The 72089-nt window shown below is 31.5% G+C and overlaps 3 protein-coding genes across 3 annotated transcripts; 1 reads left to right on the top strand and 2 right to left on the bottom strand.

Annotated features, from left to right (window-relative positions):
* Positions 1-29036: 29036 nt before the first annotated feature.
* Positions 29037-30602, bottom strand: LOC129974992 (uncharacterized). Its single transcript, XM_056087842.1, has one exon. The coding sequence runs from the start codon at positions 30600-30602 to the stop codon at positions 29037-29039; it is 1566 nt and encodes a 521-aa protein (XP_055943817.1).
* Positions 30603-30615: 13 nt separating this feature from the next.
* On the bottom strand, positions 30616-33675 carry LOC129974990 (uncharacterized). Its single transcript, XM_056087841.1, has one exon. It carries the CDS (start codon positions 33673-33675, stop codon positions 30616-30618), a length of 3060 nt encoding a protein of 1019 aa, XP_055943816.1.
* A 7796-nt stretch (positions 33676-41471) lies between these two features.
* LOC129974989 (uncharacterized) lies at positions 41472-42680 on the top strand. The gene is made up of 2 exons (XM_056087840.1): positions 41472-42018; positions 42103-42680. The coding sequence occupies exons 1-2, from the start codon at positions 41472-41474 to the stop codon at positions 42678-42680; spliced, it is 1125 nt and encodes a 374-aa protein (XP_055943815.1).
* The last annotated feature ends 29409 nt before the right edge of the window (positions 42681-72089 follow it).

Here is a 72089-nt window from a genome sequence, read left to right as displayed (position 1 = left end):
TGAATATGCATTGAAGTAATTACATTATTCTTTTCTATTTTTGCATTACCGCTTTTTAAAATAATCCAGAATTTCTATCTACGAAAAACGCTTTTTTTTTTTAAACTTTGTCTCATTTCTTTTTATGTAAAAGCAGTAATAAATAAATAATACTACTTTTCTTTCTTGGCTAGTGAAACATTATGCGCGGTAAAGAAGTTTTAAAATTTTTGTTCAAAACTGTAACAAAAGCCCAATCCAGTTAAAGATTTTCTGTAAACTTTAAATAAGAATCAAAGCGCGGATTTAAAAAAAAATCTAGAAAAAATTAAACTGGAATAGATTTTATCAAACAGAAACAATTGTTATAAAAGGTTTTAGTACTTTACATATTACAATTTTAGAATTTTACGTATTTAATACTATGGTTATTATGTTTATGTGGCATGTTTATAATCTACTGTCTACATCAATATATATTTTATGCACTGATAGTAACTTACTCTCTTAAACTATTATCTTTTATAATCTACTATCTAAATTTTATCTATATCAAATGCTTAACAATGATATTACAATTATTTCAAAGATATTTTCATATATCATGAATGAAAAATTTCCAATGACTTGTAACGCATGAAAAGTACATAAGAATGTTTTGTAATACTATATGACTGCATAAAAAAATAGAAAGACAATTTTTCTAAAGATTATGCAAAATATTTTGAAAAATGAAAAAAATAATCAAGATCTATTATAAAAGAAAAGCTTTGATGCAAGTAAGACTGACATACAAATGTATTATGTAAGATAGGAGTCATAGCTACTTAAAATTAAGCTATAAATATTATCTATATAGAGGAAATAACATAAAATAAATAATTTGTTAATTTTTAATATTAATTCCATGACGGTCTATGACCGGTTTGATTGAAATATCCTTATGGAACACTCTTAGGACCCTGGAATCTCTTTAAACATTTTGTTGAGAGTCCAAATATTTCTCCTGCTCTATACTTTCTGTTGAACAAAAACTGTTTTGTGATTCATGTTCTTTATATTTCAAGTAGTTCTTATTGACTCATATTTAACTTAGAAGATGAACCATGAGTCCAATAAAACAAGTATATAATACTTATATACAAATTTATAGTAGAATATACATGTACATTAATTATTACAAACACTTTATTGGTATCATATTGATCATTAAAATCTCATAGAAACCATTTTAGTCTTTTGTATAGTTTTAAAATCAAGCATTCAAGAATTCCTCACATTCTATAGGATACTATTTTTATTCTGGTGAATCTATGCGTAAAATAATATGCATCTTATTTTGTACTTCTCAAGTACAGTAAGCATATTCATAGTAGACAGTAAAAAATGTTTATTTTTCTTAGAAAGATTTATATTTCAAAAAATTATCTTCCCACTTATATTTTACAATTTCCCGTTAATTACACTTTTATTTTTTCACTCGTTTCTTAATTAATGACCAGAATTTCATCTAAACGAATGAGATTAAATTTCACTTTAATGGTAAATTAAAAGAGATTAAATTTCATCGTAACAGTAAATTATATGTTTTTTTAGAAATATAAAAATTACTTGCACATTCATTGTCTTCCAATACTGCTTTCTATTGCTAAGGTCGATATATAATTTCATTCTAATATATCCTTTATAGTAAATCCACCTTAATTCAGCTAATATTTGTGTCACAATCAAAGTAAGGACAATAATATAATGTTACTTTCATATATATATATATATATATATATATGTAATGATATTTTAAGCTCCTAATTTCAATTTAATTAATTTTCAAGATTTTATCTTAATATAACTCATAGTTACTTTATTCTAAAATATTCTCTTATTTCGTGATCTAATTCCACTGTCTCTACTTAATTAATTCAAGAGAAGCTTTGTTAAACCGCTGAATCACCTAAAACTAACTTTCCCACACTCCGCGTGAAGAGACAAAATACCGCTGATGAGGCAAATTCTTTTTAAAAATCTCCCTGTTTTTCCCCTATTTGTCCACGCGTATAACGAAAATCCCTATCGAAATCTCATTATATATTAGCACTATGAAGAAATATTTTCCCTATCCAAATCATAAGTTATATAAGACCAGGGATAAAAATGTCCAAGAGCTTTTTCCTCATTCCTTTTCTGTGTCGTTCTGTGTGCTCATCGCATGTACATATGCCTGTTTCTTCAAAATGAAATAAAACGAAGTCACGAAATTAAAGTCTCTTCACTGTCTTCAAACTGCATTCTGCTTCACATAAAATAATGCTTAAATATATGTATATATTATGAATTTGTAATGATTTTTCAGTGTATTGTCTTAAAATTTCAACAGTTATTTGTAATTTCTGATAGATACCAAAGTTATGCTTTGTTTTGTTTCCATTGATTAGCTCTGAAAATTTGTTATATTCATTTATAATTAACCTGTATAATTTCTTTATCACTAAACTGCTGAAAAATTATAAAAAGTTGAGCATATTATCACTAAAAGTGAGTTATTTTCACTACCTTCTGATTACAAGTTTATTATTTATTGTTCATTTATTTCTTTAGTAAATACAAACAATAGAACTGAAGCAAAAAATTAGTATTTTGTGCAATCTTTCCCAGTGTAACATTGTTACTTTTATCAGTCTCCATATAAGCGATTTGTATTGGTAAATGAAATCGATAAAAATAAATCGCAGGAGTAACTGGATATCCGATACACGTGCATTAAGAAACAAGAGTACCGAATATTGGGTAATGACATCGACAAATATAATAAATTAGATTTCTAGTTAAGAGCTTTTTACTTTCATTCGGAAACTATTTTCCTTGCAATCTACTCAAAAAGCTTTTAAGCTTTCCGATATTCGGTTCATCCGAATTTAAAATTTCTTTGCAAAATAAATGTTTATCTTAGAAAGAAAAAAAAAAGAAGAAGAAGTAAAGAAAATACAGATATACATCGGCCTAATTAGATTGTGAGTTGTAAATGTCGTTCCAATTTGAATTAAGAGTTATTTCTCTGCCTGTGCGTCAGTTAATTGTTCCCAAAACTTACTTATTGAAATTGCATAGAAAGAATGCAAGAAAATTGTTTTTAAGGAATATTTACTCAGAATATTTTCGATAAATGCGAAACTTATTTAAATTACCTTTTTTTATACAATTTTGGAAAGTACAGCAGAATATTTATTGGAAGAAATAATTATTTTTTATTTGTTTATCTCCGTATTTTCTCGTATATGAAATAAAAAGAAAGGATTGTAATACTCAAAAAACTCGAACTCCAGATTCTGATTGATCGCAAAGTTTTAAATCTCCCTGTGTTTGTGAAATACATTTTTGGAACCTTTCTCTCTATCTGTCTCCGACAAAGATGAATCCAAAACATATTTAGCTAAACTGATGAAATTTGGCATATGGTCTTTACACCGAATGCGTACATTTTTTCATCAAATTTTGAGCAAAATCCGTTCAGAGGAAGTCTGTCTGTCCGGATATTCGATTATAAGTCTACACTATAACTACAAAATAAGAACTCTAGATTTATAAAATGCGACGCACATATTTCTTACCTATAGTGTATAACATCTATGAAAGTTAGAGATAAATCGAAAATGAGGTTGAGGGGTTTGCCGGTTATTACCTTCAGAAATATGTAAACCCGATAACTCAAAAACATAAAAACGTAATTACATCGAATTTGATGTGTGATTTTGTGACTCAAGTTGAGTTTTTGTATCAAATTTTGCTTTCAAACAGTAAGGAAAAAACGCATTAAAAACCCAATTTTACCGTTATCAGAATGTATGCTAGATATTTATATATATATTTAAAGCTTAAATTCAAAATAAAAGTGAACAAGAAAGATAACAAGTACAAAGTTTCAGTGACTGACGATATATTGCATCGAATTCGTACACAGGGCAACGATCTAACGATTACATTCAGCGACGCTATGTACAATGAAGCATTAATTGCTATCGAGGATCTTTGCGTTTTCATTGCCAATTTACCACTCAGCCATTTCGTTATGAGTTCGCCAAATCGAAGTGCATCTGATTTAATGGACACCGAAATGAATACTGAACTGCAGTACAATAGTGCAGAAATGGCAGCATTGTTACTCGCAATGTCTCACCAAGCAATGCCCCATGAACAAAAAATCATTTACGACTGCATTATACTGAGACAAGGTGGATTCAAGATGGAACTTGCAAAACATTTTTCATTTCGTTAATTCTCGCCGACATTCGATATAATAATGGCATAGCATTGGCCGTTGCATCATCTGACATTGCAGCAACTTTACTGGATGGAGGCAGAATAGCTCCTTCAGCATTTAAGCTGCCACTGAGTATTCAAAATAACCTAGACACAGTGTGCAACTTTAAAAAACAATCGTCCATGGCAACGGCATTGAATGCAAAATTATCATCTGGAATGAATGAATGCACTATGGGACACAAATTTTCTCTTGAAGCGTTGACCAGAACATTCAAAGATACGAAAAAAAAATAACAAACTATTTGGCGGCACTCTGTTACTCCTTTCAGTTGATTTCAGACAAACACTTCCCGTCATTCCAAGTTCAACATTCGCTGATGAGATTAACGCTTTCTTGAAATCATCATTACTGTGGCGTAATGTTGAAAAAGTCCAGCTAAAAATAAACATGCGCTTCCAAATGTTACAAGATCAATTTGCTGACACATTCTCGGACCAATTGTTAGATATAGGCGAGGGAAAAGTTGCTGTCTATGAAAATTCTGGATGCATAAAATTGCCCACTAATTTTTACACTATCGGTGATTCGCAAAATGCTCTCATTGGCCGCATATTTCACAATTTACGCACACAATACATAAATCATGCATAGCTGGCAGAAAGAAAAATTTTTGCAATAAAAAATGCAGACGGCGACAATTTAATCTTCAAGATACAGCAGTCGTTGCCAGGCGACTTGGTATCATATAAATCGATCGATACAATTTGCGATGCTTACGAAGCTGTAAATTATCCAACAGAGTTTTTGAACTCACTGGATTTGCCAGGCATGCCACCACACCTTCTACGACTGAAAGTTGGATCTCCGGTTATTTTACTTCGGAGTTTGAACCCACCACGGTTGTGCACTGGCACGTGATTGTTCATTAAAAATTGATGAGAAACGATTATCGGAGCCATCTATTTTGAATGGCAAATTCCGAACCGAAAATTTTGTGCTGCCACGAATTCCAACGATTCTCACAGATGTGCCAATTGAATTCAAATGCGTTCACTTTCTTATTAGATTGGCATTGGCTATGACAATCAATAAATCTCAAAGTCAAACGATGTCTGTTTGCGGCTTAGATTTGGGCACAAAATGTTTTTCACATGGACAATTATACGTGGCATGATCTCGCGAGGGCAAACCATCGAGCTTATTTGTGTTGTCTAAAGACGGACTGACAAAAAATATCGTACACTCAATTGCTCTTCGAAATGAATATTGATTTTCTTTATTTCATTTTTATACTTTAGGATAAGAAATATATTACTTTTTTTCGTTTTATGTTTAACTTTTAAGAAATCAAACAATGTATATGTTCTTTACGTTAATGAAATACATTATATTGAGAAAATGAATGGTTGGTGTATTTTTGTTTTTATCGGCGATCATTGTCTACAGTGCTCCATTTATGTCATAGATCCCATCCTCACACACTTACAATACATTCGTTATTTTTTAATTAACAATCAAAATATTCACTAGAAAAAATTTATATGGCAGAACAACGTTTGCCGAGTCAGCTAGTTTTTTTAATAAAAGCCTTAGCTATAACTGAGTTTCTATCGGTACATGTTTTCTAGGATAAAAAGATAGCTAGCAAGAATTCTTGGTTCCAAGGTTTTGTAAACGTTTAGTATAAAGCATTAAAAATTCTTAAGTTGAGAAGCCAAATAATGGGATTATGGTCGAATACTAGTATCAGAAATGATGAAATGGATGAGTTACTGTAAGGAGAGGCAATGCGGAAAAACTCAGAAAGAAATGAAAAGAAGGCATAGAAAAGCAATAAATGTCAAAAATGAACAATTCAACAAGCGCCATAATAAATCAAAGAATGTTTTCTCTCCCCCCCCCCCTTTGAAACTGTTGACGAGCCTAAAAACTGACGCCTTAAAAGTCTAAACTCGGCTTTTTCTTCATCATAGTAAAAAGGAACGGGAATTTTGAGCCTGCGAAGCGAGGGAACAATTTTTATGTGCCAGACATTCATGGAAATTCTTCAAGACTGTCTAAAAGAATCTTAAAAATCCCATTTTAGATACTGCCGAGTGTAGTGAGAAGTATTCAAAAAGGAAGTTTATACTAAAAGAATTCTGATGTTTTCATGCAGCAATGGAATAAATAAGTTTTAAAAAAATATTTACAGAAATTCTTTAAATCATTCGTGGATTTCTGTAATTTAAAAGCGTTCTTTATTCTCTTGTTAAAATGAGCTCAATTGACCTTTAACTCGGGAGGTGAAATTTTAAGACTTAATTGAGGAGACTCGGTCTACGAGACCGCATTTTCTTTACACTGAAATTAAATTTTCGAATAAGAATATTAGAATGAAAATCAGCCAAAATATTTTGCTGATATTTTTCTTGATTTATAAACCTGTTTTAGAAATTTTTCAAAATATATTATTATTGAAAAAAGTGATAGAGTTTAAACACTTTACAACAAATAATATTCTTGAAAAAATATGTTACTTTTTTACTTTTTAAATCATATTTATATTTCCAGTATACAAAGGCATGTAGAAAATAATATAATGGAAAATTCAACAATTATATGAAAAACAAAAATGACAATGGGTAAAATTGGTCCTTTTTCTATCGGCTTGTGTGATTTTCATAGCACGGTTTTATAAGGCATTTTATACATATAGGACTAGTATAAAAATCAACTTATAAATTCTGCATATATATCTCTTGTTAAATGAATATATTTTATAATTTTTTCAAAATACATTATCACTAGAAAAATTAATTCTGTTTGAACATAGATATCAGAAACAGTTGAATGCGAACTTTAATCGAAAAACTCTTCTGTACAATTATCCTTGTCACTAAAATCCCTTTCTGCTTCATTTAAAAGTGTCTGGAGCTCTGCTTTATAAGTTGATCTGTAGGTTGGATCGAGGACCAAATTTTAGAATCATTTGATAAGCCTTGTATAATACTGGAACACCAAAAGGGAGGGGCGTTCTCACAGATGTCAAGCAAAAAAATAGCTGAAATATTTTTAAAAACACTAAAACGGGTGGAAAAAGTTAACGTGTAGTGAAGGTAACAAAAAGAAGCTTCAGGGTCAATGCATTCGATTGAGATAAAAATAGAATAAGAGTGACTGAAAGTTTCATCCTTAGCGGTCTTACATACCGCAACACCCCAGTTAAGGGTTGAAATGAGTTTAAAGGAAGCCACTATGACATATCAAACATAAATGCTTTTAACGTCCATAAAAATCAAGCTGTTCTGCTTTGTGATACGATGTTATATATCACAATGCTCACTGGATGACGAGATTGATTTGATTATGGTCATGTGTATATGAATTAATTTCTTTGTTTTGAATATCTTGTGTCATAAATTTCTCTCGTTTAAATTTAAGACAACAAGGTTACAATCAAGAGATCCGACAATGTTAAACGAAAAAAGTTTTCAAAAGTTTAACATTAATTCGAAATAAAAATCTCAAAAAGCTAAATATAGAAACCTATAGTACCATTTCAATAAATAATAAGAAGCTAGTAATATTTTTAATTAAAACTATTTCAAATTTAATAGATTATATGTTCTCGAAATATTGACTGCAACAATAAGGGAGTAATATGGGTTTTTGGATGCAATTTATTCCCAACCGAATCTTTATTTATCCGAAAACAGCTGGCCGAGTTATAAATAATTTATAACCCTGCCAACCAATTTATAACCCCTTTTATATATCACAATTAACTTTTCCAATTTAGAGACGAGATGTTTTGACCATCTGTGTTTAGTAAATGAAGATCTATTTTTTACTGTTAAGGCTGTAAATTCCTTTTTTTTTGTTTAATTAATATTTCATGCATTATTCTAATGAACCAGAAAGCACTAGATAAAGGGAGGAAAAATAATCCTAAAATTAGAAATTTATTCGCAGGTTGGTTGGGGAGTTATTATAGTGCCAATGATAAAAATTTCATTTACAAATCTTGTACCAACAAATTTCAATTTATAGTTTTCAAATTCAGTATTACTTCTGTTCTGATTGGCATTTAATTTACATAGGAGTGTTCAGAAGATTCACTTTTCTAGAGATAACATATCTACTGAAGCCGTCAAAGATAAAATCGTGTATTTAAAAAAAAACATCGTTGAAAATCAAATTACCAGTTCTGACAATTTACACCAGCCAGAAAGATGATATTTATCTTTGTGTAATTTTAAATAATTTTTTGCCAAGTTGAAGATCCAAAGACAATAGTTTTAAAATTTAAATCTTATTACATTATCTTGGATTGTCGAATTAACTGTCGAAATATCAATTTTTAATCAAATTAGCCAGGAAGATAACAAAAACGAATCTAAATTCATAATTATTCTTACAACAAGGATGGTAATTTGTTTGAATAATAAAAAAAAATTAGTTCAAATCTTCACAGCAAAGAGCGATTTTTAATGAATTATACATTTATGACAGTTTTTTTTTTAAATTCAGATTATATAACTTTTCGTCCCATAATTCACTCTAATATAGTAATTTATACTCACTGAACTGCTCAGTCCCTAAAGTGAACTGTAAACTTTAATAAAAGCATTTAAAAACTTTCTTGGTTACACCTTTGATAGCAGTTGAGATTAAATACACTTGCACTTACTCTCCACAGAATTTTATCCAAAAAATAATTTTTATTATTTACAAAAAGAAAGCAAAACGTTCAAATGCAGAAAGCTTTTCGATTCAGGAACTTGAGATACCTTACGAAATTTATCATCGAATGCACGGGCAACTGCGAAACACAAGGCCTCTTAACGAGACGTCGTTCAATAATTGCTCTCCAACTTTAACAAACGATAAAGATAACAATAACTAAATTCAGAGTAAAAAATTTAAACGAACGAAGTAGAAGATACAATAGAACTCACATTTTTTTGTTCACGTTACGCAGCAACTGTAATAAAACCTAGAATCTATTGTTTTGAAATTTTGTTTTTAATAGGTTTGTTATTACTCACCATTTCTTTTACGATATCGAATTTTCGTAAACTGTTTTACCAAAAACACGATTCTGCCTTTGTTTCTCTATCGGAATTTGAACGAAATATGTAAAGGTCAGTTATCTTTTAAGATTTTTCGATTAATGGAAGGTACATAAGAATAAACAGGTTTTTTAATGTTCGTTATAGGAAAGGAATAAAGCATTTCTGCAGAAGCAATCGAAAAAGCTTCAGATAGAAGACATCAAATATTCCAACTTACAGGCAGTGTCCGCAATGTGCCCCGTTCAATTGTCTAGAAGAGCATACGGCATTATTAGTACAAGTATCCATCCGTAAAGAGGTCACTTCCACATGATCTCCAGATTCGATAGCGATCCTTATTTCAGTTTCTTCCTCATTTTGTGATTCAAAATGGTCCTGGCAAATCTCCTGGATGGGCGGAGCGCATTTTCATTTGGACTGTTCAGGGAATACTCACAGCTGCTAAATTCGGGAATTAGAAATTCCGCATTCAATTTTATATTTTCCATTGCAGTCACCAAAAATAATGGAAGGATGTAGATTTATTGCATCATTTATTCTCATATGCTTCGATGAACTAAATGTTAAAGGTCTGGTAACATATTTGATCATCGGACAGAAATTTGCATCGTTCTTGTAGAATAAAACTATTTCGGATCTGCAAGCACGTCACTGTTTTTTATTCAAGATGGAGCTCCTGCACATATTAGCTTTTCGGTTAAGATTTCTTCAAAACTCCCTTCATAGTATAACGTGTAATTGGTATTTCGTGATCTGTGGCCTCCCGGATTCCCACACCACAATCCATGTGACTTTTGGCTTGGGAGGGGAATTTGAAAAACACCTAAAAAAATCGTGACAACTCGAGGAATTTATATCTTAAAGGCAAAATTTTAAGACATGTTCGTGGCATTTCAAACACATTTCAGCCAACTGTTCAGCGTGCTATCTTACGATTTCGGATGGTAGCCGAGAAGGGTCGCCTTCATGTTGCGCATTTTTCGTTTTAATAAAATTTGTAAATTATAATAGATGTTCTCTAGTTGACCAATCCCTTACTAAAACACCCTCTGTTGACGATATTATGAACTAATATTTTAATCGCTGAAAGTAATTTATTATTATGTTCCGCAAAATATTTCATAGCTTTCTGTATAACAGGTTCGTCTGTAGACAACTTTAAGATGAAGTTGTTAAATTAAGGATAGCTTGCATTTTAAAAAATTGCTTTAAAAATTTTGTATTTTCAAAAAAAAAAAATGAAAACGGTTTGCATCCAATTATATTAATTTTAAATATAATTGTCGATTGTATTTAAAAATTGTTTAATTTAGTAAAAAAGAAAATCAGTGGGGCTTAATTATTTATACTTAAGTTGAAAATAATGTTACATTCGCAGTTGCTTTAACTGTTTTGACTTATATGATAAAGTCTGGCTAGCCAAGAATTAAGAGAGAGAGAGAGAGAGAGCAACAGCGCAGCAATAAGCCTTGTATCCTTGTTGCCATCTTCCCACATGCTAAGGTTGCCCTCACTATCGGTATCGTGTCGACACAAGTGTGAAATATCATGAAATGTGACACAAAAAATACACAATACTATTTACTAGTACTTTTACTACACACGAAATTGAAGTTATTTAAAAGTTATAACAATAATCTTGTCTGGACCATAAAACTACATTATTAATGTCACAACGCATCATTATTAGCAGATGTGGAGCCGGGCATAATACGGAGGTTTTTTTTTATATAAATAAAAAAAAAACACCTAATGTCGTAGCTTAGCACATTAAGTTGTAATTAATCTTACGCAATCATTATATCCATTCTTTTAAGAATCGGTTTATTGGTAAATATTAAGCTCTCTTCAGGGTTCCTATTTCCCAAATATATAATCGCTGTTCTGACCATTACTGGAAAATGCATATTTTAAGCTTTCATTTTATATCTATTTTACATTTCTGTATAGAAACTGAAGCCTTTTTTGAGATTTCATTCTATCTGATAACTTTTCTGATACATCCTGTCAAATAATACGTAAGTAGAAATTTCTATAGTGTCTGAGTAGTGTCTGCCGTACTTACCATTTAAAAAAATTCTTTCAACAATGCTATGATGAATAGGCTTAACCTTTCGTTGAAATAAATGTTTCTAGATTATTAATATGGTATAAAAAGTGTGTAAATTATATTATTTGCAATTTCTGATATTAGAATGCTTACAAAAATTTATTTAGAAAATCCAACCAGTGGAAATGTCGCAAGCACTCTTGGCGGATATTAAGGACACTGAATATATTCTACAGTGACGATGTGCTTATAAACGGATATGCAGGCACGTTAGAATTGTAGGACAACAGGTTTCTCCTGAAATTATGAAGGCTTTGCTTATTTTGATAGCATGTCACATGGAAATAGTCGGGTATAAAATATGACGAATGCGTAGAATAGATTAATCACATTCTATTTTGTGTTTAATAAGAAAATCATTCTAACTTAGGTTCTTATAAATAGAATGGTTTCTAACACTGTTTTTAATGTAAACTATTCAAATAAAAAATTTATCAATAAGTATTCAAATTTATATTTATACTTGGAAGAAATTAGTTTTTTACTATTGCAGTGGATTTTTAGATCCACTTTTAATCAGATTCAAATATTTGCGTTGATTATTTATGATTAAGATTTCTTTGTAAATATAATTGTCGAGCCACTTCTATAAAGTTATCTTAGATGACATTAATGTTAAGAAAAGTCACTTATTATTTTTGTCTTAGAAAATCCTAATCTATCTTAAATTCTAATGTATTTATCTATCTGATCCTATCCTTAAAAAAGTGATCGCAGATACGGAAGATCTATTCTGGTATGCGGTTGCTTATAGTCATTCGAGAAGGTTTCTAATTTGGGCGCAAAAAGAAGAAAAAAACTTTTCTGGATGCTTTTCTGAAAAACGCCCGAAGCTTTTCTTTAAGTAATAGAAAGGGAGTACTGGAAAGAAAATTCGCACATCAACAAGCAAAACGTATCGATCGTCATGAAGTTTTGAGTTGAAGACCTCTTCAACACACTTAATTCTTGTCATTCTGGAAAAGGAGTGAGAAAATAAACAACTTCTATTTTTGTTCCACCGATGTTAAGAAATCCCATGGTGTTGAGCTGAAACTTTTGAAAATGAGAGAAGTTTTGCATCTGATCGAACTTCTTAAAGAACGTAGATCATTTTTTATCTAGTGAATTTGTTTTTCATTGATTTCGACTTAGGACATTTGTTTGCTAATTGGAAATAGATTGGTCAATAGACTGATCAAATTGTTGACCATTTGTTGGTCTGTGTTTTTGCATGCATATAAGGTATATAATTCATAAGTGGAAAAATCAATTTAATGAAATACGGTAGATTAATGTTTGATTACAACAGTTTTGTGTTAAATATTTGTACTATATATTCAGTAATAATGCTAGATTCACTTCACTGCACTTCGCTGTCTTACCTTAATTACCCCAAATTTATTCGGATGAAAGGATATAGACTTTTATTGGAGATAATGCAAATAAGTTTAGGCGTGACCTTTACGGTTGGTTTATTTTCTTGTATTCATAATACGCAAAGAGAAAGTGTTAGAATCATAAAAATAATTAATATTGCTTTGATAAATGTTAACATCTGAGAGTACCCTTTGTTTGAAACATTTATTTATAGGATTATACCAATCTACATTTCAACACCAAGAAAAAAATTATTGTAATGTAATAAAATTTTGACAATGCATTTGTCTAGTTAACATGTTTAATTGATTAAATTTTCAAGACCACAGGTTAATTTAAGCTCAAGAAAATGCATTTAAAATGTGAAATGTTGTTACATTAAAAACCGGTGTATCCTCCAGAATTTTGAATGCAAGCCTGCAAAAGTTAATGCATTGTGTCATACAGGGCCGAACGTCATTTTGTGGTATGGAATTCTATACTTGTTGTATTTGTTCTGTCAATACTAGGAGGGTCAGGCTATGGATGAGGCTGGAGTTGTAGCCCATTGTTATCCCATACTGGCTCAATTGGAGACAGATCTGGTGATCTTGCAGGCCAAGGTAACATGTCGACACTCTGTAGAGCATGTTGTATTACAACAGCGGTATGAGGGTGAGCGTTATCCTGTTGGAAAAATCCCCCATCTTCTTGGTGTTGGGATTTTTTTTCCCGCCAGTGTATGCGTCAGCGAATGTGATAATTAAATTCACATATAAATAAATAAAGAAAGAACGCTAAATATTGACATAGAATTTTAGCACCGGGTTTTTACCCCTGGAATAAAAATCCTTAATGATTTTTATATTCTATCTGTTCATTGTAAATTTGCTTGTCTGTCCATTTATATGCTTGTAAATAATATAATTTAAATTACCTTTAGATACTCATATAAATGGAATTTTGCAACATTACTGAATTGTATCAAATTTAAACAAGAACAGTTAGCTGTTGTCGATGGATATGTCAATGCACGCATGAGATCGTAATAGTTTAAAACCATAACTAGTTGTAAGAATGAATTTAAGTATATGAACCATTTACCAGAAATGTAGTACGTACAAGATCTGGAATCAAATCTGTTGAAGATTTTTATTTTCGTTAGATCTTTATTTGTATGCTTTATTTGTTAATATATGTATGTAGTTACAAAATAGCACTTGAGTAAAGAATTCACAGACTAACGAGCCCTTATTTAGGGGAAAAGTTTAAAAAAGTATTCGGTCATCTAAACAGAAATATATTTACATAATAATGTTTAGGTTAGATTCTTCTACTTTTATTTCCTTTTAAAATTTTATTTTTTAATTATGTAACAGCGATAGTGTGTATACGCACAGCATATTTAATGTCGTCACAACGCGCATATTTATAAGCACAATAACAATAACATTGTATAACTATACTTTAAAAAATTATTGAAAATAGAGAAAATTGTATTGGGGGAAAAATGAATATAATTGTGAATTTAATGTTTTGAATTTCAAATTAATATTGTAAAGCAATATATTTTGAGGTTATGGAGGAAAAATATTTTGATGATTATTTAATTGAAATTTTGAAAAAAAAAATTCTTATTGAAAACTTCTAGCCCAGTTAGGCAGTAACTACGCACAGAATTGCTAGTCAATTAACCCTGTTAGGTTATATTTCTTCATTTATAAAATTTGTTCTGGCAAAGGAAAGAAAATTTATCCGGTTCTTTAAAATTATCTCAGAAATGTTGCCATTTTTCATGTCTAAAACTCCATTTATTTAAAGATGTCGATGTTACCTCAGGAAATTGATGAAAATCAAGTATCGTAAGATTTCTGTCTCAAACAATGAGTAATGAGTAAAATGTGTAATATGTTACATATTACAGGACGCTCTCCAGTAATCTGTTACAATGAGTAATTGGGAAGCTGCTGATGTAAAAAAAAGTTATTTTTAATATTACAAATGAACAAATAAAAATGAAAGAAGAAATTGCATTTCTATCAATTTATTTATAAATTATCTTTCACATTTATTTATAAAATTTAATACAGAATTTCATATCTATAATTTTGGAAAAAAATTATTTCAGAAAAATATGAATGAGAAAACAATTTTCTATATATTATTTTTCGAAGCAGAACTATTAATATTTTGTATTCTGTATCTGATATCAGTGCATTAAAGACAATCTTTATAAAAAGCTTATTTCCTATTAGTTTTCTAAGCATTTCTTTTGAAAAGAAGATTTTTTCGCGAAATAAAGCTTTATAAAGAAACCTTTAAAATTACATGGAGGGGGAACTTGACAAATGATGAAAGATTACAGAAATTGTGTCCAACATATTTCACGACCTAACACTGACTCGACTTCCCTAGCTGGCATTATAAAAGGCAGTCTGTAAAAATAAAATACATGTTCGACATTCAAAGAAGGCATTAAATAAGTGAGTCTCTATGAAATGGGAAAGGAGAAATTGGTTCAGAGATTGATTTTTTTAAGAAGACGGTTTTACCAAAGTGTCGTATTTTCCTTATTTTCTTCCGACTGCATTTTTATAAGTAAAAGAAAAAGGAAAAATAATCTGAGAAAGTGAAATAGAAGGGTAAAAAGTATTCACAACACAAAATAGCGAAGAGATTTTGTATTATGCAGAAAATTATTCTAAACTCGTAAGTGATATATGTTTTAATATTTCTTTTGAATGAATAAAGTAAAAAAAAAAAAAAAAAAAAAAAAAAATAGTTCTCCTGTCACCGATCTCCAAACTCCAGTGATTTCCAATTCGAATTTACCTGATGGTATGTTTCTTTCTGTAGAGATTGAAAAATGATCGAGGCATTGCTATAAAACTGTTCTTTTTTTACGGATGTTATATCAAATAAGAGTTAAGGACTAAGAAATTGAATTTTATGCGTTTGTCGTTAAAATTGACGCATTTTAAGATGTATTCAGATTGCAGTTCTAAAATCATTGAGATGCAAATTGAATGTGAATGAACAAGAACTTGTTTACTGCAATCATGAATTGAAAAGATGTTATGCGTCAAGAAATAAATGACGAGATATTCTTGAGAGTTTGTAATATTATCCGGGTTGAAATAGTAAAATGATGCAGTTATAGTAAAAAAATTGTAAATATTTTTTTTTTTACTTCAGACATATGAATATTTTTTAATTAAAAAGATTTCTGAAAAAGCAAATGGCGAAAGACACAGTTTTTAAATAAATTTCATTTTAGTTAAATTTCATATAGCTTTAAAAAAAGAAATTTGCTTAAAAAATTTTGAAATTTGATTCATTGTTCGATAAGAAAACTTACAGTAGTTTCGGTATAATAAACATTGTTTTGCTTTGTGAAACTCATTAGAGTTTTCCTTTGACAAAATATTTTTGCACTTTAAGTTAGGAAATTTAAGAATGGAAATTTTAAGTGAGTTGTAATTTAATTTATAAATTTTCTAACGATATCTGTATGAGACATAAATAAACGTTTCTTGATGAAGATATAGATATCTAAGAATTAAAATAATAATCTTATCTTTATATTTATTTTTAAAATAAAAGTGTATATTTTACTAAATCACATTTATTATTTCCCTATTGCATTTATTCCTGAAGGATATTATTTGGAAAAAAGAAAGTTTTACTCAAGTTTTGCATTTGGAATCCAGATATTTTTTGGAATTGCTAAATGAAATAGTTTTACTTTTGTAATCAGTATTTGGAATAGTTTACAAAAAATATTTTCTTTGAAAGGGCAAAAACAAATATAAATAAATAAAGTAAATTTTTTTTGTATTTTAACGCATTGTTCCTATTATAATTTATATAATTTTAAACTTTCAATTATTTTCATTTTATTTTGAGTTGCAAAGAAAAATCGTTCCAACTAGATATTTTTTAAAGGAATTATTTCCTTAGATATTTGGTTTATATTTACTCTATGGACTGACTATTAGTCCTCAATATGAAATGAAATAGATTTGTTTATAATAGATTAGAAATATATTTGCTGGAATTATTCTTCATCAAAGTTTATTAAATTCATTGTTTATCAAATGAAGACACTTAGGAAACATATATAAGAATTGTATCAGAAGAATCAGTAAATATTAAGGAATATAATTAATAAAAAACTGGGTTTATCTTCTAAAAACTGAAATTGGTGCATTTTTTTAGAAGCCCTATCCTATATCTCCCCTCCCCCCTGGGAGTTGTTAAAAATTAGTGTGCAGTGGTGGTTCGAGCAGTTTTATTTATTTTAAAACTTAATAAGAACTTAATAAGAAACAAATATTATTTGAAAGATTATTTCTTACTATAACAAAGAACGATGCTGAGCTTAAAACTAAATTTTGTTAAAAACGAAACATTAATAAAAATTAAAGTTTTAATAATAATAAAAACGTCTCTACAATTATATTAAAAAGTAAGCTGGGTTGTTGGTCTAAATAATTTTTATATACGTGCTAAATGAAGTTACGAACGGAATTACTTTACCATACAAATAGAAAATATTATAATGTACTATATCTTCTATATAGTACATTATCTTCTTTACTATATAGAGGGAAAATGTTGTAATTACCAAATATATAGATTATAAATTAATTAATGAAAAATTGGATTAGATTAGTAAATAATAAAAACACCAAATAAGTATGTGACGCTCTAAAACAATTTGATTTGCAATCGAAATTCCTATTACCTACTTTATAATGAATTAACTAAATGTTTTTAGAAATTTCTGAATTCCAGAACATTTACTGATTCCTGGACTAAACTTCTAGTTCCCAGAACATTCACTGATGATGAAATTTTTAAGTTGAATCATATCATATTATAACTAATGCTCTCTTAGAAAAAAACCCTCAGGGGCTCACCTACTATAGGTGAGTACGGGTGTCCCAATCCCGAGGTACCCAGGGATCTTTACTCCCTTTAGGTTTTACACTCCACTACGTCTTCTGCTGTCTCCTTTTTTCTTCTTTCCCTCGAGGGTAGGCGAGAGAGCTCTCCATGAGAAGCTGTCGCCGCTCTGTTTGCTTCCTGCTTCTCATGGACAGCAAATACCCCCACGTGTTTGCCGTGCGTGGCGACCCATTAGACGGGTGGTGCACTGTGGTCCCCGGTGTATCAATCGGCTGGTCGCTAGCCACCTGAGTGGTTAGTTTGCTAGGGATCAAGCAAAGGGGCTACTCCTTGGGCTTGGCGTTAAGGGTGGTCACTGTCCCCGGGGGTAGCTCCCAGCGTATAGGTTCCGGCCAGCACTAAGATAAGCGCCGTGGCTGGGAATATCTAGAGCCGGTGGCTGCCTTCCCTTGTTGGGCTCCATGGTGGGCGGTGCCGTCGGGCCCGAATCCCCATCAATGTCGTATGGGCAAAAAAAAAAAAAAAAAAACGCCATTTCGATTTCACAAATTAACAATTTTCCATCTTTCTTTCTAATCCAAAGAGTGTCTGATTCAAAAGATACCTTTCATAACGTGTCCCCATTTCTTGTCGAAAAAGCCATTTCTGGTAATGTAGGTGAGGTTAAATCCACAAAGAAGCTTCGATCTGGCGATTTGCTAGTTGAAGTTGGATCTGCCAAACAGTCCAAACAAATTGCTATGCTGAAAAATCTATCTACAATTCCTATTCAAGTTAGCCCCCACCCGACATTAAACTCCTCCAAGGGAGTTATATCCTGCGGAGAGCTATTAAATGTTTCTGTTGAAGATATAACTAAAGATTTAAAAAATCAGGGAGTGACCCATGTACGGCGTATTTCTATACGAAGAGATGGCCAGCTCCTAAAAACAAAACATTTAGTATTGACATTTGATTCTCCTAAATTACCTGAGCACATAAAAGCCGGATATATGCGCCTTTCTGTCCGAGAATATATTCCAAACCCATTGCGTTGTTTCAAGTGCCAACGCTTCGGGCATTCTAAAACTTCTTGCCGCGGGACTCTAACATGCGCCCGTTGTGCAGAATCTGGTCATGACAGTACTAACTGCACTGCCGAAGAGAAGTGTGTGAATTGCAAAAACCAGCACACTTCCTTTTCCCGAAACTGTCTTGTTTGGAAACAGGAGAAAGAAATAATTTCAACTAAGATCAAAAATAAAATTTCTTATCAAGAAGCTCGCAAACTCATAAAATCGAAAACGCCTTCAGCTGGGATAAATTACGCTTTTGCAGTTAAAAAAATGTCGGCTACCACATCCACTCAGGGGGATCTGAATGATCTATCTTCTGGTAAGGTTTTAAAACCATTGGAACCTACTCAAAGAGCTCCTATTCCAGTTGACTTGCCAAATCCTTCGCCCGTGTCTGTTGCACCAATCAGTGACAATGCTTCAGCTTCGCCGGATTTAATTGGTTTTCAACTAGTGACACACACTAAAAAGTTTAAAAAGGTCTCACCTGTAGAAACAAAATCTTTAACCAATGCTGAAAAAATTTCAAAATTTTACTCTACCTCACCTCACCAAGTTCCTACCACTGTTGCATCGCAAATTGCGCCAACTGTGAAACCCAAATTGTGTAATAAGCCAATTACGGCTGAAATAAAATTAGTTTCTTCTGATACGGCACTACAATCGATAGATAATCTTCCTTTAGTAGGAACAAATCAACAACAGTCTAGTCAATCTGATGCTGATGCGGAAATGAGCTCTTCCACTGCATCAGATGGGGATATGTTGGAATATCGTATGTCTGAGGACTTAGAAGACTCGCCAGAAACTATAAGTCCTCCTCCCTCGATTAAATATAAAAAAGAAAAGGAAAAAAAACCTTATTCCAACGAAATATAAGAACTCGTAGTGAACTTGAATCTTACTTTTTTGTCTTTTCGATGCTGTTTTTTGCTTTTAACCTTAGAAGATTCACATCTTGAAATTTATTATATTTGCTTTTGTAATGTATATATATATATACATATGTTTGTGTATATTGCATTTTATCTATATGTTTGCATCTCTAATGATATTTTAATTTTTTCCAACATTGTTTCTTAAGCATATTTTGTGTAGTTTTTTAAATTTACTTTGACAATTTCTCTATTAGAATCAGATATGAAAAAAGTCATAAATATCCCATGTCACTATTTTTCAATTTCGCTGTAATTTTAAAATGTTTTTAGAATTTTAACTTTTTATAGTACATTACCATATGTTTTTAACCACGATCCTGTTTATCCACCATAAGTTTGGCACAGTATGGCCAAATTTGGCTCTTGCGCCAGTAAAACTCACTCACTCACTCACTCTTAGAAAAAACGACTTGTGATAAACATTTTGCCCGTTCAGAAGGAATGCACGTTCTGCATTCTGGCATCAAACATAATATGGTCGAGTTAAGAATAATGTAGTTACACTTTCTATCTTTTGTATATCGATTCCATAATTTTGCCATATCGATATTCTTATATTTTGAATATCAATAGATATTTTTATATTTTGAATATCGATACCATAAAATTATTATGCTTTTTAAAAAAGGTTTTTAAATTCTTTATAATTTTTACTAGGAAATATTTAATATCTGCATATTTATTGATTTAATTTAAAATTAAAATTTAGAAACATTTGAAAGTATGTCTCTTTCTCTTTCAGGGGAAACAAATATTTATTTACTTTCCACTATAAGAAATTAAAAGAAAATTTGTGCGAACAAATGTAATGTTTGATAACAGTATGTATTACTTAATTCCCTTACTTACCCAACAACACATTATGATTTCTATAAATAGAATGAGCAAATGCTAATGATTTTACAAAACGTGTTTTGACCTCATGATAAATAATAAAAAATGAATAAATATGCATAATATAAGAAGAAAATAAAAGAAAGTAAAAGGAAATTTGAGAATAAAATGGCTCAAACACAAACAGAAGTACGAAATTTGAAAGCAAAATGACTGTTCTTAAACTAGATGTCTTAATCAATGAGAAAAATATTCTCTACCGAAAGTTGTATTTCTCAACTAAAGATGATTAAAATAATAATTGTAATACAATAAAGCAATATTGTTACGAAATTTCCGGGGTTCGTTTGGATAGTGGGAGTTATATGGTGTGGAGGACACTCAATCACCAGTAGAAAATAAAAACAACGACGTTTATTGACACGAAGGCACACCGGACAGCACAAATGCGACAACTATATACAACACAGAAGACGATTATCTTCAGCCGAGACGTGCAGCACACACAGCAGCTCTACTCCGTCGCTGCTCCGCTGGTCCCTGGGAGACGAGTTCTTCACCGTCGCTTCCGACTACTCTTCGACTCCACTGGTCCACGACTTAATTCACCACTGGTTCACCAGTCGACTCACCGTCCACTTCCCGGCAGCTGCAGCTCCTTTTATAGGTCTTAGGAGGCGGGGCTATAAGCCTCTCAACCAATCAGGAACGATCGAGGCGTATCTCCGTTCCTACTGGACGGCTCGGGGAAATTCTCGATGTTTCGGGTATAACCTATTTTGGCGCCAAAGTCGCCAAGTTTATCGCCAAGCTCTGGGACCTCCTATGGAGCCACTATGTTGGGAAACCGCATCACAGGTTCGTAACAATATCATTCTGGATTCTAACGTCAAACACAACATGGAGGGTTAAGATTGGAGTGGTTGCATTTTTTATGTTTCGTAAAAGTTAATGTATCGTAAATGCATTATATTATTTGAGAACAAAAATGCTGCAATTTTATCAAATTTTATCATTTTAGAGGTGTTTTTTTTTTTTTTTTTTTTTTTGGTTTAGTTTTAACATGGAGATTAAAAAGAAAAAAGTTTGTATTTTGGGTGCAAATAAAACCTAACTTTTTTCTAATTACCCAACCGTAATTTTAACGCCTTTATATAGTATTTTAAATATGATATATATTATCATAAAGTAATATTATTAGCTATAAAAACTCATATCATAAGTTAGAATTATAGGGAAAATCCCAAATACTGCATTGTTTCTCTTATAAAATAAACATTTTAAACTCATAATTTAAGATAAAATTCCAAACGCTAGTGATAATATATAACTGAATAATTTATCATAAGTTGTAAATAAATGAATATTAATAGTAGTTTAATGACCGACAAAGATATATTATAAAGGAAGCTTTAGAGAAATTTAAGCAAGGAAAACTCATAAAATACATTAGTGGAATGTCTTGCTTGGAAACAATTTTTCATCTCTTCTTAGCTGACCACATTTGCATATATATGGCTTATTCCATTGTTGTTTTTAGTTCTACAATAATATTTTTAAGGGTCTAGAATCCAGCTTCTATAAATATCGCCTTGGATAATTTGCTTGAAACTTCCTGGAAACAGCAAAAACAGAAATACCATTCATTACGTAAGAATTTACTTGCTTTTATCTTTATTAATGATTTCTTTAAGACTTAATAAAGATAAAATGATTTTGCCATTTATGGGATTGTGAAATATAGGATATTAGAAGAAATTGCTTTAATGTTTATACTCAAAATTTTATCAGTTTGTAAAAGGAAAACATACATAATAAAGAAATGTGAACTTCAAGAAATTTCGCATTTATTACAATTTTACCTCATTTTTTGCAATGCAAAATTTTACAAAATATATATCCGTAATATTTCCTATCACCTAATAAGGATTCATAGCTTACAAAAATTTTATAATAATAATAATAAATGTATAAACTTTGAAAAGATTAAATTAAAAAAATATAGGTAAAAATATCTTTTGTAACATACATGAGTATGTGCATTATGTATACACATAAATGATGTATTCCATGATGTAAGATATCATACAAAACGTATATTTTGTATCTCAAATAATCCAATATTTATTTAGATGCATATTCAACGAAATTTTAACAAGTGGAATTAAATTAAAATGCATTTTTATAATAGCATTTATATAAATAAAGCTGTAAAATATATTATTTTTTTTTATTCTAACGTACACTTTTTGAAATCGAGTAAAAATATGCTCATTATGTAAAAATAGAAAGTAAAAAATTAAAAATAATGCTGCTTTAGTTTTATGGCAGGACAGGCCAATTTAAGCTTTTATAAACTTTATAAAGCATTTTAGTAGAGTGGCTTCCAAAATATTAAAATATTTGCAGGCAGTTTTGTTCAACAATTCTGATGCACTCACTTGCATTTTATTTTTTAATTTATTCTGGGTTTCCAATTCTTACTGAAATGCTTGCGTACTACTAATTGCATATATTCAGATTGTTCAAGAAAATTTGCTGGCATTTCTGCTTTTTCAGTTTAAATATCTAGGTAGATTTTGTTTATAATTAGAATTGGGTTTGTTCTGATATGTATTTCTCAAATACTTTCCATACATGATGAGACATTCTTAGTATAAGAGATAGCTCATCACGGCAATACATTTGGGGTTAACGGAGCATACAATCTATTTTAATAGATAACGGAGTATACCTTCTCTTTTTAAAAGTTTTTTAAATAATGCTACGAAAAGTATATGCATGAGAAGACCATATTCTGATAATAAGTCCATGGATTCATCTTTACTTTTCCATAATATAAAACTGCATAAGCTTGTCCAACATTATACCTCCTAAGATCATAAGGTAACCACTTCTGTCATGATTCATTTCTAAGATATTTAAGTAACAAATATCAGTTCTGGGTTCAATACAAACGCGTCATTGTCTTAAATCAGACAATAAAAGGTTGTTGTTGATCAGTTCAGTTGACGTTCTCATGACGCCATTCATATATCTTTTTTTGTTAGCTATAATCAATGGAACCCATCTAGCTAATTTGATATACCAATTAGGCGTGCAATCCCCTGAACACAGCCTATCCTTTTATTCCAGTGTTCTAATTTGTTTGCATACTTGTAATAATTATGGCAGTAACTATCCTTGGATTTCCTTAACTCCTCATTTTAAATTAAATTTTGGTTGATATAATAAAAGCATTATATTGATACAAATATGTTACCTTGCTTCCCTTAGTAGTTGATCTAAGACACTACAGAAGAGAGTTTTATAGATGGCTCAGTTTTATAGAGAGTTTTATAGATACAGAACGGGTGCTGAATAGAGGTCAAACCAATGACTCCCGACCATGGCGACAACATGGTGAAAATTTTGCGACAAAAGTGGAAAATCGTAAGGTTAGGAGAGCATAGTAAGCATAGTAAGATATATGGTAATAACGGAGTATCACCATATGTCTTATCATGGTGATAATTAGGGAATTTTGGTGATATCTGTATTAGGATTAGAGATTAATAATTTCTTCTGGAGCATTCGATACCCTACCCTGTCACGGGACCTATAAAAGTGGTGAATCTCAAGTGTTGACTTCTGAGGAATTTTCTCAGAATTCTTTGTGTGCTATTGTTATTCTTTAATAGCTATTTATTGCTTGAGTGTATAGTTTTGATTTCTGCACATAACTTCCTTGTATAATTTCGGCTGGGTTTGTTACCTGAGCTTCCTCATCTCAGGAAGCACCTAAAACTGAGAATGAGGAGCTTTTGGCACGATGATTGGCTCCTTCCGTCTTCGTGGATACGGAAATGGCTACGGATGAGACGTAAAATGGCAAGTATAGGTCTTTAGGTCTTAGGAAGTATTGGTCTTTTAGGTCTTAGACTTTAAGTTCCCATCATTATTATAGCATTGTTCCGTTAATTCAGACTTATCCGAATTCGTTCGGGCTGGGAAAATTAGCCTTTTGTGCTCACCTGAGATTCAACTGAGAATAAAGCATCGTTGTTCATTTCCGAGCTTGCTGGACATCTTACAGTGCAATCACCTGACGGGGTCTTTATAATATCTAATTTAATGAAATATCTTCCACAAACATCCAATAACACTTTTAGCAGTTTGTAATTCGTTAAAGATTTTTAAATGAATAACCTTCTCATTTGTCCTCATTTATTATTTTTTATTATTAATTATGATGTTTAGTTCACGTCTTTTGATGTATCAAGAGAAAAACAATGAATCTTCTGCGTAAATCATGTGCAACTTATTTTTTACATTTCCTATTTTTGTATTTCATCTTTTTATGAGATACATACATGACTAGAAAATATTTAAAATGATGGGAATGATCATAATTTTTAAAGGTGTTTTAAAAACGTCAAGCAAAACTAAATTATTATTACAGACTTAGCGGAATGAGTGAAGAATAAATGACACATAATTTATAGTAAAAATAGTCATTGAAATAGTGTTGGTAGCTGATTAATTAAATGTTGTTTCAATTCCATTTACTTTAAAAATGAATATGAGACGCTATATAAACAATGTGATTATGTTTTTAGCTTATAAAATTATCAACTGACGATACTGCAGGAGGTTTATGAAAAGTCTGTCCTTTCCTAAAACCAGTTAAAAGAATTAATATGCTTAAAGGGAAAAGCGAATCAATTTCGAAAGAAGGAGGACTCTGAGCTCCAGTGATTTATCAGACGAAAGTAAACTTGCCGCTATTGTGATAAGGTGAGAAGGTACTTGATCACATAAGATACCAGTGAGAAAGTTTAAACTTTTCATTCGGTTCTATTGGCACGTTGTTCACAAAAAATATGCATATATATTACTTTTGTGAGCGATGAGTTCCTGAATAATACACATTAATATCTTTCAAGAATCAATGACTCATACATTATCTATCTTTATTTTAAGCCTTATTTTAGTTGCCTAAAATTTCCAATTTTTTTTTTTTTAATTTGAAGAAACAGTTTAGGGTAAAGCGTTTTTCATCATCAGAGACAGTGGTAAAATTTATGAAAACCACTTTTTTTTTAGGAGTTTGTCAAAAGATGGCTTTTAACATATGCTTGAAGAGCCAGAAAAATGTTGGATAACTGCATTGGATGTAATGGGAAATAATTAGGAAAATATCTTTTAAATTTTGAGATGAGTACCGGTTAAGTTTTTATTAATTTATGATCATTCTTCGTTGAGCAACCTGCATAAATCTGTCAATAGAGAGAAAGACAAGTAATATACCAGATTCCCTTGAGTGATTTTTGGCACGAAATTTGAATGAGGAGAGAAAAATAAGCCTTGTACGTACTTAAATATCTTAGATTGAAAAATTTTGAAATAATAGTGTTCTTCTTCTCGCCAATTTCATCAATTCATTTGTATATTTTTCAACTAATCAATAATGTTTCTTTCTGCCTTGCAATAATCAATTTTATCGAGGCTACACTTAATTTACTTATGTTTGGCAATAATCTATTTTCTATCGGTCACGCAATTTATCACAATTTCATTGGATAATATTAGATTTTCTCCAGGCCACTCTTAATTTACTCATTCTTGGCTATAATCTATCTTCTGCTGGATATTCACAATTTACTCTGGACTGCTAATAATTTATCTTCTCTAAGCCACACTTAATTTACTCATGTTTAACAATAATGCATTTTCTGTCGGTCATTTACAATTTTCTCATGCCTGCCAATAAAGTGTCTTCTATCGGCCAAACACAATTTTCTTTTATTTATAAGCTTTATAATTTGCTTTAGTTTTTTTTCTTTTTAATTTATAGTTGAAAGTGAGCTTCTCGTATTGCATAAACAAGATATTTATTCTAATATTTACTCAACATCTAATTTATAAATTATAGAGATAAGCATGAAATTATCATATAATCCATATAAGATGGAAACATGCTTTAAATGAAGTGAAGAAAAATTTATTATGCTGATAGAATTAGTAAATATGCTACAACTTCCCAATCACAACTACTGCACTGATTTCGCATGAAATTTGTATATTTACTTCCTTATAGTGTCCTCTAATTTTTAAAGATATCACAATATATAATCAGTCTCATCAACTGGCCCGCTTTCACAATCTTTCAGACTTAGCTAATATATCAAAATGTTACATTTTTATTATACGGTTTTTAGTATGATGAGATGCTGTTTCATTAAAGTTGATTGACATCAGTAAATTAATACTATTAATATATTGAATGCAAAACTGGTCACTGAAACCAGTTAGTGATATTTAAAACGTGTGTGGATGTTATTGTCTACCATTTTCCTCTTTTATTAAAATTTTTCGTAATTCGTTCTTAAATCTTTCTTTGTGAATATATCAAAACAATTCAAACGGAAATCCAGATAATGGAATTCTGCTCTAACACTAACATCAGAAATAATAAAACGGATGAGATATTGCTAAGAGATGAAAAGAAAAAAAGGAAAAGAAAGTTCAAGAAAGAAATGAAAAGAAAGGAACGAAAAAAGCAATATATGGCAAAGGAGATTGCAATAAATCATCCCCTCCCTTTTCTTTCGAAACAGTTGTAGAGCATAAAACTAAAACTATAGCCTTAAGAGTCTAAACTCGGCTTTTTACCATCTGAGGGAACTAAGAGAATGGCTGGCTGGTGTGTGGTTTAGTGGTGCAATACGCATTCCTTGATGATGCTACGCCATACTTAAGGTTGAATTTGTAATTATTCAAAAAATAACTGCACTTTTGAGAGAAAGCTGTGAAAAGATGATAACAATGATTAAATAATAAAACTTCAATGAGTGTCCAAAAACTATGATAAAAATGCAGACGTATGACTAAATTAATGAATAAATTAATAATATTTTTAAATTATGATAATCTTTTAAAAAAGGAAAAAGTCTATCGTACGGTATTTTGTTAACCAGTGTCAAGAATTAACAGAATTTGTTAACTTTGTAATCTTTGATAGCTTAAAAAGGGACATTTAAAAAAAAAAGTAGAAAACTAATATTAAGTAGTTACGTGTGCGCCCATAAGAGTACTTATTAACGAATGTCGATAAATCATTATGGTATGTATCTTGTTAAAATAGTTTCTCTTTTTCAATTTTTCAGGAAAAGGCAGTTTTCTAAATTGCATGTTTTGAGTTCCAATATTTCACAGTGTTCGACAGTGTAAATAAATAACGCCTTTGATACATTTTTAAGAGCGCTTGCAAAGAAAGTATTGGCATGCTTTAAAATTAAGACTCCGATTTAGCATCGTTATCTGTTTCCTCAATTTCACTTATACTCGCATGGGGCCGTGCCCAACAAAAATAATGAAACTTCGGGTGAAAATATGTTATTAAAAACTAAATTAAATCAACAAAACATCAAATTAATCATTAAATCATAAAAATCCTTAAATCATTAAAAACTAACCAGATAATTCAAATTATTTCGAGAGATTCTAAAAAGATGCAAGAATGAATATATGCATATATATATATATATATATATATATATATATATATATATATATATATATATATAATGTAACATTTAACAGGTCTATTTAACTCATTAGTCAGTACAAGCTGAACCGCGGTCATTTTCGAAGAAAAAATAGAACAAGAATGATTAGGTTTGTAAAGTAAAATTTTGTCAGGGAACAGAAGAATTCCAAGAACTAAGAGGAAATAGCGAAACAACATTTAGTGGGAATATTCTTTTACATTCTTTCTGGACTTTTAAAGAAATTGGTGAACACTTGAGGATTGTCTGGGAAAAACTGAAATTGCAGTTTCTATGACTGCAGGTAACAATGAAAAGTTTTCTAAACTAAGAAAAATTCAAAAAAATATTCCAGACATTTTTTAAATTTCTTATAGAATTATTACATTGAATGTTTTATTTTTTATTACAACACTAAAAGTTTATTAACATCACTGGAGTAACAAATTATCGAAAAATTAAAACAGGGATTAAACATTAATTTCTTTAGATATTATACTTAGTTCCGTACTTACGGCTACAAACCTTTATGAAAACAGGATATGCAATTGTTTAAACACGGTTTGTCTGGTAATGATTGAAAGATTTTAAGTATTATTTTTATATGCTTCACAAAGTTTAAAAGGGATATTCAGCAGAATGATTATTTTATATTCCATTGAAAACATCGAAATTTTCTTCTTTCAATCCGCAAAACTTTCAGAAAAAGCAAGAAGTAATTTTATTTTGATAAACCACTTGTTCATACAGGGTGGTTATAATTAAAGTTACCCTGTTTAGATCTACGTAGTGTCCGCTCTAGTGGAATGATGTCGAAGAAACTTAATACTTAGGTTGTATGGATAATGGGGAACGGAAATTTGCAATAAAAAAATTAGTTCTAATTTCAACCGCCAGGTGAGAAGACTATTAAAGACGACGGCGTTAGTAAAGTTTACATTTATTCTTCACAAAAGGTAGACGTACAAGCATATAAGTAATTTTAGAATAACAATAAAACAAGGTGATGCCACTCAAGCTAAAGTAATTATACGAAATTGTTTGCTTGCTTGCTTGCCGCAACATCCTCCCCACCCTGGTCAACCTCCAGAGGTATGACCAGTTGAATTGGACGGGTAATCTCCTTTCCTTTGACACGAAGGATGCAGGTTCGAATTCTTCCGTCCCGGCCATCGATTAATTTCACCACGAGAGCTTTCTTCCACATTTGTCGTGGTCGTAGATCTTCTTGTAATAAGACCAAGTCTCCTACTCGTACTCGTGGTGTTTCCTTTACATTTCGTACTTGATGAAATGTGCGTAACTCCAAAAGATATTCTTTGGACCATCTTTTCCAAAATGTATCCAGTAAGTCTTGCTGTTGCCGGTAAATATTTGTGAGCTTATCATTTCTTGACTCAGGTCCGGATGGAACAATGGTCAACTTTCGACCAGTTAGGAAATGAGCTGGGGTCAAAGCTTCCTCTGTATCATTTTCACCACGCTCATAAATCAAGGGTCTACTGTTGAGTGAGGCTTCTATTCCCACTAATACCGTAGTTAAGGCTTCCTCATCTAGTAATGAGCGACCAAGGGATTTTCGAAGGCATCGTTTGGTTAGACCTATTAGTCGCTCCCACCATCCTCCCCACCAAGCTGCTCGTGGTACAATAAACTTCCACTTTATACCATTGTGAGCATAGAATTGCTGCACTTTCGTTGAAGTCAATGTATTCCATAGGAAAATGAGTTCTTTGTTTGTGGCATGGAAGGTAGTGGCGTTGTCACTATATATAGTATGTGGAAGTCCTCTTCTACTGACAAATCGTTGCAAGGCCAAAAGAAACTTGTCTACAGAAAGGTCAGAAACAAGTTCGATATGCAAGGCTCTAGTAGTAGAACATGTAAATAGCGTAATGTAAGCTGTATTTGAAGGTTTAAAGGTCTTAATATAAACTGGGCCTGCAAAGTCTATTCCAGTAGTATCGAAAGGCATACAAGGAGTAAGTCGGTCAGCTGGAAGAGGGGCTTCTATTTCATTAGAACTTAAAGCATGAGACAGTTTGCACGGTAAACAGGTTTTAATCACTCGCTTAATGGCTTGACGACCACGGAGTATCCAAAACTCGGAGCGTAATTCTAAAAGGACTACACGAACACCCAAATGATGTAGACGAATGTGCGTGTGTCTAATCAACAAGTGCACAAAATAATGAGACCCCTCCAGTAGTATTGGGTGTCTTTGTTCAACTGATATTCGTGCGAATTGTAGCCTACCACCAAGTCGTAAAATGTTATCTTTTAGAAATGGGCGAAACCGAGAAATTTTTGAGGATTTAGGTAAGGAACGATTATACTCTAGTGCGTTGATTTCTACAGAAAAACTCTGTTTCTGTACAACTGAAATCCAATAGTTTCTTGCCTTATTCAGCTCATCAGCCGTCAATTCTGAAGTAAAATGTTGTCGACCTTTACAGTTGTTCAGAAAACGATAAATCCAAGCTGTAATTCTCAAGAGTTTTGTGTATGAACTGAAGCGAGATATATCGATTAAAGTTTGGATAGTCGATGTACACAATGTTTGGTTCTTTACTTGACGAGCTTCTATATCCATTAATAATTTTTCTTCATTTGTCAAAATGTTTTTGGACTGGCCAGGCGCCCGAAATTTGTGCTAACCAACTTGGGCCGTTCCACCAAGTTTCTAGATATGGTAATTCTGCTGGGAATACACCACGGGAGAGATGATCTGCTGGGTTCTGTGTGCCTGGGCAATGTCGCCACTGCGCTGGAAAAGTGTATTGAAGAATTTCAGTGACTCGGTTACATACGAATGTTTTCCATCGATTAGGATCATTTCTTTTCCAACTTAATACAACAGTTGAATCACTCCAAAGTGTTGATGTTTGATTTTCTAAACCAGTTTCTTTGCAAAAATAGTGAAGTAAACGAGCTCCTAGTAAGGCTGCCAAAAGTTCTAACCGTGGAAGTGTCACCTTTTTAAGTGGAGAAAGTCTATTGCGACTGCAAACTAGGTGAACCTTTCTTTCGTTACGCTCAGTGAAACAAATGTATATTGCGGCTCCATAGGCCTTTTCCGAAGCATCGCAAAAGACATGGATAGTCATGTGAGAAGTAGCAGAAATTCCAATCCAGCGAGGAATGTGTATCTTGTTTAAGGATGATATTTCAGATACCCATCTGTTAAAGCTTGCGGCAATGCCTGGAGGAAGAATTTCGTCCCATTGAACTCCCATGAGCCACGTGGTTTGAAAAAGAATTTTTCCAACTACTATTGCTGGTGCATAGAGGCCTAAAGGATCATACAACTTTGATACAATTTTAAGAAGTAAACGTTTTGTTGCAGGAACAGCAAACTGATAAACACTTTCGTTTATATCTGTATGAAACACGTCTTCTTTGGTATTCCAGTTAATTCCCAATACTTGCGTATTGCATTTGAAGATGATATCCTTTAGTTCCCAAATAGTCTGTAGGTTCTTGGAGTTTGTACTCCATTTAGCCAAAGGTAAACTTATCTGTGTCATTAAATCTTGCATTTCTTGGTAAAGAATTGTTGCTTGTTCAGCAGTATCCACTCCCATAACAAAGTCGTCCATGAAAATATTATTCTCCAGGTGTTTAGCTGCAGTAGGGTAGGAATCAGAGTGCATATTAGCTAATTCACGAAGAGTGGCAGAAAGCAAAAAAGGACTAGAAGTCAATCCAAAAGGTAAACGTGAAAAACGATAAGTAAGTATTTCATTTCGCAAATGTATTTTTCCGTTTGCATCCTTTTCCGTCCTAAACCACAGAAACCTAGTACTATTTCTATCCTCTTCATCCAAAATAAGTTGCAAGAATGCTTGACGTCCGTCGCTTGTGATTGCGAATTTGTGAAGTCGAAATCGTAACAATGTTGCAAATATTTCTGGAAGCAAATTAGGACCCTGCTCAAGAGCATCATTTAAGGAAGGATGTCCTGGTGTATGAGAAGAAGCGTCAAATACAATTCGCCATTTCTTTTCGTCATTCTTTTGTTTTTTCACTATATGATGAGGCAAGTAAAATAGTTTTGATTCGTTGCAAGGACTATTATCAGCAAGTTCAACATATTGGTTATCGATATAATTTTGCATCTGTTCTGTATAAATATCTCTTAAGTCTGAATGAGTAAAGAGTTTGTTACGGAGTATTTGAAATCGTTTGAGTGCTATTTCGTAATTATTCGATGAAAGAATCACCTCTGGTTTCCATGGTAACTTTACAACACGGCGGCCATCAACTTTGCAAAATAAATTGTGAAAATCACTTAAAATTTCAGAATTACGAATAGTCATCCCTTTATCCTGCATAGTTTTAATGCCAATTGTTTCCAAGTCCCAAAATCGTCTCACGTGATCGTCCAGATCACGTACCAAAGTTTCTGAGCTAATGTTGAGAACTGAAGAAACAGAAGAATATGCTATAGTAGTGAACGAACGGTTGCCGGAAAGAATCCATCCAAATACTGTAGGTATTAACACATGAGTCGCCGAAAGTCTGATAGGAGATTTAGTATGCACTATAGTCCAATAAAAATCAGCACCTATCAGAATTTCTATAGGTAAGTCGTTTAAGCTGTCTGATGGATCAGCAAGTTTCAACTTTTGACTATGAGCAAAAGAAGAGACAGGTTGTGGAGTAAATGGATGAAAGGCATAAGTATTCGAACTTTCAAATGCTTGTATATTTATTTTTGAGTTGCTCCAAATGCTTGACAAGATAAATTTGACCCTCCGTCTCGTTTCAGTGTTTGTCGAAATAGATTCGAATGCTTGAAGGTTCAATTTTTCTGAGCTAGTGATTTCCAGTTGCAGGAAGTCAATCAAACTAGGATGAATGAAGCTAGACTGACTCCCACCGTCTAAGAGACACCGCGTTACTTTTGTTTTACCAGTTGGGCCAATTACATATACTCGAGCAGTTTGCAGATGAGTAAATTTGGGAGTTATAATATCAACGTTATTAGTAGACGTAACTGGAATGGTAGTTAAATTTGGATTCTCAGTTACAGTTTTACAGATGGAAACATGATGCCTTTTTTTGCATTTATAGCAACGGGCTTTGTCTTTCCGAGGGCAATTATTTAAGTTATGGCCACGGTTAGTGCATAAAAAACAACGATTACTATTTTTTAACTTTTGTTTACGAATATCTATATCAGTTACAATGTTACAGTCTTGCGGCCAGTGTCCATTAGTATCACAGAAAGCACAAAATGGAGAACGTTTTTTAATTGGCGTAGTGTTCTTGGAATTAACATATAAGTTAGCAGTGGAAGGTTTAAAATCATATTGAACAGACTGCTCACCTCTAATTTTCAGAGTAGTAAGTGCACCTTCTACTTCTTCCGAGAGAAATTGTATTAATTTTGTTATGTCACCTTCCGAAATTTTCTGTCGTTTCGCAAAAATAATCCAACGGCGGCAAATGTCATCCGGAAATGCTCGTAAAATTTTAGGAGTTAAAATTCGGCCGTAAGAATTAACATCCTCTCCCAAGGAACGTAGAGCTTGTAATCTTCTATTACACTCAATAAAAACTTCGTTTAGTGAAGTCGGTGATGGATTTCGTATTGGCGTCAAATTTTCTAAAAAGTCCAAATGAGCTTGAATGATTCTGTTTTTATCGCCATATTTGTCCATAAGCAGTTTTTTAGTAGCTTCATATGTATCGGCAATAATGCTTATGCCATCTACCTATCGTTTTGGTTCATCTTGTAAATATCCTCTTAAAAAAACATGTTTATCAATTACCGAAAGATTTGGATTATTATCTACGGAAGACTGAAATTGTTCCCAAAAACTTTGCCAAAGTTCTACATCGCCGTTAAACGGTTCTAGTTTAATTGTAGGCAGTTTTACAGTATACGATTGAATAGCAGGCGTTGTAATACAAGGGTTTAAATTCATCGCCAAATTATTGTCATTAATAGCCAAATCAATAAAGTTATTTGTAGTTGGCGCTAATTTATTTTGAATTATTTTTTTGGCTTTAAAAATCGCGAATTCAGCATTATCGTTATAGCTTTCACATTGTAAAATATCGTTTTCGTACTCTTCATCAGAAAGTAAATTGTGTATTTCATTATCCGTTATTTTCATTTCATTTAAGGTAGTAGTTAAACGATTACAAGTATATTCCACATCTTCAATTGAAGAATCATCTTTTATTTTACTTATTTCAACAGAAAAACGAGTAATATTACCGCGAATAGTTTTCCGTTTTCGCTTGAGTTGCGCCATTTTGTTTGTAGTTTCATCCGGCGTCGCCATTGCAGTAATCCGAAGTATAATACAAAACAATTCGGCAAGAAAGTAAACTTGCCGATATTTCGTAAAAGCAGGAAGTATAAATTCACGGTCCTGATTCAAATAGAGTTTTCGGCACCATATATTAAAGACGACGGCGTTAGTAAAGTTTACATTTATTCTTCACAAAAGGTAGACGTACAAGCATATAAGTAATTTTAGAATAACAATAAAACAAGGTGATGCCCCTCAAGCTAAAGTAATTATACAAAATTGTTTGCTTGCTTGCTTGCCGCAAAAAAGACGACGTATAAAAAAAAACACTCAATTTGGAACTTAAAAACTTTATTTAATTACAATATACGTTCAATGTGCATTCCGTTTACGTCAAGCACATGTTCAAAGCATGTTATGGCTTGTTCAATAGTGGCACGAAGGGTTTCTCGATCAACTGCAGCAACATGACGTGTTATACGTGCTTTCAATTCATGCAGAGTCCGTATGCTTCCTCCATAGACACGCTCTTGCAGGAGTCCCCATAACCAGAAATCACAGAATTCAAGTCCGGAAAACGCGGAGGCCAGGCAGTTGTAAAACATCTTGAAATTACCCGTTGATCTTCAAAATAGGCACGAAGCAATGTCGTCACTGATCGAGCAATGCGAGGTGGTGCCCATCTTGCATGAAGACAATTGTCCCTAAACATTCTCGTTCTTGTAACGCAAGAATGACTTGCTGCTGAAGAAGGTCGTGGTAACGGGCACCCGTAACAGAACACCTTTGAGGGCCATGAGGCGTGTTCTCCTCAAAAAAAAAGGGCCCTTATACCATAGGCCCGTACCAAGGGCATATACCATACAGTAATGTAATCCGGATGTAGAGACTGTTCATGCACATCATTAGGACTTGCAGTACCCCATATACGACAGTTCTGAGTATTAACTGCTCCACCTAAGGTAAAATGAGCCTCGTCCGACCACAAAATGTTCCGAGGCAATGAATTGTCAACGGCTATTCTGGCTAAAAAAATCTAGCAAATTGATTTCGTTTCTCCGGGTCTGCAGGATTCAGATCTTGCACATGATAGATGTGTATGGGTACCACTTTACAATGAGTCGATGAACTTTCGTACTGTAGACCAAGGGAGGGACAAATCACGTGTCACCGCTTGAACACTTGATGAAGAATATTACGAATCAGGCGCTCTTTCGACACGGCAAAAGCGACATCTTCTGCAGTTTCATTTGAAACACGTTTCCATTCGCTTCCTTGTACCACACCCAACTCTCCAGTCTCTTCAAATTTGACAATCATCTTTTTCAAAGCCTGCCTGGACATAGGCCCTTTTCCTAAGTCTTTCAAGCGCCGATATTCTCGCAGTGCTGCTGACAAATTATGCTGTTCTGATAAAACAACTCTATCAGTAAAGCTCTTACTTTCTTCTTGGCGAAGAATGATTTTGCGGCAGTGAGTACTGGCTTTTTAAATTACTCTAAATTTGCATAACGGCCTTTATCGTACATGAAAACCGCCATCTATCGGCCAAAATTTGAACTAATTTTTTTTTTATTGCAGATTTATTTTCCCCATGATCCATACAACCTAAATATCAAGTTTCTTCGACATCCTTCCACTAGAGCGGACACTACGTAGGTCTAAACAGGGTAACTTTAATTATAACCACCCTTTACTTCAGATCTGTCGAATCATTCGTATGTACAATTCAGTGATGATGCACATGTTATAAAAACTTATTTAAAGCCGGCGACTAAAAACAATTATGTGTTTATTAACTCATATTAAATTAAAAATGATCAGATAGAACTTTAAACAAATTATTTAAAATATATATATATCAACGCATACCCATTATGCCAATGTTGAGATAGTGGCGATGATGTTCTTAGAAAAAAAAAACAGTGTTGCAAAGCATATTTCACAAATAAATACAATTGAAATGCAATTTTTTAACAACAGCTTTACCCTTAAATAGCTAACATTTCTTATTACTATTGTATTTTAGAAAATAACTTATATGTTTTTTGATGAATGATTCCTACCAAAAAAACCTGTGCATAAATCAGCTGTTCTTCTACCAAGACAATATACAATATGAAAATAAAATCCCAAAGCAACCAGAATGCAAGTCGAGGATAATATATATAATACCGATACTTACATTTCAGTAAAGGACAACAAAGAAAGAAATAAACTCAACTCCATGTTAAACAGGAGCTGCCAAAAAACAATTCAAGTTAAGCTGAAAGAGAGAAAGAGTTACTTTTCGCCTTCCAGTGTATCACTCACCTCTAATCAGTGACCGAATTTGAACGCCTTTCAAAATTTACAGTTTTATGTTCAGGCATTTTGCGGCCCTAAGCAGGAAATATTAACAGCTTCATTTTAAGAATTATAGATTCGTGTCACAACACATTTTTAATTTAATCAACATCTCATTTATTTGTTTAATTGTGTAATCTTAGTGATTTCATGAGAATTTATATTATTTTTTTTTTTTAAATTTAGTATGGCCTGCTAGATTGTATGAAATAATATTTAAGCAAAAAATAATATAGTATTTATAAATAAATATCAAGCAAAAATGATTTAAGCGATTATAAAATCTAAAATAATTAAACGACTGTAATGAAATAAACTGAAACTTACTTCATTGAGACCAATTTTACCAGAAAAAATCTTAGTACTTTACTTCTATGAATTATAATAAATGTATCTTTTTCTGTGATTTTATTTATTTGGTATTTACGCTAATGAAATTTTTCCATTTGACTAGCTTTCAGACCCAGGTTCTAGGTATTAGGCATTTTCTTATTCTGCCAATTCAAAAATACGATACTAATCCTAGATCATTGTTATTTATTGACACAATTTTTGTCCTATTTCTTTCTTTCCAGTTTAATTGGCCCTCGTATTCGTGGAGTAAAAAGTTCAGTAAATACGAAAAAAAAAAAAAATTGATTGAAAAATCGATTTTTTTGATGTCAGTTTTCGAAAAATATCGATCTATCGAAATTCTGATCATGAATAATAGTTCACGATAAACATCGATATAATAAATCGATATTCACAATTAATTTGCGTTTTCGATTTCGTTTTGTTACTGGTTATCGATTATTTTTGCTGCTCTGCATTCTTCTCCTTCATACAGAATATTTGTTATTATTTCTATAATTATTGTTATATTTTAAAACATAAAAATACTTGCTTTATACGCAGAGTTATAATCAATGTTATAATGTTCTAACATGCAGATATTGCTTTGGCGTTGATACACTATATTAAAGGGGTTTTTAAAAAAAATATTTTTTAACTATTTTTATTCAAAAGAAAACAAATATTTTTATTATATAGATTGAAACTTTTTTTATTTGCTTTTATTCAGGTCAGTTAGTATGTTAAGCGATGCTATTTATAACTTATAATTGCTATAAATAAATAATAATATCAAGATAATCGAAAAATATCGATATGTTTGGACGATATATCGCGATGATGAAAAGCCGCCATCACTTAGCCCTAGATGTTGCTACTTTGCAGTTCGAATGAGTCAGCCAACCTGCTTTTAAATAAAGCACCTCACTCATTTATAATTGAGGTTTACCTGAAAATAAAACAATCGGAATTGGGTCTATAATTCAATCTTGGGTGGCGCAAATTAAGGCAAAATTCCTGTTTCACACCTCAAGCAATCCTCTGTCAGAAAAAAAAATGACCAAAATTACGGAAGAGTTATTTTGGAACACATTTGCTCTTTGCAGCTCGAGAAAGTTTAGGTTTTCGGCGCAAAAATGAACTGCTGTAAGTGCTCTTCTCGAAAAAGCCTCCGGCTTTTCTTTAAGTAATAGGAAAGAGAGGAAGAAAAAAAGAGCATCGGAGAGTAAAACGTATCGATCGTCGTGGAGTTTACGGCGAAGAACCTCCTCAGCAAATTTAATGCTCGTCGTTCCAGAACGTGACGGAGAAAATAAATAACTCTTCTTTTCGATTTCGACGATGCAAATAAATGCCGCCACGGTATTGACATAAAAGTATAGAAAATAACGCACTAAAAACTGGAGAAATATTCGAAGTGTTGTTGTGAGAATTACAATACATCGATTTGAGATTGAAGTATTTGTATCTGTACTTTCCAAATGCATGAAGTTTTGAAAAAAGTTTCAAAAAGTAATTATTTGAAATATTATTTCACAAAGTATATTGTTTTCGCCTTTTTATATATATATTAGTGTATATGAATTGATTTCATTCAAAGTAATCAAGAAATAATGGTTTTTTTCAGAATTCAATTTATGTCTCTTTTTCAATAATACATACTTAATAATTCTGCAGAATTATTTTTAAACTAAATTCAAACAAATATAGGAAGTCTGAAATTTCGAAACTATTAGATATACGTATATAGCAAAAACCGGGAAAGTGCTTTAAATTTTGAATTAATAAAGGAGCTTTAAAAAATGATAAAGTCTAAACTGTTATGTACATTGATTCTCCTCTTAATCATATGGAGTCAAATCTTGCAGATATACTTTAAAGAAAATGTTTCACTCTTCTATGTCCAGAGTTGACCGAGACATCAATCTCTGAATATCAATATTTTAAATAATTTTAGTGGCTGTTTAATAGAAGATAATCATAGACCGACCCTCCCGACGGAAAAACCTGAATGAACTGTGATTGAGTTCTAAGGGCCATTACCGGCCACGGTACAACCCTTCCCTAAGGAAGTACGCCCCGTCATCGATGGGAGGTAACCAACCCACCCTTTCGTATGCTCTCAAAGGAGGTTGGGAGAACCAATCAATATACCGGAAGATTCTCATCCTCAATTACGATGTGCCCCCCTTAAGGAACTTAGAAAATAATCTAATCAACGGGTTCATTTCCTTGAAGTTATCAATTCATTTAAAAGGATATTCAAAGCTTCCAAGCTCTCAGAATTTTTATCGCAAATGATTGGAACTTCTTTTTTTATTATTTAGCTAAAAATATTTTTCTCAACATAACAAATGAAAAAAAAACAAAAAAACTTAGAATTTTTAAATTCTTAAGCAGTTTACTTGCTAATTGAAACAATGTAAATCTTAGTTCTTTACATTATCTAAGGCATGTAATTCTAAATGGTAAAATGTTTATCTTCCAAAATTTAGAAATGAGACAATTTACAACAACAGAATGGACATTTTGAATAGAAATTTGGAATCAATTTTTTATGCAGAGTGAATTATTTATAAACTATTAACATCCTTAATCTTTCCAGTTCCTTCTTTCCCTTCAAAAAATATTTTCATGTTTGTACAGAATGGGTGTGAATTTAAAATTAACACGTTGTTAAAATTCCCATTCCATGTGGAGCAAATATATCTGACTTCTAATAATCAAGTCGATAATTCAACATCTATGTTTTATTGAGTCATCTGATGTGCGAAAACTAGATCGAATGCAAGTATTGGTAATACCACAAGCTGCCAAAAGAGACAAGAAATTCGGTTTAATGAATTTAAAAGGGATGATACGTTATCCTATTCCATTGCCAGAATTTTTTCCTAAAAGAACGTTTCGCGACTCCAACTTTTTGTAACATAATGAATTAAAACTTGTAGACGATATATTCTGAAAACTACAATCGCAGTATTTTTTCTGATCATAAGGAGATCGTGAACGGGAAATTTTTTTTAGAAACTTTAGTTTAAAGATGCCAAATTTACAACCGCTTTAACTCAAAGAGAAATTTCTGCACTTGAAAAGTATATTTCTTAAATTTTTTTTGTTCCCATCTTTTTTCTGAAAGCATAAAAGATATAACGCGTAGGCGAGAGGAACAATTTCAAATAAACACATTGCACCTGCATGGGGTAAGGGATAATCAAAAATAATACACGTAAGAAATACGATTATTATATATAATGTTGACTCATGATGAATGTTACTTAATATTAATCATTTATAATAGACACACGGCCTACTTTTTAGCGAAATGTACTACAGATAGACAGAGAAGCTTCCCACCAGAGAGAAAAACATAATGTTTAACTACCTAATATATTTTCATTCCAGTTTTGAATTACGTTTGATATGTCCATTATTGTGATAGTCTGCTGCAAATGGTGTAGTTTTCGAAACACTAAAAATTACATTTTCTCTAGAAAGGTGAATCTTGAGCGAATAATATTTAAGATTATAAGCAAGTTTATTATGATGAAATATTGTTGCGTATACCAGGTCGAGAACACGAATACCATTGCTACCAATGGAGTGGGATGGAGATGTTTTTTTTTTTTATTAAAGCAAAAAGCATAAAGAATTTGACACCTTTGGCCATTTACAGAACATAGCATCATGGATATTATGAAAAATCGCATATTTGGAACTGCAGTTTTTATATCATTCTTCGTATGTAAGAGAAAATATTCATTTACCTTACAAACAAAAATGTATATTACTTTGAATCATTAATAAACTATTTCTAAAACTTTTAAACATAATAAAAGAAAACAAAACCACTTATTTAATCAAAAATATTAATTTGACAAAAGAATTTTGAAAGGTAATAATATAAACATTAAATATCACTTTACTCATTTTTAAAGCAAACTAATTTTCTAATTCTCCACCTAATGTAAATATATTATAATTTGCATAAATCCCCCATGACTGTTCCCCTCAGGGGCTCACCTTCTATAGGTGAGTACGGGTGTCCCAATCCCGAGGTACCCAGGGATCTTTTACTCCCTTTAGGTTTACTCTCCTCTGCGCCTTCTGCTGTCGCCTTTTTTTTTTCTTTCCCTCGACGGCAAGCGAGGGAGCTCTCCATGAGAAGCTGTCGCCGCTCTGTTTGCTTCTTGCTTCTCATGGACAGCCAAAACCCCACGTGTTTGCCGTGCGTGGCGACCCATTTGAAAGACGGGTGGTGCACTGTGGTCCCCTGTGCATCAATCGGCTGGTAGCTAGTCACCTTAGTGGCTAGCCTGCTAGGGATCAAGCGAAGGGGTTACTCCTTGGGCTTGGCGTTAAGGGTGGTCACTGTCCCCGGGGGTAACTCCGAGCGTATAGGTTCCGGCTAGCATCAAGGTAAGCGCCGAGGCTGGGAATGGCCAGAGCCGGTGGCTGCCTTCCCTTGTTGGGCTCCGTGGTGGGAGGTGCCGTCGGGACCGAATCATTCGCAATATCGTATGGGGCCTCAAAATCAAATTCCATCACCATCGTTTTTCATAATTAGTCGTGTATCATCTGAAAATGAAACATTTCACGGTGTGTCACCATTTCTAGTTGAAAAGGCTATATCTGGGCATATCGGTGAAGCTAAAGCAATAAGGAAAATTCGCTCTGGCGATTTACTTGTTGAAGTAGCCAATAAGAAACAAGCTCAAAAAATTTTGAAAATTAAATCTCTGTCAACGATACCTGTCACTGTTAGTGCACACAGATCTCTGAACTCTTCTAAAGGAGTTATTACTTGTGGAGAGCTGTATAATGAGGAGACTGACGAAATTTTAAAAGAATTACGAAACCAAGGCGTTACGGAAGTCCGGCGAATAACAATTAAAAGGAATGGTAATGTTATGAAGACCAAACACCTTATTCTGACATTCCACTTTCCAAAGACACCCGAATTTATTAAGACGGGTTACATGCGATTAGCTGTCAGACCATACATACCAAACCCACTTCGTTGCTTTCAGTGCCAGCGCATAGGTCACTCCAAAGCTACTTGCCGAGGTACTCTTACCTGTGCCCGTTGTGCTGAGGCCGGGCATGAGAGCGTTGATTGCACTGCAAATGAAAAATGAGTTAACTGTAAAGGAGAGCATAGCTCCTTTTCCCGCACTTGCCCTATCTGGCAATTAGAAAAGGAAGTACTCTCTGTCAAGGTTAAGAATCAAATATCTTATCCGGAAGCAAAAAGGATTGTGAAAGCCCGTCTACCACCGGCTGGCATTAGCTATGCAAAAGCGGCAAAGGTAATAACTCCTTTCACTCCTGGAAATGCACAGGATAAATCGAGTGTAGGTATTTCCCTTTCTAATAATCAGCTAACAACTGAATTAGATGCTTCAGATGCTGGTTCACCACACAAGTTAAAACCAAAGAGGAAAAAAATTTCAAAATCACAGAAATCACTGGCACTGAAACTTTCAAAAACAGGTCGTTCTTCTAATGACATTACCTTAGCTCTTTCTACCAAAAAATCTCTTGCCTTAGATATGGCAAAATCTGGCCTTGTTCGTAAGGACCTAACTTCCTTATTCGGTGGTCAGCCGAAGAGTCCGGAATTATTGCGACTCCATCCCTCCGAGGAGGAAGATGATTTTCAGATGAGTTGTGATGGTTCTGCAACTCCGCCTACGAATGATAATACAAATTCCACAAATAATTCTTAATGTGTTCTTTCCTTTCCTGGAATTGTCGCGGCATTCGTTACAAGATTTCTGACATTAAGGTTTTATTAAATACATTTCAACCTGTTTGCTTTGCACTTCAGGAAACCCACCTGAGGTCAGATATTCCTTTTAAGATTCGTGGTTACAATTCTGTGCGGAAAGATGTTGATACTGGGAGAATTAGTTCCGGTGGAGTTTGCATTCTGACCTCCAACCAGTTCCCCAGTACCCCACTAACTCTTCATACTTCTCTACAGGCTGTAGCTATCCAGGTTCACGTTAGAACTCTCGTTACAGTCTGTTCTATTTATCTACCGCCAAATGAAACTATTTGTCAAAATCACCTCAATGCTTTAGTTGATCAGCTTCCTAGACCTTTTCTCTTGATTGGTGACTTTAACGGCCATAGTCCTTTATGGGGTTCAGATAGTTCAAATTCTCGGGGGAGACAGATTGAAGAATTTATCTCGGGAAATTGTCTCTGTCTCCTTAATAATGATGAGCAAACGCATTTCCATGAGCCGACGCATACTTTCCACAGTATTGACCTTGCTATTTGTTCTCCCTCACTTTTCCCATTGCTGAATTTAAGAGTTGGAGATAGTCTGTTTAATAGTGATCACTTCCCTCTCATCGTCTCCCATGCTGATAGTACTTGTGGAACACAGCGTCCACAACGATATCTATTCCAGCGGGCAGATTGGGGAACATTCACTGAACTTGCAGTTATTACAGAAGCAATGGTTGCTGTTGAAAATATAACTGATGCTACTCAAAATGTTATTAACACAATTAGAAATGCTGCTGACATTGCAATCCCTAAGAGCTCACCCCACCCACGAGCATTTCGTCGGCCGTGGTGGAACGATGCATGCCGCAACGCTTACAAGACACAAAAGAAATCATGGGGACTTTTCCGTAGGTATCCAACTACGGAGAATCTCATTGCCTTTAAAAAAGCCCGAGCAAATGCACGGCGCATTCGACGTCGTAGCCAAAGGGAATCATGGCTCCAATTTGTCTCCTCTATCACTTCAAATACAGCCAGTGCGCAACTTTGGAGAAAAGTTAAGGCAGTAAATGGGATTTACCAGGAGTTCTCGTTTCCAGTTTTAAACACAGGAAACGTTTCATATTCTTCTCCTATAGAAGTCGTTAACATTATCGGTCAAACATTTGAGAAAGTTTCAAGCACAGCCTCATATAATTCAACATTCCTCGCCACTAAGAGGCGTGCTGAGAAGATACATCTCCATTTCGAAACCGACCATCTTCATCCGTATAATTGCGCATTTCAAATCAATGAATTAAAGAGAGCACTGTTTCAAGTTCATGATTCTAGCCCTGGTCCGGATGGAATTACATACAACATGCTCCGCCATCTGGATGAAGATTCCTTGGCTAATATTCTTGGCCTATTTAACAGAATCTGGAATGATCAAATATTCCCTTCCCAGTGGCATGAAGCAGTTGTAATATCACTCCTAAAACCTGGAAAGGAACCATGTAATCCATTGAACTACAGACCAATCGCCTTAACAAGCTGCCTGTGTAAAATTTTCGAACGTATGATTAACGCGAGACTTGTATATGAATTGGAAAAAAATGACTGTATTCACCTCTTTCAGAGTGGTTTCCGAAAGGGAAGGGGCGCCATCGATAACATTATTCATTTGGAAACTCACATTCGTAATGCCTTTGTCCGTCGAAACCATCTTGTTGGGGTGTTTTTCGACATTAATAAAGCATACGATCGCACATGGCGTTATGGAATTCTTCGCACATTATTTGATTTTGGTCTTAGAGGAAACTTACCTGTTTTTATAAAAAACTTCCTATCTTGTCGTATTTTCCGTGTTCGAGTTGGCAGTTATCTTTCAAATACTTTTGTTCAACAGGAAGGCGTTCCTCAGGGAAGCGTCTTAAGTGTTACTTTGTTTATTCTACATTTTAGCAAAATTCTTAAAGTTTTACCAGCAACTGTTACTGGAACCTTGTACGTCGATGATCTTCAGATATCCTGTCAAGGACCGCATATGCCTTTCATTGAGAAACAACTGCAAATCGCTATCAACAAACTTTTATCTTGGTGCGATGAAAATGGACACACACTTTCTCCTGAGAAAAGTTGTTGCGTTCATTTCTGTAGAAAGCGAAGTCTTCACCCAGATCCTGTGGTCTATATCCGTAATACTGCCATTCCGGTTGTTGCAGAGATGCGCTTTTTAGTAATTATTTTTGACAGAAAACTCACCTTCCTTCCACATATACTTCATTTAAGGAAGGTATGTGAGAAAAAACTCAATATTCTAAAAGTTCTATCGAATACAGCTTGGGGAGCGGATCGACTTTCGTTACTTCGCATTTATCAAGCATTGATACTCTCACGCATTGATTATGGCTGCGAAGTATACGGTTCTGCTCGATCCAACATTTTGCGAAGACTCGATCCATTGCACCACTCTGCATTACGGATTTGCACTGGAGCCTTCAGGACTTCACCAGTTCAGAGTTTGTACGTGATTTCCCATCAGTTACCTTTGCATTTAAGGCGAAGAAAGCTAGCAGTTCGATACTTCTTCCGCATGCTTTCTCTTCCCAAACACCCAGTCCAGAATTTGACGGTGCCTATTAGTCTTCATAGACTTTACAATGCCCGTCCTTATAATATTCTGCCTTTTCATGAAAGAATAAAGGTTGATATTCAGGATTTTGGCCTTGGAAATGTCGAGGTTCATCCAGTTAACTTTTTATCTTTCCCCCCTTGGGATTATCCAATTTTTTCATATTTTAACCCTTTTTTGAATTTTAATAAAGCTACTACATCTTCTGTAGTTTTCCAGCAGTTATTTAATTTTCATCTTCATCAACTTTCAACTTACCTACCGATATATACTGATGGATCAAAATCCTCTCAATCTGTCGGGTGTGGTATTGTCTTTCCAGAGGTTACATATAGTTACCGTCTGCATGATTCGTGTTCTGTTTTGACTGCTGAACTATCTGCAATTTTGTTAGCTCTCGAAAGAATTTCTCTTTCTAAAGAGACTTATTACTGCATTTATTCAGATAGTATGAGTGCTTTAGAGACACTGTGTAACTTTTCAAATTGCAGGCATCCTATTGCAATTGATATTCTTTGCTGTTTGAGAGATCTTCAGACTAAGGGGTATGACATCCAGTTCAGATGGATTCCTAGTCATGTTGGCATAACCGGCAATGAAGCGGCTGACATTGCAGCCAAGGAGGCTAAGCATATTCTTCAGCGCTCTTGCCCACATATTGACCTTATTAATATGTATAGTGGTTATATTCTTTCAATTTGGCAAGAATCTTGGAATCATGAAACTGAAAACAAACTGCACTTTATCAAGCCGACAATTGGAGTGTGGCCTGCTGCTTCGGTTCGATGGGCTGATGTAAAATTAACTAGATTACGAATTGGTCACACCCGCCTAACTCACAAACATCTTTTGTTTGGCGAGAGGATGCCAATGTGTTCGGATTGTAACGTTAATCTTACAGTTTTACATATTTTAATTGAATGTCCCAAATTTAATTTTTATCGTGCGCATTTCTTTAATTCATCATCATTGGATTTGCGTGAACTGGTTGGAGAACAGCCTCACCGTAATATTTTTGACTTTTTAAGAGCTACTAACTTTATTCATTTTATATAAATATCATTGTTTATTTAAAAAGAACATTTGTTTTAATCATAGACTTTTCTTATTTAAAGTTTCGTATCTTTTTATAAATACTTTTAACAAAATGTTTTTTATCAATTTTTAGCCTGGAGGAAACAAGATTTTTAATCGTATGGTAATATATTCATACCATGTGTCTTGGCGCAGCATAGCCAATTCTGGCTCTTGTGCCATACAAATATAAACCTCAACCTCAACCTCAACCCCCATAACTGTTAAGTTTTCTAGATACATCCTTTGAAAAAGAGCATTTTTCTTAAAATAAGCTTGCAGAAGGAACCCTCAGAAGTTACTACAGGAACAGAACTTGACAAATGATGAAACATTATAGATATTGTGTCAAACATATTTCAAACTTACTGACTATACTGCAGAACCGAAGCTAAGAAAGGAGTTCTACAAGAACAAGATGCGTTTAAAGGAACGAAGGATGGCAAGGAGACAAAAAAGACAATCCGTATCAAATGACAAAAGAGAATTTATTCATGGTTTTCTTTTCTATAAAAAAAAGAAAGATACTTATTCTTTAGTATTATATTTTTCTTATTTCAGTTCAAATGCTTTTTTTATAAAATAAAAGATAGAGAACTTGAAATAAAAGGTTAGAAAATCTGCATCACAAAGTGGCAAAAGAAACTTATGTGGAATAGGGCACGGCGCTTGTAAGGAATACCTTTATTTATACATTCCTTTGCCTGGCATCAAGAAGAAAAGCAGCCCTTCAGTCTCTGGTCTCCAGACTCCGGTGATTTATTGCGTGTGATTTCCAATTCAAATTTTCCACTCTTCCAAGTGGTATATTCTTCCTGCAGAAACTGAAAATTGACCTAGGCATTGCAATGAAAGCGTATTTTAACAGTTGGTGCACCAGGAAAGTGCAAATTGCTAAAAATTTCACTTACACCCTTGAAGCTAAAGATGATGCATACTTGTAATGAATGTAATCAGATTCGTTGGGTCTGAGATATTGTAGCGGAGATCAACGGTGAGTTAAACATTTCAAATCAACTTTAAAATTGCTAGCATGCATTCAAGAAATAAAATGTACGAATTCATGAAAAATCTTTCTAAACATCATTTAACATTTAAAAGATTAGTATTTAGGAGAGCAGAAAATTTCCTAAATTAGGGGTAAAAGTGCGCAATATATCCTTTCGAATCAAACACACCATTACCATAATTTTAGGTCGCACCGCAAAGTCTCTATATTCCAATGGATAAGACGTCGTTAGCTATATAGGAAATTACGCTTGAGAATCTCAAGGAACGCATACTTGGATGATGCATTACTTAAAAAGAGGCATACGTATTGAATCAGACTTTAAAGCATAATTGTAATGAAGAAAAGTAAGCCTTTTGCACTTGGAAAAGTAATTAGATGCATAATTATTCACCTAATAGAAATATTTGTTTATTGCTCCGAAAAGATAAATATATATAGTTGTTTCAAGTTGAATTCTCCCTTTTAATTAATTTGCAATTTCTTTCCACTTTGTACTTATTTTTAAAAATCAAAATTAAATAAATAAAATGTTAAAATGATGCACAGTCTTGAAAGGCGAGTGAGATACACCATCCGAGAGCAAAGGGTTAATATTGGATCCCAATATTGATTTGTTTAACCGAATAATTGATCAAATCTCCGATATTGATTTGTTAATTTCCAGATTAATACTGTTTCATTACTTAAAATTAATTTTGATCAATATTATTTTTATTTAAATTTATATTATTACAATATAATGGGTCACTTAGTAATACATCTTTTTTAGCTTTCTAATGATAAAAAAAGGGCATAGGAACCATGATAGGGCCAAACACACGAGGTGCTAAATAATTAATTTTCACAAAAGCCTAAATTTTTGGAATAAAAGCGAAGAAGGCAGTATTTTAACTTGATAAAAATTTATGTAGCACTTTAAATTAAGGAGGAAGGTACAAACCATTCCATGATAACAAAGGGAGTATCTTTTAATTACATAAAAAAGTACTAATATTTTGCAACAAAAAATTAAGTTCTAAAATGCATTGAATAATAAGAAAAGACGAGCACTTTGACTGGAGTGATTCTGAGCATAGCAGACTATTTATCACAGCAGGTAGGAACCTAATATGTATAGCACCGGCGAGTAGAACCTGTAGTAAACTCGTTAAGTGCAAATAAAGTGATCAGAAAATGGTAACTGATCAAGAAACCATTGATTGCGATGGCATAACAACAAACACAGGATGAAAAAATGATCTGGCAATGTCATTCAATGAAACAGCAACAAACATCGAGCGGAAAAATGATCTCTCGTTATCATTCAATGAAACAGCAACAAACAACAGGTGAAAAAATGATCTCATAATACCATTCAACGTCGATTGTAATATTTTAGTTGCTTTCTTCAATTTGAGAGCCATCATTGCTATGCGAATCATTGGTCGGAGAGACGATGGAACCAAGTGAATTATCTAAGAAATTGGCAAACAAGTATCCAGTTGTGAGAAAGTAGAGGAAATCGGGCTAGTTGTAACAATTTTGGGAAAAATGCTTATATTTTTAAATGCATTTGTGATGCCTTCGCTAAAACTGCTTTTTTACAACCTAACTATTCATTTCTAATATATATAAAAAGAATTCAACAATTTATTGATTTTAGTACCAGAAATAATATTTGAAAATGTTTCGGTAGTTACAGCTGGCTGTTCAACACTATTTTGGTCGAAATGAAAAAAATCAAGACACCATTTTTTTTCAATATATTTTCCACTAATTTAGCATATCAAGCTTCAACTTAAATCCTGGTACAGATCAACATTTGAAATTTCACTTTTTTTCTACTCCACCCTTATGTACACGTATTAAATTTTTAACAAAAATAAACAATTGATAGTAAATACTACATAGAAAAAATCTATTTTCCTGGTTTCTAAATTAAGACCGATCTCTGGTAATAAATTTAAAATATCTAACCTCCAGAGATCCCTGTCTATTTAATAGATATAATAATTAAAGTAAATGAGGGCTCATATTTAATTATCTCTTTGAAAAAAATCAAGAACTAAATAAAGACCTCATTATGTAATTAAAAAATGCGCTGCAGTAGTTTCAAAAGCGATGCATCGTCCTTGGATAATTCTTTCCAACATTTTGTTGTGTATAGGTAATTACATTCCTCAACTCATTATTTGGGTAGTTACAGCATGGAAGTTAATTTCCCTATTTGTTCCTTGAAGAATGGAAAGATATCATTTTTAAGTTAATTGGAAAATGGATGAAGCCATTTAAGTGAACGAATGGGCGAGAAATGACTTCGAATGATCTTATCTCGAAGGCCTTATCATTGAAACGAAAATAAATATCTTTGTGTTTGAAAATTATTACCAAGCGTGTGTAGGAATATAAAAAAATTGTATTAAATTTTTCTAAAATTCTTTAAAAATGCTGAATTTTTAAATGCTGAGAAAAATTTCGTTTTATTTGAAATCTTTCATAAATAAGTGGTTTATAAATAACTCTTAACATTTTTAAAAAATATGTTTGTAGAGAAGGCATGCTTGAAGTAATTAAATATTTGCAAACGACTTTAGTTATATTATGCACCTATTTATCGATATCACCTTTATTTCGATATATTTATTTTTATTTTTATTTATGTATTTGTTTATTTATTTATTTGTATTCGTTCATTTTAAAATATATAACATTGATTTTTCTATAAAATTCAATGCCTTTTAAGTATGAATTAATAAATCTTTTTTATTTGTTTGTAATTATTAAATTTCTTTCTTGCCCTTTTTGTGAAAATGTGATCATGGTCAGTTAAAATGAGATCAAAATATATTCGTCGTCCTAATACTTATTTGCTAATTAGATACTCGGAGTAGCCTTTAGAATATGCTTGCTCAGATTCGAATCTGCATCCGCAATCACACAACACCTAATGACTGCGATAAGCTAAATTCTCCTCGCGCTACCTGTTCTCTATTAGCTAATTAGAATATAATCTGGATCACGGTATGATCATGTATTCAATTCCTTTAGAGCGGACCATTGCACTCAGAACATGCGACGCACGTTTCAAAGACAGATTTGGATATAATCTGGTTCATGATTCTGACATTCAAACTATTGAATCTATAAAATCATTTTCCTTCACCCTGGGCTTTTTATTAAGAGAAAAGGGAGGATAAAAATAAAACTATAATTGAATGTACATAAAGAGAATATGTGGGAAACAAGCAATAAAGTTTACTAAATAATACCACATTTACTAAACTTTAGTAAATTGTATATTAACCCCATGTTATTAATAAATCGATGAAGATCTCGTGTTATATTAGTAAAAACGCAAAACTTACTCCAAAATTCATAAATATATTCCGCCAACGCCATGCATTTAATACTGAGGTACTGCTACGAAGTTCACCATTTTCATATATGAAAATAAAAATCTTTGCACTCGTGTGCATGTCATTTTATGCAGAATAAGATGTACAATATCTTTATTAGGGAATATGCAAAAACGTTTTAATAAGTCCGTTCTCATTGGTATATATTTGAAAATGGTGTAATAATCAATTTTGTGCAATATTTTCGGGATTGTTAGCGAAAAAATATTACTGTTCAAATTATAATTTCAAAGCCTCATTTTCAAGAGAGCTACTCTATTTTTTTTTTTTTAATAACTTCCAGGTTTACATTTCCAAGTTCCAAATGATATTTTTACCAAATTGAGCAGTTTTAAGTCTGTAGAACATCAATATCTATACATTCCCTTTTATTATTATTATATAGAGAGAAAAATACAACAATCATTATTTATTGATGTGATCAGTTATCTTTTTTGAAACCCATTGTTTTATGAAAAAGACATTTATTTCCTTTAATTTTTAGAATATAGAACGTTTACTATTGAAATTAATATTTATATTAGCCCATTGAAATATTTTATGCTACTCTTCGAATTTGTTTTAGAAAAGATAGAAAAAAAAGAAAGAAAACGACAACTAAATAAATGTAGAAGGAAAAGGAAGTCGGAATTTATTGCCCATTGCTCTTTATAATAACAGTCTTTCAGGCATATAAATTCTCATAAGATCAACATATCTGTGCAAATACATTTCGAGATATTAAGATATTAGAAATAAACTGAAATAAATGTATATAAATAATACTTTAGAGAAGATACATCAAGTGATATGCCAGCAAGAAATTTCTTTTAAAAAATTTAGCTGAAACAAGTGCATTTATCGATAAATCCTACTGAGAAAAATCTTGCATCAGATGTTTTTTTTTCTTCAGTTGTAGATACATTCAATTTATTATATTACTATTTTTATCATTATATTTTTATGTAACCTTTTGCATTTTTTAGGAATAAAAGATTAAAACCAATACTTTCGTTTACAACTTGATAGATTGAGAAACTACAAAAAATTAAATTCTTTTTTTAACATATATTTTTATTTGTATAATCTAGTGTGTTCTGTACTTGAAATGAAAATAAAAATGGAAAGTATTTCTTTTATTCGAATTAGGGAAAGAATTTGTGGGTAGCAAGGAGTTATTATGTTATAAAATTGCTTCATTAGATGAAACCAAATTATAAAATTAAAAACTGTAAATTTCAAAAACTTTAAACATATAAAAAGCCAAATATTTAATTCGAACTACTTTTACATAGGGAATTCTTTAGAAGTAAACAAGAATCAGTTTAACAAAACTTTATGGAGTACTAGAGATTCATATAATCTGCCCTGAGAAAGAGGCTTCATTCATTTAAAAAGCATCAAAGAATTGCAGTGAGTAAAATTGCAATGCTTGAACTGCCTGAATAACCACTGGGAAAGTTTTTTTCCTAGAGGTTTTTTTAATACAAACTAAATAGAGCCTATTCTGTCAATTTCTCCTTATGAGAACCTACATGTATGGACTCATCATATAAGAAGGTTAAAAGCCACAAAGAAGAAGAGGATTTGCTTCATCTTCACTGTGTTAAAGGTTAACAAGATATCACACGAATCTATTCCCGATCTTCCAAATGTCCTAGGTTAATACGAATAACAGAGTCGCTGCGAAAAGGGAGATAAAGCATAATAACTTCATTACGAATTACCCATCTATGCATGCTTCATACATTGTTATGGAATGTCATCGGAGTGCAAGTAATTCGATCTCACACCATTATTTTACCCGCTATGAAAACGAAAACCAGTAGCTTCTAATTTCTTTATATGACTTGTTCCCGGATGTAACAAAGCCAGCAAAGAAGTCACGTGTCAAGATAATATAACAAACACGTGGTACCCGATATAAACAGAGGGTGTGTTCTTTCTGGCATTTTCTCTTACTGACACAATATGAGTTATTGATATAATTATTGTATTTTGAGCTTCATTGTATAAATCTCAAATTTAAATCACTTCGTTGTATGGAACACAAAGCATGTATTTTGGACTTTTTCCTTGCGGCTAATTGAATCCAAAACTTTGTACACCAAATTCAAATTAAAGCAGGAACGAATTTTTGTGTCATCAGTTTCATATGTGTGTGAATACAAAGACGAAAATTCTTCTGTTAAATTTGGTCCAAAGTAAGATACACATATACAATTCTGATAATAAACAAATTTATTTATTTACAATTTTAGTTATAGAGTATATGTGCTCGTGAGAATAAAAACAAACGGATTTTATTTTAAAAAAGTAGATAAAAATCAACAAATTTCTTGTAAAACAAATTTCCTAAACCTCGTTCATTGCATTTATTTTAGTAATCTTTCAATTGCAAGGCAGACTGCTGAAAATGTTTTTGAGGGGTAATAAGAATTTTGTTGTTGTTATTGCTTCTTATGGCACTTGCCATGGACAAGCCCGCTGTTACGAAGACAGCGATTTTAAGTCGGTGTTGGAGCGTCTGTGTTTTTTTTAGTAGAACCAACTAGGGCCAAGAGTACGACTTAGCTACTCACGCATCACTCATTCGCTTGCACAACCTCTTTTCACAGGAGGGTACATTCACACATCTCGCAGATAGAAAAAACTTGTCCAAACCGGGGTTCGAACTCGGGAGGCCAGATCACGGGGAAGACGCGCTACCCCTATGCCAGGACGGCGGCTATGAAGAGTTTTGAAATATAGAGGTTCCTCAAAACGTCGAGATTGAATTTTTTTTATAATTACAATATTTAGAGCTTGCCTCAGTACATTCGCTGCCCTTTGCGAAATCATTGTACCCCATTTATTTGCTGTATGTTCTCTTTATACCCAATTTCTATGTACAAGGATATGGCCACTTGCATGTGTAATGAAGTATATTGTATATTTTAATAAAGCTAAAAGACAGAATTCTTTTTATTTTCTCCTGTACCAAGTATATGCAGAAAGAAAGTGTTATCAACACCATCATCATAGAGTTCAAATGATTTTGTCAAAAATGTCAAAATCATTTGAACTCTATAGTTTCAATAATTTCCACTGCACTGAGTTCAAAGAGCACAGTATTTGGAATTAAGTCTGTCTGTGAATTTGATAAATCGAATGGGCTTAAAACTTGACACATTAAATTTGGCTAATGTCTTTGCACCAAATTTGATTTTATCAAATTTTGAAAGAAATCTATTCTCAGGAAGTTGATCTGTTACGCGTTTATAGGTGAATACAATAAATACGAATCATAAAGAAGAAGAAAAATGAAATTTGTTGCGTGGGACTAGTTTTTACAATGGAGATACATATCAAATTCGGAACCAAATCACAATGGATATGACCCTTTATCGATTTTACTTTTCTGCGCATGTAAACACGGTCACTCATAAATATATAAACATAGGCAAATAAGACCTAGTCATAGTTTTAGCATTTAAAATGTAGATTCTTTTCAAATTTTGAACTAAATGTCTGTTGCTATTGGCGATAAGCGAGTATCGAACTCGCAACCTTTGGGTTCGTTGCCGAGTAACAAGACCACTAGACAAAAGAAATTTCTCATGTCTCGTAGCTGTTATCTGGCTTATAAAGCGTCACCACATTACTCCCCCTTCAGTTCGTCGGAGGTGAGACGAACGATTTTTTGTCCTGTTTTTGCTGTTATTAGTGGTGATATATTGGCTGTAGCGTCTTATCCATTTTTTTTGGCTGATTATTTATCAGCTTCATATTTTATTTATTGGCCGATTGTTTATCAGCTTCATTTTTTTTTCATTTTTTATTGGCTGATTATTTATCAGCTTTGATTTTATTTACTTCTGGTAGAGGGCGCTACAACAGTTGTATGAAAGGTTTTTTTTTTTTTTTTTTTTTTTTTTTGCGTATCACGTCATCGGGTCACCAATGTTGCTATTGGCGATAAGCGAGGATCGAACTCGCAACCTTTGGGTTCGTAGCCGAGTAACAAGACCACTAGACAAAAGAAATTTCTCATGTTTCGTAGCTGTTATCTGGCTTATAAAGCGTCACCACATGTCAAAAAGTCAACCGTCTATTGGTCTGTACTTTATTACGCATGTAACCTTAACGATTCATAAGCGCAATAAATTAAATAAGCGAAATGTGTTATGTGTTTTTCAATAATTAAAGTTGTATCCTAAATCTTAGTATCATTCGGTAAGGAAAAAGAGATACAAAATACATGTTTGTTTTACTGGTTATTGTGTATTAACATGTCAGAAATGAATCATCATTAAATTAGCCGCTAGAATCACTCCATAGATCAATTTTTCGTATATATATTTTTCATCATGATGCATTTAATGCGCAAATACTAACTTTCTTTCCTGTATTACTATATAGCACTTAAGGGCAAAAATAAAAAGTGTCACTCTTTGTGACATTTATGGACTTCCAGAATTTTGCCCACGGAAATAGAGATAACATCTTTGTTAGTATGTGAGAGAGCTTAAGGGTGTCTATTCGTACTGGTTTTTAGATATTATGTATATTTAAAATGCAGTAGAATATAGAAAATGAGAGATGTTGTTTCATGTCATTAAAAGTGAATGTCTCAGAGAAGAAGGGATATCTGTCTGTTACAATCAGTTCTTGTGCTTCCAATTAGATTTAAAATCAGTTCTTTCTCAAATATGTCCTAGCCAACAAATATATACATATATATAGTGCGAAAATTTTCAAAATTATGACTCTAAAACTACTTCTACACCACGATACATTTCTAAAAAAATTTCTAGGAAAGGCGCTATCAATACTTTGTCTTTGTATATTTATTTTATGAGAAAATAATCAAGCTGGAAAAGTTCAAGCTGAAGTAAAAATTTATTATGTTTACATTCTCAGCAAGAATTAGTTACGGAAATGAACAGAGAACATTTAAAGGAGATAGAGTTTCAGGTCATTAAATTTCCATTCCCCGCATCGCGGGAAGCTGCACTCTTTAAAGAAAATCACCAAATTAACTCTCTAACTTCTCTATTATTTTAATCTTAGATTATTTTCTTAAGGCAAAAGTAAGAAAACAACTGCGACTTACATAGAATTAATTCAATAGTTCTCTAGGGATGAGCATATAAACAAAACAAAAATTATGTCATGTTTCATCCAAGCCTTATGTGCTCTCAAAAATATCTAATATAAAAAGACAAATATGAAACACCAGTAAACAGTAAATTTCTTTCCAAGTATTTTTTTAGTTGCTCAATTTTTATTTGTATTAAGACATGTTTATTTTAAATAAAACAGAAAAAAGGAGTCAAATGTATCTGTATTCTATTCAGAATAAAAAGAAGGGCTACATGCACACGCAAAAAAAGAAGACAACATTTTCACTTTTTGTCCAGCCCTGCGGGAAGTTGCGGTTGTCATAGAAACGAATCACGTTAATGTCACGAAGTTTTCCGAATGATGGCTATTAAATAAATAATTCTTTCGTCGAGGACAGTGGAAAGCGAAACATGATTTCAAAAGAATTCTAAAAATAGGTCGTTGTGTAGGTTTCCGAAATGTTTCAGTATTTTTACTCGTGACATTTATCAAAAACACGGAAAAATTGAAAACAAAATAAAATAAAAATTTCAATGTTTTCTCGAATCCAGAAAGGATCCGACTTTGTGTTTCATTTCAAAAGAAATCTGTATCTGACAAACATGGTGAGTTTATTTATTAAATACTACATCGAAATCATTCCAACCCCTTTTTATATGGCGAAAACCATCGAAGTTTTAAGCCTCCCGCAGTGCAAATCCATGAAAACTTATTCGTTTTCAGGAACCGATAGTTTCTCTAATAAGTTTACTGTCTTACCAGATAAATAGATTTCAAAATAACAAAGCTATTTAAAATTGAATAAACTACTGAAGGATAGAATTGGGTAATAAAAAAAGAAATATTTTTTGGAATGAGTTGCAAAGAAGGGACGCCATTCTTGAAAATACTCTGAAAATGAATTCTAATCATTTTATAATTTAATCTCATCGAAACCAAATAATCAAAACCTTTTGGAAAGTACCTAAATATAAGTACATAAGGAATCCAAATAAAATTCATTATATGTCTATAAATTATTGATTTTATGTCAAAAAGTATAGGAAGGTAAGTAGATAGGTGTACGTGTGCCCTGAATTCATTTATGATGATATAAAAGACACACACTTTTCCTTTTATTCTTTTTATTTTTATCTTTCTACCACAACTGTTTTATTATATCTTTTTCTTGCCTTTACTGCTTTGTTTTTTTATCAGTATTACTCCAGGTTTTGTCACATTCCCAATAATTTGCTTTACAATTTAATATTTTAATTCTTTAAAGAATTGCAGATAATATCAGAATCATGTAAAATATATTATTCATTTTTAGGAATTCTAATCTGTCTATTATTTTGTTTCATTTCTTAGTTTTTAATTTCAATTGAATCAAATAACTCAATGTTTACAGATATCTTCATAACGCACTACATATCTTCTTTTTATGAAATAAAAAAAAGAGATTATAAAACATGAAGTATCCTTAAAATGAACTACGATCTAAAAAGGAAATATGATTCAATGAATAAATTGTACCTGAATGGTTCCAAAAGAATAAGAGCTATAATTACCATTTTCTTCAAAATGAAGAGTAGATTTAGACAAATTTGGGAGACCTTGGTTCAAGTAATTTAATTTACATCTTTGACTGTCATATTTTTAATAAATTGAATATCAAATGAGCTCAGCATGCTTAATTTTATTTTCAGGTACCAAAAAAAACTTATTTGTAGATTTGAAAATTTTTTGGGAAATTTCTTTATAAATAATGAAAAACTTAGAGAAGTTAAGAAAACTAATGAAAATAATGACATGAACCATATGGCAAAAGATAACTTGAATTTAAAAAGTTCTACCTTTTTTAGAAATATTTTATTATTTCTATTTCGATATTGTTATTATGAAAGTTTAATATAAAATATAAGGCGAATTAGTATGATTTTTATATGTTTTCATCTATTTCAAAATAAATAAATAATAGATAGTTTAATTTTCTAAAAATTGAACTTGTGATGTCGATTAAAAAAAATAGCAAGTCAAACTACTTAACCGTGTCTAAATTACTCCCTTCCTGCCTATAGTATCAGGGTATGCTGAATAATTAGCACCACGACAACACAGGGTGGTAATTCAGTTTGAGTCATAATGCCATCAAGGCGATGGTAGAACTTATCTTGTAGAAGGTATATCTGGTCATGGAAGAGGAAATAATTTGGCCTCACATCTTTAATGTATTCATTCTGGAAGCGAGAAGCAACCACCATACCGCAAGGTAATCATTCCCATGCATGAAGTGCATACCCCCCCCCCTCCCTCCCCAAGTAGCAGAATCAGACGGCATAAGTTAGTCCGAGATAATTGTGAATAAAATATCCAATTCTTTAAAGCAATGCGATATAAAAGATACAAAAAACGTTTCACACTTTTGACAAACTCTATATGCCCTTTTTTAAATTTTTTACTTGAAATTAAAATCATATTAATATTTCTTTAAACATAAGTAAATTACTCTTGTTTTAAAGTGTTTTATATAAAATGTGCATCTAGATTTTTTCTTACTTGCTTTTGTACTTTACTCTAGTCAAGATTAGTTTGAACGATTAGATACCGGCATACAAGGAATGCCCTTGAGGATCCACTTTGGGTATTCGAAATATAGCCAAATGATGAAGATATCCACAGGTGAACCCCAATTTACAATTTTTTACGTCAGGTCAACTGGAGGTCGAAAGACAGACGCCAGGTATGCAGCTGTCGGAACAGACATAAGATCCATCATATTCTTAACAAAACTTGTCTTCGATGAAAATGGATGGCTAATTTGCCGATATGCTGCTTCGTGATCGATGAAGCAACCAATGACCACAGTATTCATTACATAATTTATATTCCAAAATAGCATATTTATAATTTCAGAAAAAAAAATGAATAATTTTCAATGAAAGGAACAGCAATACCGAAATAAGAATTGAAAGCATATTTCTTCGAATATTGAAATATATAAACTGAGATTTATTTATTAAAATCTCTCAAATTGTATTGCTTGGTCTAAGTCTTAGATCTTATATTATGCTTAGAAAGGGGAGGGAATATATGATTGATACCAAAACAAAATTTCAGAATGTAAGCGCCATGACTGATAATAAATACTATTTTGAAATCTCTTGAAATGGTCTATACATAGGTTTGGCTATATAGCAGGTAAAAATTTTTGAAATTTTTAAAGTATCTTTTTTTTCTTGATGTCATGAATTCCAGTTCCGAGATTGGCTATATAAAGTTAGAATTTCTGAAATTTTTAAAGTGTCTATTTATTTTTATGTCATGAATTTTAATTCTGAACAATTGCTGCTTTACATGATGAAGTCGCCATTTTGACATTTTTTCGCCATTTTTTTGGGTCCGAAACTCGATTCCGAAAACTGGAATCAAATATATTTGTGGATACCGTAACTCAAAAGTGAAATAATATAAATATTTGAAATTTTTGTATTCACTTTGCAAACAAAGTTTAACACCTGTGTCCATTTTTGAACCACAGTTAAACGGAACGAACATTAAACACAAAAGAAACGATTATGTAAATGATAGAGATTTATAGCGATTTTTGTAATGCGTCATGAAATTTGAAAATGGACGAAACAATCCAAGTGTTACCATCAACACCTGACCAAAGAGCAATGCCTTATACCGTTCTTAAATATATTTTACAGATTTTAAAATGCATTAAGGATGATATTTCCTCCAAAAAGAAAATTTAATGTAATGATTGCATCTAACTACAAGACAATCTGATGTGGAGAGTGCTTTTGTCAGTATATTGTTTTTCATGAACTAGACAATACAATATAATATGAGACAAACATTCATGAACTCTTATATGTTTCTAAAAATTTAGCATTTTTTCTTTATTCCTTTTATTAATTTATTTTTTATTTAATTTAAATTATTTATTTATTATTTAATTTAAATTATTTATTTATTTATTTATTATTTAATTTAAATTATTTATTTATTTATTATTTAATTTAAATTATTTATTTATTTATTATTTAATTTAAATTATTTATTTATTTATTTACTATTTAATTTAAATTATTTATTTATTATTTAATTTAAATTACTTATTTATTATTTAATTTAATTTATTTATTTATTATTTAATTTAAATTATTTATTTATTTATTTATTATTTAATAATTTACTTATTAATAATTTACTTTTATTTATTTATTCACTTACTATTTATTTTACACTTTCTAATTTTATCATCATTTATTATTTAATTTTTCTTATTTATTATTATTAATTTTATCTTATCTATATATTTATTATTTAATTCTATTTATTTTCTTTCCTACTTATTTATTTTAATCGTGTTTCCTTATTCTTTGACTGTACCTACTTTTCTAACCACTCGTTTTTCTTTATATTTAAATTAATGATAATCATGACTTCATTCGTGGAATTAATTCACAATGAACTAAAAAACTGCTATTTTCAATAACTGTCAGCGGGGTTGTATCTCAGTTGAAGTGAATCAACATATATCTTCTTACTGGTGGTGAATTTCATAATTAGACTAGTTTCATGAGAGTTCTGGTGTAACAAAGTCGACTGGGGAAACTGGACCTCTTTCTTATGTCAGAGTGTGTATGTGGAGGGGGTTGCTTTGTGGCGACTTATTGTTTGCCCATACAGCTTAATGTAGAGTGGACTTTGCTTTTCTTCTTTGCTATTTTCAGTTTAACGGATTTAGAAATATTACAGGGGGATATTTATTTTTCTCATGAATGTTAGCCAGGATTTTTCTCCTATTTTCAAGGATCTGTAACCAAAAGAAATAAACCCAACAACTTGTATTAACTAAACCTAACCATTCATCAAACTCACCAGACTTACAAAAAATTTAGTATGAGAAAAATGAGGAGCACTCTCTCCGTACACCCTCAATCCCAGAAATAAATATGAAAAAAAAAAAATGAAACGCTTTCTTGCCCAGACAGAATTAATCCCCCACTTCTAAGATTTCTCCTGTGTCCTAAATGGCTTTTTATGGCTTCTATAGACGGGCGTTTTTTGTGCAACATTAGTAGAACAATTTGCGGAAACTGAAATAAAAAGTTGGATAATTGAATACCTGAAGAAACCAAAAACAAAAACAGAGAAAGAGAGAAACAGAGAGTCTGCACTAAAAAAAAACAGGTTATAAATAACACGTAATGCAGCTAATATTGGAATAAAATACTCTTAAAAAAATCTTTTTTCTTTTATTTATGACATTTGAAGATTTTACCTACATTTCATTCTTTTAAAAACTACAACATTCATTAAAATGAACTTGAATCTATTTGTAAACATTTTATAGGCTCAAGCCAAAAATAAAAAATCGAGTTTCAAACATTCAGAAGTTTTGCAAATGGTATTCTCACTAAAAAACTATATATAACTTAATTGGGAAATATAATTACAAAATAATATGTGAAATATCACTAACAAAGTACCAGCTATGTAAAGTGTCCCAAAATGTTATTCATAAAATTTAAGATTAGGTCTGGCATTCCAAAACTTGTCATTTCTTATAGTAGAACATGGAAAACATCGGCTTGAATTTTAAAGATGTTACTATGGGGGTGTCCATCATCGATGAATTGAAAATGAATGAAAGCAAAAATTTGAAGTTTAAGTACATCTGATGAAATGTATAACGCAGATTTAATGGAATGCATATTTACAGTACAGCCCAATTACATCAATAAAAAAAATTCTAAAATGGATCATATTAGACGACAAATCCTTTGATCACTTACATTAATTATTCCAGATGTGTATTGTGGACATCGCATCCTACAATAGTATAGGGCCTGCTATGCTACGCATGCTTCTAATCGTTGCTATTGATTCAATAAGTCTGTTCTGTTATTGGAAATTTATATTCCACCAAATCTGAGTTTTACATTTTATTTAGTGTCTCATTTTCTTTTTTTTTTTTTAACTCACTGACAGATAGCCTTTTGTAGCAGCTTTTCTTTAAATTTCCCAGACATTATTTTTACTGTAAAAAAAGGACAATCTTAAGTTTATAAACAGTCTTTGTGCCACCATATATTGCAAATTACAGTAGTCCCGACTATCCGCCTAATGTGCCGGAGGTCACATTAGGCCGGATAAGGAATAGATCGATTTAGTTTTAGATTTAAATGTATTTTCAAATTAATTAATATTAATAACTTATGTTTGGTCAAATTTTAATAAAGTAAATGTTTGGTTAGTAAGTTACTGTTTGGTTTAAGTAACTCTTTGGCAACGTGGTCAGTTAAGTAGTTAACTAATCATGATGGATTTTGGGATGCAGTGATGGATTTAGATATTCAGAGTTCCCGAGAAGTGCACACTAAAATTGTCTTTGTTTAATGAATAGATAAATTAGTTGGGGATTTGAATATATTTTAAAATTAATTAACCTTAACATTAATAACTTACTTCAGGTCAAATTTTAATTAAGTAACTGTTTGGTTTATTTAAGTAACTGCGACTGTTTGGCAACGTGGTTCGTTAAATAGTGAACTAGCCATAACGGATTGTGGGATGGATTTAGATATTCAGAGATCCTCATTAATATTGTCTTTTTTTAATGAATAGGTTGATTTAGTTTTCGATTTCAACAAACTTTTAAATTAATTAACATTAATGTTAATAATTTGTTTTTGGCGAAATTTTTAGTTCAGTAGCTTTTTGGTGAAATTTTTAGTAAAGTAACTGTTTGAAAATATATGTTTTTCTTATAGCTGTATATAATTCTTCTATGTAATATTATTTAAATAAAAGTTCGATTTTTATGAGTAATGCAAAAATTAAGAAAACAAAGAAAAAGATAAAAAAAAAGACTGATTAAACTGCTAAATGTTAATATTATTTCAGTATCTTATGATTCGCACAAATTCTATTGTTTGCAAATCTATTTATTTGAAATATACGCTAATAAATATTTTTTTATGAACCATGTAGCTTTCCCAGGCAGCTGCCTAATCTGTTTAATCAGAAATCCATGATTGATATACAGGTACTACCCTCATATTCAAAATTTAGTTACAATAATAATAAAAAATATTATAGTTAATATGACATATCTAGTTGTGAATAAATAAATAACAGCAAAAATAAAAAGAAAAGCGCGTGCAAAAAAAAGCGTGCACTGATATGCAGAATTGCATAACAGTGAGGGTTATCTAATTTTCGATGAAATTATTTATTAGCTAGAACACATCAATAAAAATATTTTTGCTGTGATGGTCAAGCAACTCAAAAAATGACGATAGAAAAAAATAGACACAGTTAGCAAATAAATAGTAAAAAAATAAATAAAATAATAACACTTTGTGTAGGTACATAGAATCACATATAAATATCTACAGAACTCTCCACAGCAATAAGGGTTATCTAATTTCTGATGGAATCATTTATTAGCTAAAAAACATGCATAAAAATATTTTGCAGTAATTATCAAATAACTTTAAAAATGACAACAGCTAAAAAAGACATAACAAATAAATAGTAGCAAAAATAAAAACAAACACATAGGACAGATACATAGAGTTACGCACAAACATTTCCAGAATTCCAAACTAATAAAAATGATCTAATTTCTGATGAAGTCATATATTAGCTAGAACAAAGCAATAAAAATTATTTTTGTTATGTTGATTAAATTGAGCAAAAGTTGATGATAGATAAAAACAAACAAAACCCAGTAAATAATCCATTTTTGACAGATATTCCACATCGGCCAAACGATATATTCCCCCATTCACTTATTTAAGCTAATCTACAGCTATCTATTCTTTTTCATATCGCATGAACTGAACATAATAAAACTTGATGAGGAAAAAAAATCAAATCTGAATTTTTATTATGGCATCTAAAGCTTTTTTTTTTCCAAACATTGAAATAAATAAATAAAAAGAAAGAAGGGGGAAATGGCGCATTCATAAAACAAAATAAAAATCTTTTGGAGATTCAGGGGATAGAGTTCTAATGATAACAGATGAAACTTCGGCAGTAAAAGCTCGGAAGAGAGTGGAAGGGGGGGGGGGGAGTCGGAATGATAAAAAATGAAAAGAAAAACTTAGAGCGGAGTAAAAATCAATGGCTTTGCGTGACAGGGTTCGCTCAGTTTTTAAGCCACTGTTCCGGCTGCGTCTGCCAATGGCCTCGTTGATATGAAGGCGTAGCGGGGATTTTCTTTTTCTTTAAGTTTCTGGAAAAACGCTACTATTTTATTTAATGCCGTCTAACTTCGAACAAACTTCGCTCTCAATGAAAAAAAAAAATGCTGCCATTTTTTATTTAAATTTTATCGAGAATTTTTTTAATTTTCTGATATTTATTTTTCAAAAACTGAATTTTGATTATTTTTTTAGAGATAAATGATTCAAATTTTCTTTAAAAAAACTAAATATCAAAAATAAACTCAAAATTTAAAAGAATAATAATATTATCTTGTGAAGTAGTTAAAATAACATAATGGAAATTATACAAATGCGGGAACATCAAAATCAGTATTAATATTAGAATAAATAATTTTTAAGCTTTTTCTTTCGAATGAAAGAATGTCGGATTGCATGTCAAACCGTTCAGAAGATTTTCCACCAATTCAATATTTTTATTTTTAAAAGTTCTAGATTTTTAAAACATTTTGTGTTTGAATAATTTATTTTTATCTTAAAGATATTTGACAGTCAGAAAACATTTCAGATAGTTTAATGTCACATCACAATAATCATAATAAATTATGAATCATATAATGTACTATTGTCCGTTACATTTTATCTTAAGTTGGCATTATGTATTTACTATATTGCAAGCACTAATAATCAAATCCATTTAGGAAAAGATAAATTAAAGGAAAAAATAATTAAAAGTTCAATAGATAGATATTTTTTAAATCTAAAATTTTAAAACTTGGATCATTTAGAACAGTAAATAATGAGATAATAATAATTTTTTTTATTAATATTGGTAGGATATGACTTTGCTAGAAGTCGCTTAATCTGTTTTTAAAATGTTGATATCATAACTGACCATTAAATATGATACACAGGAATGTTTTATTCGAGGTTGTTTGTTTTTTACTTAATGTACAAAGCATGGCATTTTTGTATTATATCTTCTGGATATAAACTTACGTGAACTAACATATAATAAATCTAGCAATAACATCACATAGTGTATTAGGTAAACAAGCAAATAATAGTAATTAAAGCAAATAGTCATAATGATATCATCCTTTCAAATCAAAATAATTTTGATGATCCTATTATCTATACTAATAATAAAGAAGAATCTTTGAGTGTCAATGTGTTCACTAACACTATACTAGACACACTATCAAAGCTACCAAATATTGTATAAATATATATTGAAAGAATTTTTATAAAAGTGTGCCACGGGACGATTTTTCTTTTTGAAATTTTAATTACAATATTAATTAATTAAGAATTACATGAACTTTTAAAGTCTTTTCGCCACAATTAAAAAAATATTTTAGTTAAAAAAATTTTTTAACCATCCGAAAACTGCATATATTTTTTAATGATATAATTTCAGTTGCTATAAAGTTGATTTTGACCATTTTTTTAAAATAAAGTTTAATTTGCAACAATATATTTATTGTTGTAATGAAACTCAAATCTTTTGTTATAAACATTACGGTTGCCAAAAGCCTCAAGTACATAAAATAAAACAGAAAATATATGAAAATAAAATTAAGAATTCAACGAAATTTAGAAGCTTTTCCGCAACACCCTCAGAAAATGTTTTCGCACAAAAATAAATTGTATATCATCCCAAAAGCTGTCTTTTTATTTGTCAATCAAGAGAACTCTTCTAAAACGATGAACAGCAGAGCCATGAAATGTTCACATCTCTTTATGGATTCATTTCTTGGCGTTATTTTCAGCAATCAGAAATCATTATTTCTTAAGTTGTTTATTTTAAAAAAGTTGTTTATTTTAAAGTTAAATTTTACCATCTTTGATCAGTTTTTATCAGTAATTTTTGAGATAATTATTGCACGAAAACGATCTACATTCCATCTTGAAGTTCAATTATCCTTCAACAATGTTATGTCGGTTACTCTCTAAAGATTTGCTAGATTATTAAAAAAAATTCGAATGATCGGAAATGAGTTTTGTAAAGTTAATCAAGATAATTTCCTACTTAAGAGAGAGATGATGAGTGAGAAAGAGGTAACAATATGTGGTCTTTCTTCGGTCAGATACAGGGGCATCAAAAAGAAGGGAATGATATCTTATGGATGGAAATTAAAGTCATCATATGAAATAACTTAGATTGACACTAAAGCGATAGGAGGAAAGTAAAGGAAATACTTTGGTACGTGATCATTAGGATTCCAAAACACACATACCTTGATTCAAAGTATAAAGGCAAAAAACCAATAACTTTTTTATTGTGAACCGAAAACTCAAATGATACAGAACGTGCATCCAAAATCTGATTTCGTACAAATAATAAATTTAAACGGCTTTATTATAAGTACAAAGAGTTGAAAATATTTTTTCCTGAGCAGTGACCGGTATATTAGTTTGTTACACATAAGTAATCGATCAAATGCTTTATAGTTTTATCGCTGTAAATTATTTAATTATATAAAGAACTTTATGTTTCTCAGCTATGCCACGCTTAGGCATCCCAAAACTTACAGAGAGGCATTCATTGTAAGTGATTTAATAAGTTCTGAAGAAAAACTAATTAATTAAGAAAATGTATCCATCATGCATGATAATAGGCCTTTACAGAATTGCAATATTTATAATTGCTTTTTAATGTGTTATCATTGAAGTTAGTTTACATAATGAAATAATTGAATAGACTATCACAAACTGCGTGAAACAAATTTGCTTATAGGAAGACAATACAAAGTGATGAGTGCTATTGCCACTACGTTGGTAAGCAAATATTTTATGAAAATGAATCGATGACCGTCTGTCGACTCACTTTCATAAAATTGTTTTTGAAAATATGAAAATTTTATCCTTAACAAGAAAGGTTTCGTAGAATTAAAATGAAAAGTTTCATAGATTCATTATTATAACATATCTGGCTAAATCTTGCAAATTATTTGAATCTTTTTCTAATTATTCTTAAACCCCCGCAAAAAAAATTAAAATAACTTCTATGTTAATGACTTGACCTAAGCTGAGCAAAAAAGGATTTATTTACTGATTCATTATATTCTAACCTTGAATTCTATTCACCCTCCTTCAAAAAATTTAGTTTCTTTAAAAAAGTGGCAAAAAAGTGTGTATTGTACATCAAGCTTAAGCAAGGAAATTTCATTGAATGATGAGGTTTAAAATGTTATCGTCTAGTCATACTTTTAGTATTTTCATCGAATACCGTGCTTTTAGAGAATTTTTTTCCACTATACAATTTCTTTCAACAATTCAATAGAACTAAAATGTTCTGTAACTAAAGGCCAATATAATATTTGATAAATATAGTCTGAGCGTTATGTAGCTCCAAATGGAATCAAATGAAAGATTAGGGAATAGTAATAATTTCTTTATGGTTTCCTTTTTCCGTTTTAACTTATATAATGATAAGACTGAGGTATTATTTTTTCATTTCTTCAAATAGATTCATTTTTCTTGAGGATCGCGTGAAGTATTTTGGATAACTTATTTCATATCAGTGGATAATATCCTTTTGACTCGCGTCTGCTTATTCGGTCTTGGAGCTATTTAAATCGCATTTTTGTTGCTGAAGCACAGCATTAAATTATTCAAATCTTTTGCCAAATGTTCCCCATTGCTATGATAGTTGATCCATGAGCTACTTGTCCGTTGCTAGGATAGTCAATCGATTTTTCGACAGAAGCATTCCAATCTAAAAGAACAATCATATAGGACATTGGATTTTTCTCCCTCCTTATAAAAGATGCATTGATTTTCAACCCTTTTTTCATCCTAATAAAATATTTTTCCAAGCAGTGTGGGTTCAAAAATAACCAATTCTTTGTACATTTACAAATCAAAACCCCTCTTCTAAATATACTACACTCTTTTGTATAATATAATACTACTTTGCGTTAACAAATTTAAATCGTATAATATCCTAATAAATCGATTATTATTTGTATAATTCTTGAAAGATCTATTGCATTTTAGTTCTGCCTCAATTATTATGGACAAGTATTGAAATTTTTTTTGTATTTTATAAAAAGTTAATTCAGCCTTTTTCATCCATGCTTATCATACAGTTGCATTTTATAGAAACCTCGAATTAAATTGATTTTCTGACTTAAATTCTAGCAAAACATGAATTTAATTCAAATCATATTTTAGAAATTTAAAAATACGTTGGGTTATGAATATTTACTTCGCATTTTGTGGATTTATTCAAAACAGTTTAAGAACTATTATATTGCTAATTCCAATGCAATGCTATTGGAAGGAAACAATGATAACCCCTTTACCCTAGCGCTGTTTTTATTTCTTTTATCTTTTTTTATTAACCGCTTAACTGTTTTGCCCGAGTGCCATACGTGCATCTATTTATCGAATTTTTATAGTTGTAAGTAAAAATAAAATAAATTAATAACGATTATAATTCAATATTAAAATTATTTCGAATACATAGATAAATAAAGTATGCATTGGATTTCCATTTGAATCAAAATAAGAAAATATTCCTAAAATAGAAGATGACATCTTATTAGATAGTAATGAAAATGAAACAGTTAAGGGGTTAAATATTTTAATATCAATTTCTCTCATCTCACACGCTTTTTGGAGTTCATTATTTCTTTATTCAATTTAATATAAGCGTTGCATTTGAATGTGTAAAGACATTAAGATTACAGAAATAAAAGCAAGTTGGAGATTATTTTACTCAACAGCAAAAACAGTGTCGGAAATGGCAAATGTAAATGTATGTTTTCCTCATAATAATACTTTCTTCTTTCTTACGAAATTTTTAAAGATTTAGAATAATTAGAATGTTCAATCCTCCTTTTCTATATTATATACGATTAGATTTGATTTTTATAGATATTATTTTTTTAAATAAAAATCACATTTCTATAGAAAAATTTAGCCTATAATAAAGCGATGTCTCTAGTTTGCTCATTTTATTTAATATTTTTAGATAACTGTCCTGTTTTATTAAATGAAGATTTATTTTAGAAGGACTTCACCAGATAGAATCTTAGTGAAATGAACAGAAATGCGATTGAACAGTTCCTCAGCCATTCACTTTTTAAGAAGTGTTTATGGAAGAACATTTACCCTATGATGGTAGATTTAGCTTTTAATATACTCTGATAAATTCAGATTTTTCTGTTAATACGAAGTCAGAATTCGTGAATTTCTGATCTCGAAGCCTAAATTGTCTTAAGTCGACTGATTTTATGTTTGATGAACAACCTCAATTATCAAAAATGTGCATCGATTCACATTCATCAATTCACAATTACTACTATGTTTTCTTTACTTGGCAAATGGAAAAGTCATGAATTATTAATTGCCAATAATGTTCACTACCATAAGAAAAAAATATTTGATAATATAAGAAAATCCTTCTCAAAATGTCTGCTCGGTTAAGCAAGGCTTTTCCGTTACTATTATGTTTTCTTTACTTCGCAAATGGAAAAGTCATTAATTTCTTAAGAAAAGCATATTTTATATAATAAGATACATGCCGATGCCTCTCTATGTGCCATTTCTCCTTCTGACAATAATTCAGTGCGTACGGGCATGTATTTTTGGAGATATGAAAAAGAAACAAGCCAATAATTGGAATACAGTCCTTCAAGTTTTTGCACATTTTTTTAGATCTTTTCGCAAGAAAAATACATATAGATATAAAATCTTTCAAAAATATTCGTCAAGTTTTTTTCTATGGAAAAATGAAAGAAAGTTGGGACATTATTCTGTTTTTATAGTTTATTGATCTTAGGTTTACCTTCTACCGGTTACTTGGGTAATTTAATTCTTCTACAAAGTGAGAGGAACTAGAAAAACTAAAATTTTCACTTAGCAAGGAAAACTAAGAATTTTCTAAATATTTTATCTGAATATTTGTATCGCAATGTACAACACCATATTTCATAATATATTTTCTCATCGACTAAAACTTTTTTTGTATCTGATAATTGAATATGATTCACAAAAAATGGATCTCAAAGTCATCATTTCTTCTAGTAAAATGCAAAATTCCCAGTATTCTGCAAATGTATAATCTAAATAAAGCTATGAAACTTACAGACGATTTTCTTTCGTATCCAATATTCGCTTTCATTTCAGTAAAAATGGAAGAATTGTTTTAGAAAGCTTATTTTTTACCAATCTGCGTTGCCAAAGATTGATTTAATCAGCATTTCCATTTCGGCCAGGTTTACTTGCGACTACTATTCTAAATAATAACTTTTTTATCAGCCGCTATTGGCCGTGAAGGTACTTAATAGCATCGTTGTTTCTCTGCCTGGATGGTTCCATGACATTGTATGGATTTTAAGTTGTGATTACGCCAAAAATTCAAGATTGAATGGACTGTGAACTGCTTATGGCATATGACAAATACTGTTAAATATGTTTGATACCGTTTTAAAACACTGCATTCTTTAATGGGTTTTGGAAACTATCAAAAATTTCAAATAGATTAAAGATAATACAAGCTTCATTTAGACTTCAAAATCGCGTTGAAATTTAATCTATAACATAAAAATATTTAATGAACATGGGATATAATAAGCACAAGATAAATAATATTCTAAATTTAAAATTTAAATTCTCGATACTCTAGACGAATTATATAATCTCTATTTTAAAGGTACGTTTTTGTTAATTGACTATTTTTAAATACCTACTAGCCTCAATAACAATTAAAAATGTTAAAGAATATTTATTTTTGAGTAATATGTGTGAAATTCCAAATGAATATCAGGGTTCATGGTTGAACGATTTTGTCTTCTGAACTCATACAGATTATTTCAACAAAAAGAGTTTTGTGTTACCTGAAACGTAGTCAATTCCATTTCAAATTGAAAATCAAATTTAAGAGGAAATGGCAGAAAATTAAATACATTGAAAAGCTGAATGAATGCAAAACCTCTAAAATAGTATAGTTATGCGATTAATAAAATTTGAAGTTTAAAATATTTTGTTGAGGAAATTATTAAGATCAAATTACATAAAATAGTTGATTGACAATTTTAGCGACCATTTATCCTTGAAAGCCACTAAATGGCTATAGGTGGTTACTATTAAATAAACTCATAGGTGATTTTAATGTTATATATTTGTATATGAATACCTGATCATTATTGTAAGGCAATTCATAAAAACACTGAAATTTATAAGCTTTAATAATTGCAATAAATTATTTTGTGGAAGATTATCAGCGCACGTGTTTACTATGGAATTAAACAGCGTGAACGGAATGGAATAACAAGAGATTAAAATGGCAAAATAAAAATAAAGTTCCTTCTGTCCTTGATCTGATCAAAGATATTACACCATCACAGACTTTCAAAGCTTATATAAAGAAATTAATTGCTACCGCATTTTATTTTTAAGTTTATTATGTTAAAAAAGTAATCCATACAGTCACGAAGTGGATAAAAATAAATCCTAGCGAAGCAATTTGCTTGTTTCTAATAAGTAATCTCTTTGTTGAATCTCACTTGTTTCCATGGAAACCACATCTTTTAAATCACCTTCTTTCATTTGCCGGAAATCTGATTGCATCAGAGAAAATAAATTTGATTAAACTTACTTTTTTTTAATCTTGATAAATTCATTGCAATTTAAAAAAAGGAGGACTATCCGAAATCACAATACAGTCACTGCAACTTTAATTGAAATTTTCTCATCTTTTGTTCGTAAGATCATTTTTGGAAGATGCATTTTCTCTTCTTTTAATTATTTTCGGCAACAGCTTTCACAGCTCTGAAATTACATTTAAAGAAGAAGTTAATGATTTTGTTTTCTGAGCAAAATGTTGATGTACTTGCATCCGCTTTTATTTACTTTCACTGGCTTTATGATTGTAAAAATGAAACTCTGTGATTGAATTTCACTCTCTTCTTGTTTTGGCTGAGTTCTTTTCCTGGAGTGTTAGTTTTGTTCATTTAAGCTTTCGTTGATGATGCACAATTTTGATATAATCCGCTCTAAATTTTCAAAGAACTTGTTATTTCAAAACATTTCACTCGGTGTGA

This window comes from Argiope bruennichi, chromosome 7 (assembly GCF_947563725.1).
Source record: "Argiope bruennichi chromosome 7, qqArgBrue1.1, whole genome shotgun sequence".
Classification (NCBI taxonomy): Eukaryota; Metazoa; Arthropoda; class Arachnida; order Araneae; family Araneidae; genus Argiope; species Argiope bruennichi.
Note: the sequence above shows the minus strand (reverse complement) of the source record. Positions and strands in the feature narration are given on the sequence as shown.

What these genes read in the sequence shown, in the direction of transcription:
- LOC129974992 (XM_056087842.1), bottom strand. Translation starts at nt 30,602, where the DNA reads ATGGATATAGAAGCTCGTCAAGTAAAGAACCAAACATTGTGTACATCG.
- LOC129974990 (XM_056087841.1), bottom strand. Translation starts at nt 33,675, where the DNA reads ATGGACAAATATGGCGATAAAAACAGAATCATTCAAGCTCATTTGGAC.
- LOC129974989 (XM_056087840.1), top strand. Translation starts at nt 41,472, where the DNA reads ATGGGGCCTCAAAATCAAATTCCATCACCATCGTTTTTCATAATTAGT. An exon ending in CTCCAAAGCTACTTGCCGAG is followed by an intron (nt 42,019 to 42,102) that starts GTACTCTTACCT and finishes TTAACTGTAAAG; the next exon opens with GAGAGCATAGCTCCTTTTCC.